This window comes from Erythrolamprus reginae, unplaced genomic scaffold (genome assembly GCF_031021105.1).
Source record: "Erythrolamprus reginae isolate rEryReg1 unplaced genomic scaffold, rEryReg1.hap1 scaffold_256, whole genome shotgun sequence".
Taxonomy (NCBI): Eukaryota; Metazoa; Chordata; class Lepidosauria; order Squamata; family Dipsadidae; genus Erythrolamprus; species Erythrolamprus reginae.
This window is the reverse complement of record NW_027248623.1, coordinates 1-65156: the sequence shown is the minus strand read 5'-3', so window position 1 is coordinate 65156 and position 65156 is coordinate 1. Positions and strand designations below refer to the sequence as shown.

General features: G+C 43.2%; 1 protein-coding gene and 1 pseudogene across 1 annotated transcript; one reads left to right on the top strand and one right to left on the bottom strand.

Annotated features, from left to right (window-relative positions):
* Positions 1 to 26529: 26529 nt before the first annotated feature.
* LOC139156057 (zinc finger protein 862-like) lies at positions 26530 to 31648 on the top strand. The gene is made up of 4 exons (XM_070731400.1): positions 26530 to 27274; positions 27398 to 27465; positions 27731 to 29782; positions 31519 to 31648. The coding sequence occupies exons 3-4, from the start codon at positions 27738 to 27740 to the stop codon at positions 31646 to 31648; spliced, it is 2175 nt and encodes a 724-aa protein (XP_070587501.1). The 5' UTR covers positions 26530 to 27274; positions 27398 to 27465; positions 27731 to 27737.
* Positions 31649 to 33757: 2109 nt separating this feature from the next.
* On the bottom strand, positions 33758 to 45063 carry LOC139156056 (mucolipin-3-like; annotated as a pseudogene).
* Between the last annotated feature and the right edge of the window lie 20093 nt (positions 45064 to 65156).

The window sequence follows — 65156 nt, the reverse complement described above, 5'->3', positions numbered from 1 at the left end:
TATGTTATTATACTTTGTAATAGCATCTTTCCATTCATAATTTAAAGACGTGATTATTGCGGTTGTCATCTGTATGTCGTCTATTTGATAGCCTCTCTCTATCAGATCCTTTTGCATTGCTAGAAGTTTAGATAAGTGTGGAGCAATTTAGATTTAAAAGAGATTACTAACCGACCTCTGCTGCCATGTCAGAATGAGGGGAATTAAAGTCCATTTGAACCTTAAATCATTCTGGAGGTGATGGATTGAGAGAGCAGACATTTGTTGTCAGAGCAAGATTTCTTTTTATCATAAAAGTAGAAAATTAAATATGTCATGAGAGACAAATAAAAAATACATCTTCACATTATGGCTGCTAACACAGGACTGACTTAATTAAAATGGAGAGGAGGATAAAGACGAATGTGAGCTATAATGACGTGGCAGGATTTTACATCATAGTAGGAGGAGCTAATAAAACACACACGCAGTTAACTATTTAATTACTGAATGTCTCTGAATGTCTTTGGGGCTGTCAATATTCAGCGTGACAAGGTCTGCGGCATCTCTCAGAAAGGGAGAGGCTATGACTCCACGGTTAATAAATTCTTTCCTGGGGTATACAATCAATGGCAATGGGGGGGCAGACCAGATGGATCATCCTCACCCGCTTCCGGAAAATAAAAATCAGGCTCTGGTTCAAGAGGTAAAAAATAAGTAAGGCCAGGGGTCATCATAGACACAGTTTCAGAAGCATAGAGACCAAAAGAAAGAAGCATACGCCCAAAATCAAAAATTTCAGCCTTTGGTGCGGGGCTAGCTGAATGCCCCCACTCTAGTTTTCCTGGTCCTGGGGCTGAGGTTGAGGCTGTACTTTACATTGATTTGCCAAATGATACCGTTTCTTGAATTTGGGACAAAGAGTGCGTGGTTTGGCTGTGCTAGGGTTAAAGCGTTGCTTTTGGGCGGCCCCCCCTCCTAGGGCCTGTACTGGTTTTTGAAATGACCATATTTACTGCAATTATAACAGTTGCCAGATCGTGGATTGGGGTTAAACCTTTGCAATGCCATGTACAGTAATACCTCGTCTTACGAACCTAATTGGTTCCGGAAGGAGGTTCGTAAGGCGAAACGTTCGTAACACGAAACAATGTTTCCCATTGGAAACAATGTAAAAGCGATTAATGTGTGCAAGGGGAAAAAAATCCCCAAATGGTGCTCCGCTGGGCGCCGCTGCCCAGCTGTCACCTTTTAAAAGAACCATTGTACATACCTGAACGGTCTTCTCAATGCTCTGGAAGGAGTCCAACATGGGTTAAAATCCAATCCTATTGGTAGAGACTGAGTTAATTTAAATAATTAGCAGGCACCGCCCCCTAGTAGCCCCCAAGAGCTCAGTTTTAAAAACGAAGACAATGTAAGAACAACAAGAATTTATTGAACATTAATAACATATAACTTTAAACAACCCAAATACTCCGGCGACCTGGCCAAAAACCATGCCGGGTGGGTTTGGACTCTCCTTCCAGAGCATTGAGAAGACCGTTCAGGTATGTACAACGGTTCTTCTCCAGTGCTACTGGAAGGAGAGTCCAACATGGGATATACCAAAGATCAAATCCCTTGTGTGGGAAAACGCTGCATCAAGGTCGTTGGAGTGGTACACACTCGTTGCAAGACACGTCTGCCAAACGAAGCCTCCGCCGAAGCTAGGGAGTTTAGTTTATAGTGGCGGATAAAGGTAGAAGGAGAAGCCCAAGTCGCTGCTCGGCAAATGTCCTCGATGGATGGTTGAGTCGCCCAAGCTGCTGATGCAGCTGCACTTCTGGTAGAATGTGCTGTCACCCCTGCCGGAGGTGACAAGGATCGTGCTTTATAAGCCTCCTCGATGCAATCTCTAAGCCAGCGACTGAGAGACTGAGATGAAACACCCAGTCCCATCTTATTCTGGGCAAAAGAGACAAATAGTGTCTCGGTCTTTCTGAAAGGTGCTGTCCTCCTAATGTAGAGCTTCAAGGCTCTCCTGACATCAATCTTGTGCCACCTGAGCTCCGAAGGATGTTGGCCGTGCGTACAAAAGTCTGGGAGCACAAGTTCTTGTTTCCTGTGAAACCCAGAATTCACTTTTGGAATGAAAGAGGGATCCAACCTCAACACAACCCTATCTGGATGAAAGATACATAAATCCTGTCTAATAGACAGGGCGGATAGTTCAGAAACTCGTTGGGCCGACGTAATCGCCACTAGAAATAAGGTTTTAATCGAGATCAATCGGAATGGAATAGATCTCATGGGCTCAAAGGGAGGTCCGGTAAGCGCCCGCAGGACCAGAGAAAGATCCCATGTCGGGAATCTCCGTATTGGAGGGGAGTGCGTGTTAATGGCACCTTTAATGAAGTCCCTTATCCACGGATGTTGAGCCAGAGAACGGGTTTCTGACAATCGAAGGATAGTTGAAAGAGCGGCTACCTGCCTCTTCAGTGTGTTAGGAGCTAGTCCTCGTTCAATGCCCGATTGTAGGAATTCCAACACTGAAATTATGGACGCCTCCTTAGGATCAGCATGATGGTCCGAACAGAATCTACAAAAAGCTGCCCACGTTGCTTGGTACACTCTCGTTGTTGAGGGACGACGGGCAGCCTGCATTGTGCTAATGACTTTATCTGGTAGCAACTGCTGTTTCAGTCTATCCCTCTCACATGCCAGACGGCTAGTTGGAACCACTGAGGGTCCGGATGTTGAATGGACCCCTGGCTGAGGGAAATGTCTTGATCTGGAATCCTCCAAGGGGAGGTCACTGATAGGGCCGTCAGGTCTGCAAACCATGGGCGTTGAGGCCAGTGAGGCGCCACCACAATCGCTTCTGCCCGTTCCTGAATTATTTTGTCCAACACTCTCTGCAAGAGGCATGTTGGAGGAAAGGCATACAGCAGACCTTGAGGCCAGGGTGACAAAAGAGCATTGACCCCTTCTGCCCCCAGAGTCGGAAAACGGGAGTAAAATCTCCCCAATTGTGTATTGACGTTGGTTGCAAAGAGATCCACCACTGGAGACCCGAAGCGGCGAACTACTTGTTGGAATAGGCCAGGGTCCAGTCTCCATTCCGAGGGATCCAAGGCCGATCTGCTCAACCAGTCCGCCTGAATGTTGCTGGTCCCCGCGATGTGTTCTGCGGTCAATGAGGCCAACCTGTGTTTGGCCCAGTTGAACAATTCCGTAGTCAAGGTCATGAGTCGGCGAGACTTTGTTCCTCCCTGATGGTTTAGGTGAGCCCTGGTAGCCACGTTGTCGGTCAATACTAGGACATGTCTGCCCTGGACCAAGCGTGCAAAGGTTTGTAGGGCCAGGAAAACTGCCTTGAGTTCGAGGTAATTGATATTTACAGGGCTCAAGTCTTCTGGTGTCCAAAGTCCCTGGGCCAAATGAGAACCCATGTGAGCCCCCCAGCCTGACAGACATGCATCTGTGGTGAGAATAAGGCGGTCCTGGTCACGAAAAAGTGAACCCTGAAGTAAGGCTGGGGAGGTCCACAATTGCAGTGATTCCCTGACCACTCGTGGAATCCTTACTCGTCTGTGCGAGTGACTCACTCTGGCCCTCTGCGAAGGAAGGAGAAACCATTGAAGGGCCCTGATATGGTGCCGAGCCCAAGGCACAATTCCTATGGACGACACCAAAGTCCCTAACACCTTTGAAAGTAGGGCCAGAGATACTCGATCCTGGTGTTGGATGTTGGAAACCAACGACCAAATGTTTGCTATCCTGTCTGGGGATAAGGTTACGATACCTTCGGTTGTATTTATGATAGATCCCAGATGGAGTAGCTTGGTTGTGGGGAGAAGATGACTTTTCTCCTCGTTTATGGTGAAGCCATGGAATTCTAAAGTTTGTCTCGTCAAAGCTAGATCCTCTAGCGCTTTGGTGTGGGACCTGGACAGGATGATAATATCGTCCAGGTATGCCAGTAGTCTGATGGATTGAGACCTCAGATGGGCTGTCAAGATGTCGAGCAGTTTGGTAAATGTCCGAGGAGCCGATGATAGGCCGAACGGCATGGCTCGTTATTGATAATGAGATCCATTTAGGTAAAAGCGGAGAAATCTGCGATGAGCTGGAAGAATTGGTATATGCAAATAAGCCTCTTTTAAGTCTAGCGATGTCATAAGATCCTGATGGCGGATAGAGGCCAGAATGGTTTGGAGGGAATGCATCCTGAACCTTCGGTACTTGATATAAGTATTTAGATGTTTCAGGTTCAGGATCATTCTGAAACCTCCCGATGACTTTGGCACCAGGAATACTCTTGAGTAGAAACCTGTACCTTCCTCTAGTATTGGCACCTTTTCTATCGCTTGAATATCTAAAAGATGAGTGATCTCTTGACGCAATTGAATTTTCCTCTGTGGATCTCGCAGAAGTGGGCACTGGATAAATCTTGCTGGTGGGGGCTGGAGGAACTCCAAGCGCAGCCCTTGAGATACAGTGGCCAACGCCCATCTGTCGGAGGACGTGGTCCACCAGGAGGCACTGAAGTTTTGGAGTTTGCCTCCTAAGGGTTGGGGTGCAAAGTCATTTGGTACGCTTGAAGCCCCTCTGACCGCCTCTAAAGGAGCGCCTCTGTTGAAATCCTCTTTGCCTATCCTGAGAGAACGCACGGTCTCCTCTGAACGTATTCTGGTGGTATTGGTTCTGAGGATAGGGTCTTGCGTTCTGACCTGCGTTGGAAGAGGTGTCCCACCGAAAGGACTGTCTGCGCACATAAGGGCCTGCCCGGCGCTCCTGGCGTCTGTAAGCCTTGGGGAGTGACTTTCTTTTGTCCTTGTCCTCAATGAGAACTGGCTATAAGGCTTCCCCAAAAAGCTTATCTCCCTGAAAGGATGATGAGGCCAGATTCCACTTTGATTTTAAATCAGCCGGCCAGTTCCTCAGCCAGAGGAGACGCCTGGAGGAGAGTGTGGTTGCCATACTCCAGGCAGAAAACTTGGCCGCGTGGAGGGTGGCATCAGCTGAAAATTCTGCCGCTGCCAGAAGTTTACCTAGGTCTTGCCGAAGGCGGCCGTCCTCTGGTCCTAGTCGGGCTTGCATTTCCTGCAACCACACTATCGATGCCCTGTTGAAAAATGATGCAGCAGCCGCCGCTCGAAACCCCCAGCTCGCCATCTGGTGCGTTTTACGCAAGAGGACCTCAGCCTTTCTGTCCTCTGTTTTAAGGCTGTCACCCATCTCGGAAGGAACTAAAGCCTTGGAAATCAGCTGCATTACTGGCTGATCTATGGGAGGAAATTCTAAAAGCTTTTCCACCTCCTCATCGAAGGTGTAAAATTTCCTCTCCATGGCTGAGGGGCCTTAAGCAGCTGCCGGGTATTGCCAGGGGCGCTTCACGCTTTGACAGAAAATTTCCGAGGAAGGAATGTGGTCTGACTCGGGTTGAGGCTCCTTAAATAACACCACAGAAGGTTTGGCCTCGCCAGTGGTCTCATCAGGTTTGGTAGGCCCAGGTAAGTCTACTGCCTGCTTGGCTTTATGGAGTAGAACTCTAAAAACTGATGCTTTGAACAACCCAGCAGTAACAGGCTGTTCAGGGGCCGTTTCATCATCAGATAAATCATATTCCTTTTCAATTTCCTCAAAGGGAGATTCTTCAGTCCAAGACCCCAAACCCGAGGGGGGCGGAGCAGACCACAAGTTCCTAGATTGTAATGGGTGAGTTGGTTGACTATGTTGATTCACCCCAGCTGCCATTCCTTGCGAATAGGTGTTTGTGATAATGTCCTGCAGCATGGGGAACATTTGTTGCCAGGCCTCTGGCTGTACACGAAGCCCTGCCACTGTAGGCGTGAAAGTTGCTGTTGGGCCTTGCATGCTCCTCACTGAGTGAGATGTAGAGCCTGGCCTAGGTATGCTGAGGCCTGGAGAAGGAAGAACCTGAGGCATGGATGATGTCTGCCTGTCTGGAGACCAATCCCTCTCAGATAAGGCCTCTGAAGGTCTGGAGATGAACTGAGGAATTGAGGATTGTCTGACCAAGCCCAAATGCTGCAAGGACAGTGAAGGGATGGGTGGGGGAACATGAAGAGCTGCCTCCAGCTTCTGTTCCAAGGCCTTGATACGCCTTTCCGCCTCTTTAAGGGAAGAAGAGGGGGCGTGAAATGTCTTGGCCTTATTTATTTATTTATTTATTTATTTATTATTTATTAATAGAGTTGAAAGGGACCGTTAGGTCATCGAGTCCAACCCCCTGCCTGAGCAGGAAACCCTACAGAACCCCAGCCAAATGGAAGTCCAATCTCCTCTTGAAGGTGTCCAGAGTTGGGGAGTTCACCACCTCCCCTGGCAGGCAGTTCCATTGGTTGATCGCTCTGACCGTCAAGAAGTTCTTCCTTATTTCCAGGTTGAATCTCTCCTTGGTCAGCTTCCAACCATTGTTCCTCGTCCGGCCCTCTGGTGCCCTGGGGAATAAAGAGACCCCCTCCTCACCGTGGCAACCCCTCAAGTATCTGTAAACTGCTATCATGTCCCCTCTAGACCTTCTTTTTTCTAGGCTGTCCATGCCCAGTTCTCTCAATCTCTCTTCGTAAGTCTTGGTTTCGAGTCCCCTAATAATTTTGGTTGCTCTTTTTTGCACTTTCTCCAGAGTTTCGATGTCTTTTTTGTAGTGAGGTGACCAAAATTGGATGCAGTACTCCAGGTGGGGTCTGACCAGGGCATAGTACTTCCCTGGTCTTCGAGCGTATTCCTCTGTTGATGCAGCTTAGGATTGAGTTGGCTTTTTTGGCTGCTGCTGCACATTGCTGACTCATGTTTAGTTGATTGTCCACCAAGACTCCAAGATCTCTTTCGCAGTCACTACTGCTGAGTGGGATATCTCCCAGGCTGTATCTATGTCTAGGGTTCTTTTTGCCAAGGTGGAGGACTCTGCATTTGTCGGTGTTGAACCTCATTTTGTTGGTATGGGCCCACTGTGATAGTCTGTCTAGGTCTTCTTGTACTCTGAGCCTGTCCTCAAGGGTGTTGGCTACCCCCGCCAGCTTGGTGTCATCTGCAAATTTTATTAGTTCCCCTTTTATTCCCTCGTCCAGGTCGTTGATGAAGATGTTAAAGAGTACAGGACCCAGGACAGAGCCCTGTGGTACTCCACTGTCTACTTTTTTCCATGTGGATTTGGTGCCGTTGAGGACAACTCGTTGGGTGCGATTGGTCAGCCAACTGTTTATCCATCTACATGTGTAGTAGTCTACTCCATTTTTTTCTAGTTTGTGGATTAGGAGATTGTGGTCGACTTTATCGAAAGCCTTACTGAAGTCCAAGCATATGAGGTCCACTGAGTTGCGTTGGTCAACTGACTTGGTTATGGTGTTGAAAAATGATATGAGATTGGTTTGGCATGATTTGTTTCTGATGAATCCGTGCTGGCTATTGGATATGATCTTGTTTGTTTCTAGGAAGTGGGTAAGTTGTTTTTTGATTATTTTCTCCAGTATTTTTCCAGGTATAGAGGTCAGACTGATTGGTCTATAGTTACCTGGGTCGGTCTTTTTGCCTTTTTTGTGGATGGGGACTACGTCAGCTCGCTTTCAGTCTTCCGGTAGGTCTCCAGTGATCCAGGATATTTGGTAGATGAGGAGGAGTGGTTCCGCTATGGTGTCTGCCAATTCTTTTAGGACTTTGGGGTGAAGTCCGTCTGGCCCTGGTGATTTGTATTCGTTGAGTTCCCTCAGTTGTCCCTCACTGTGCTTTTGTCTATGTTGAGTTTGGTTCTGGGGCAGTTTGTTGCAGTTAAATTGCAGATTGGTTGGAGGGAGGTTTCCTTTTGTGTGAAGACTGATGCAAAGTAGGCGTTGAGTAGCTGTGCTTGGTCATTGCTGTCTGTGATTTCTCTACCCTCTTCGTTTTTTAGTGTGACGATTGTTTCTTTGATTTTCTTCTTATTGTTGATGTGTTGGAAGAATCTTTTTTTGTTGTCTTTGACTTCCGCTGCAAGGTGTTGTTCATATTGTGCCTTTGCTGTTTTTATTTTTTGTTTGCAGGAATTGGCTGTTTGCTGATATTCCGCTTTGGTTATGAGTCCTTCTTTCCATTGTTTGTACTTAGCTTTTTTTCCTTTTATGTCATCTGCGAGGGCTTTGTTTAGCCATGCAGGTTTAGTTTTGGTTTTCCTGTTTTTCATTTTCATGGGGATTGCGTTGTTTTGCGCGTCTATGATGCTGTTTTTTAGGATCGCCCAGGCTTCCTGAGTGGTTTTTCCTTCTAAGAGTTCGTTCCAGGGGCATTGTTCAAGGTTCGCTCTGAGCTTGTTAAAGTCCGCTTTTCTGGAGTCTGGGACTGTGGTGGTGTTGGGTATAGTAGCTAGTGATTGCACTATGTTGAATTTGAGGATGACGTGGTCGCTCTCTCCCAGTTTCCCTTCTTCTTCTGTTCCCTCTATTGTTTCTTCCCTGTTTGTTAGTATTAGGTCTAATATAGCATTCCCACTGGTTCCTGTTTCAACTTTTTGGGTTAGAAAGTTGTCAGCTAGACTGGAAAGAAATTTGGCAGACTTTCCGCTTGGTGCTGAGTTAGTTTTCCAGTTGATGTCTGGGTAGTTGAAGTCCCCCATTATTGTCGTGCTGTGTTTGTTGCATATGTCTGTTAGTTGGCATGTGAAGAGGTCGTCCGTTGTGTCTGTTTGATTGGGTGGTCTGTAGTATACTCCAATTGTGGTGTTGCTCTTTTTTTCTTTTATGATTTCTAGGGGGTTATCATCTTTGGTTGGATGTAGTTCTGTGGCAGTGTAGTGGTCTTTGATGTATAGTGCAACACCTCCTCCTTTCTTGTTTGACCTGTTCTTCTTGAAGAGGTTGTAACCCATTATCTGTGTGTTCCAGGCGTGCATTTCGTCCCACCAGGTTTCTGTGATTCCAATTAGATCGTATTGGCCCTCGTGTATTAATAATTCCAGTTCATCCTGTTTGTTTCCCAAGCTTTGTGCGTTTGTGTACAGGCATTTTAGATGTTTCTGTTTGTTTGCAGGTAGAAATTTTTTATTCTCAGGTTTGTTTGTAGGCTTGTCCCGTTCCCCTTCCTTGTTTTGTTCAGTGTTTTGTCGTATAGTTTGGTCACCCTCCCCTCTCAGAGCTAGTTTAAAGCCCTCCTGATGAGTTGAGCTAGTCAGTTGCCTAGGAGGTTCTTCCCCGCTCTAGTGAGGTGTAGCCCGTCGCTTGCTAGAAGCCCTTCTTGGAGATAGTGCAGGCCATGGTCGAGGAAGCCAAAGTTCTTATGGCGACACCATCCTTTAAGCCAGTGATTTATCTGGGGGATTTTGCGTTCTCTGGCGGGGTGTCGTCCTCTAGTGGGGAGGATGGAAGAAAAAACAACCTGAGCACCTGTTTTTCTGATTGTGTTGCCCAAGTGGTCATAGTCTTTAATAATTTGGTTCATGTCTTTCCCTGTGTCGTTGATTCCCGCATGAATCACCAATAGTGGGTAGTAGTCCGTGGGTTTGAGTATTTTGGTGAGGTTTTCAGTTATGTCAGAGATTTTAGCTCCAGGGAGGCAGCACACCTCTCTAGATTGGTGGTCTGGTCTGCAGATGGGAGGCTCAGTTCCCCTGAGGATTGAGTCTCCAATTACCAGTACTCTCCTTTTCTTTTTGGCTGGCTTGGGGTGAGGGAGGTTAGCTTCTGTTGTTGAGGCTTTTGGTGGAGTTGTGTTGTGCTTGGTTCTTGGTGGTTCTTTGTCAGATGTTTGCAGGTTTTTTGTTCCGAGAGTACTGAATATTTGTTGCTTGTAGGCAGTGGGGTTGGGAGGAGGAGGGTTGGAGTTGGTGGAGGCTTGTTTTTTCGTCTTAGGGTGATGTGTGTCCAGCTATTACTGCTTCTGGGGCGTGGATTCGGCTTAGCTCCTCTGGGGTGTTGGTTTTGTTGGGAGTCTGATGGATTTTCTCATTGTGGTGTTGGTGCTTCAGGGTTGTTAGGTTTTTCTCTAGGTTTTCGATTTTTTCCTCAAGTAGCTGGATGAGTTTGCATTTGTTGCAGGCAAAGTTTGGGAGGTTTGAGGGGAGGAGTGAGTACATGGAGCACAAACTGCAGCACACCATGGATTCAGTTCCGTCTTCATCTATGCTTGTTCGGGGAGTGACTTCTGTGTGCATGGTTGGTGTATCTTCTCTCTCTCTCTCTGTGTTGTTCTTTATGTGTGTGGTAGGTTGCAGGGTGGGTGCGGGAGAGTGCAGAAGTGACATGTCTGCTCTTGTTGCTGGGTTGGTGATTTCCTCTGCTTCCCTGGTCAGCAAACCCGGTGTTCTTTTGCCTTGCGGTGAGCTTTTAGCTTCTTCCCAGCATGCACCAGGAGTATGCAAATTACCCCCTGAAGCTCAGATTCCTGGGTGGTGAGTTCCTCTGCTTCCCTGGTCAGCAAACCCAGTGTTCTTTTGCCTCGCGGTGAGCTTTTAGCTTCTTCCCAGCATGCACCAGGAGTATGCAAATTACCCCATGAAGCTCAGATTCCTTATCTTTGGCCTTGGCCTTGACCTTTTCCTTGGAACTTGCAGCAGGAGAAGACACCGCCTCCGGAGCGGCGTGATCTTCCATTCTACTCACAGATTTATTGATCAACCAACAGAATAAGCCAGCAACCGTTCTCTCCTCTCATTCGGCTCAAATAGTTGCTGTCAAAATAGGGGCTTGCGCAAACGCAGAATAGCCCAACGTTCATTCGCGCCCATTTGGGCGGAGAGGAACTTTCCCGCCTTTAAATGACAGCAGTGCAAAGAGACCGCCTAAAAATGGCGTTGCCCTGAGGCGTTAGCCATTCGCCCGCTTTACTTCTCCACAGTGAGAAGGACAAGCCGCTTGCTTCTTCCAGCCCTTGGAATCCGGCTCGCAAGGCAACGCTGACAGGAAGGCAAAAAGTGGCGAAATCAGCGGCGGCGGCGAAATTGGCGGCGGCGGCACGGCCGCCAAACAGCTAACAGACGCTGGCAACTTGCCAGCGGCTTCTCGCCACGGTTCTCAGCGCTCATCGAGCCTCCCAGTGGGGAGGACAGACCCCCCCACCTTCGGCTCGCAGCCGGGTATGGCCTCGGAGGCCAGGGCCCCCAGGCTGTGTTGCTCCTCGATCAGCACGGTACCCTCTGAGGGAAGAGGCTCCCGAGGAGATCTCAATGGGGTGGTGCCCACGGAGGGCAGAGACCCCTCTGAAGAATTTTCATAACCTGTAGCAAAGACAAAAAGAGAAAAAAATTAAACAGATACAATTTATTACTTTAAACACATTTTAAACCATTTAAAACACATTTTAAACTCAGTAGACAAAAACTACAGTCTCTACATTTGGACTGAGTCTTTAAAACTGAGCTCTTGGGGGCTACTAGAGGCGGTGCCTGCTAATTATTTAAATTAACTCAGTCTCTACCAATAGGATTGGATTTTAACCCATGTTGGACTCTCCTTCCAGTAGCACTGGAGAACAGCCATTATTTTTACAATATTTTCTTCTTTATTTTCCTGTATGTTCTGGAACCTCAGAAACAAAGCAGTATTTTCAAGTTCCATGGTAAGTAAAACTTCTTCCATATTTTTAATAGTTGTCAACCTGTTAGTTTCTGTTTCTTGCATTTTTGCCTCCATCTTTTCACTCTTCTCTTCTATTTCTTTTATTTTTTGCTCATTCTTTGATAATGTTAATTGAATAGACTCTATTTTCCCATCCATTTTGACTACTCTATCCTTTACTCTTTTAATATTACCCCTCATATCTTCCATGTTTTCTGTCATCTTTTCGTAATTTTAATTGATTGATTGCTGCATCCTTACCATGGATTGGAATGTAGTCGCTGAAGACATCAACATTTTACTACATTCTAATCCAAAACTGGCAAAAAGCCAGTTTTAAATTAAATATGTTAATTTAAATATAACAAGAATATAACTCCAATTAACCATATACTTCTATTATATTTATTTAAACTATTTCAAAAAAGAGTTGCTATGTGTCAGGTTTGTCTATTAATATCTCTGCCTCTCTAATATTGAATAGTTAATGTAATTAAAAATTAAAGATCTAATAATAATAATAACAAGCAAGCAATCTATCACTATAGTAAGGAATAAAGCAAATCAATCAATGACAGTTCATTTACAAAGCAATGTTAAATAAAGTAGCCAATAAATAGTTAAGTAATTTTGATTAATTAGGTTTGATCAGTACTGTATTTATATTAACTCTATATTTAATAGGGAGTCAATTTTAAATGAATATCAGAAGAGGAAACAGAGAAATAGGAATTAGGATATACCTAGACAGTTTTATATTGATTATTAAATAAGATCAGTTTTGAACTCTTAATGTTATTAATAGAATAGAATAGAATAGAATAGAATAGAATTTTTATTGGCCAAGTGTGATTGGACACACAAGGAATTTGTCTTGATGCATATGCTCTCAACGTACATAAAATAAAATATACATTTGTTAAGAATCATGTGATACAACACTTAATGATTGTCATAGGGGTCAAATAAGCAATGAAGAAGCAATATTAATAAAAATCTTAGGATATACGCAACAAGTTACAGTCACAGTCAACATGGGAGGAAATGGGTGATAGGAATAATGAGAAAAACTAGTAGAATAGAATAGAGTAGAATAGTAGAATAGAAGTTATAGTCATACAGTCAACATGGGAGGAAATGGGTGATAGGAATAATGAGAAAAACTAGTAGAATAGAAGTGCAGATTTAGTAGAAAGTCTGACAGTTTTGAGGGAATTATTTGTTTAGTAGAGTGATGGCGTTCGGGAAAAACTTGTTCTTGTGTCTAGTTGTCTTGGTGTGCAGTACTCTGTAGCGACGTTTTGAGGGTAGGAGTTGAAACAATTTGTGTCCAGGATGCGAGGGGTCAGTAAATATTTTACCCGCCCTCTTTTTGGCTCGTGCAGTATACAGGTCCTCAATGGAAGGCAGATTGGCAGCAATTGTTTTTTCTGCAATTCTGATTATCCTCTGAAGTCTGTGTCAGTCCTGTTGGGTTGCAGCACCAAACCAGACAGTTATAGAGGTGCAGATGACAGACTCAATGATTCCTCTGTAGAACTGAATCAGCAGCTCCTTGGGCAGTTTGAGCTTCCTGAGCTGGCGCAGAAAGAACATTCTTTGTTGTGCTTTTTTGATGATGTTTTTGATGTTAGGTGACCATTTTAGGTCTTGAGATATGATAGAACCTAGAAATTTGAAGGTCTCTACTGTTGATACTGTGTTGTCTAGTATTGTGAGAGGTGGAAGGGTTTCTCTTAAAGTCTACCACCATTTCTACAGTTTTGAGTGTGTTCAGTTCTAGATTGTTCTGGTCACACCACAAGGATAGTTGTTCAACTTCCCGTCTGTATGCGGATTCATCATTGTATCGAATGAGTCCGATCACTGTTGTATCATCTGCAAACTTCAGTAGTTTAACAGATGGATCGTATGAGATGCAGTCATTAGTGTATAGAGAGAAGTGGTAAGAGTACACAGCCTTGGGGGGCACCTGTGCTAATTGTACATATATTTGATGTGATTTTTCCTAGCTTCACCTGCTGCTTCCTGTCTGTTAGGAAGCTTGTGATCCACTTACAAGTGTGTTCAGGTACCGCTAGCTGATTTAGTTTGGTTAAGAGAATGTCCGGTACGATGGTATTGAATGCTGAACTGAAGTCCACAAAGAGGACCCTGGCGTAGGTCATTGGAGATTCAAGATGTTAAGTTAAGAAGTTAACTTAAGTTAAGTTAAGTTAGTTAAGAACCTAATTGTCTTCTAATTAATGTATCAGTCTGACCCAATCCTAAATTAATTCAACAATGTTCCTTATTGGTCATCAAGTTGCTTATAGTTCTAATCCGTTTATATCCAAATTAATAAACCCGCTGAGCTGGTGATACTCCCTTTATTTTCAGCGTGGGGCTTCCGGTTTGCCTAGTCACCTCTAAGTCTTCTGTTCTTTCAACTTGCACAAAACTTCATATACATTCAAAAAAACCACCGTGCCCTTTGCTATTCAAACAGCTCATCCGGAATGATTCCCAAGTAGGTCTAAATCTGGTATTAGGAGGAGGGAGTCTGTGGCTGGTCTCCTATCTCCGATTTCCGATCTCCAATCACCCATCCGCCACTTCAACTCTTTCTCCTCGCCCATCTTTCAAGTCCTCACTGTTCCTGATGAAATGCAATGACTGCTGCCTTGCCCCGATCAAATCAAATACAATCAAATCAATCCAACCAGACAGCATCAAGGGCTCCTCTCTCCAAGTCATTCTACTATTACCACCTCTTACTCCGAACCTTTCCACAAATCCGCAATCCCCATCGTTTTAGTCCCTTATTTGGCTTATTTTGGCTGTTATTTCTTGCTTCCCTTTTAAGTGTCAGGCAGCTGCATCAGCTGTGGTCCTGAGGGTAATTCTCGCTTTCTGGGGGATCACCACAGATACACGGGAAGTTCCTCTTTAAGTTGTGGAGGCTCTCCAAGCTGCAACCAAAAAAGCTCAAAAGCAGAGAACAGCCCTGGAGTTCACTGGAGGCTGCCCTGCCATGATGCGATGTCAAGTTGGAAGTAAAAAAAAAAAATCAGGACTTTTAAAAAATGCTGCGGGATGTGGGACAAATTGTTAAAAATTGGGACTGTCCTGCCCAAAAGTGGGACATCTGGTCACCTTACCTAAAGGATCAGAGTAGAGGAATTAGAGGGCAAATATAATTTTAAAATTATGTGCTATTCTGGACACTGTCTCTCAAGTCTAGATTCCAATTTTGGAAATAAAAATGTCAAGGCTGTTCTGCATTCTCACCTATTACTTTGTCTTCTAGTTTCCATTACTGATTTTGTGATGGAAAACAATTTGTTGACAAAATTAAGAGAAAACATGAAACGTCTCCAAAAGGAGGTAAGAGAAAACATTTGTTCATACTCTGTCACAGTAAATGTGTGATGGAACATATAGAAATTTTAGGCAGGTAGCTAGGTAGCTAGGTAGGGATAGATAGATAGTATAGAGAGAGAGAGAGAGAGACAGACAGACAGACAGTCAATCAGACAGACAGATAGATAGAAAGAACAGTAGGTAGTTGGAGAATGCCGCTGGCGACTCACCGCTGGCGAGGGTTGCGGCGTGGGCCGGGGAAGGAGGCCGCCATGTTGGGGCGGAGCCTGCGGATCCCACGTCATCCCCGGGGGCCGCAGCGCAGCGTGTGGGTGCTCGGTCACCCAGTGAACCGGGCAGGAGGGAGGCAGCCCTATAAAAGGGGCTGCCTCGTGGCGCAGTGCCTCCTGCCCGCTGGCGCGGGACATCTCTTGCTCCCCCCCGATCTCGCCGCAGGACTGAACGGCGAGGGGGGACCAGCGCGCTTTTCTCCCCGTCGGGAGGACTGAGGTGGACGGTTTGTGAAGCCCCCGGGATCGATGGCGATCGCCGGGGGCGGCCCTGGTCTACGGGGGTGGGGGTGCGGCGGCGCCCAGCGCCCGTGCACGGGCCGTTCATGGCGACATCGCTTCTCCTTGTTCGTTGCCGGCAGCGCACAGGACGGCGCCGGCCGGAAAATTGCAGGATTCGCCGGCGGCTTGCTTGGGAAAGGGAGGAGGGGGTCAGATGGCTGCTGTGCCGGCGCCCCTCCTCCCCCCCCACCCCCATGGCATCGTGTAAATGGCGGCAGGGCGCGCAGGGCGTCGACGGCTTGCCGGCCGGGTTTGCCGGGCTGGTGTTCCGCCGGGTGGTTGCTTAGGGCTCTGAGGGCCCTGCCGGCTACGCGCCTGGAGCGTTTCAGTCAGGGAGGCTCGGGCGAGAACTGGGGAGTGGGCGACGGCTGTGGAGAGGCCGTTCGCCCTTCCTCCACGTGGTGGTTTTTTCCTTTTGGCCACAGAGTTCGGGGTCGGGACTCTGCGCGGCGGGGGGGGGTTTCTTGCCTCCCGGCGGCCCCTCCCCCATTAATACCAGCCAGGCTGACGCCGCGTGGGTGGGCCCGTTTCCCCTGGTGGTGGAGTGCTTTCCATGGTCGTTGCCCCTGGCCAGTTAAATGAGTACACAGCGTTTGCTGTGAGCCGCCCCGAGTCTTCGGAGAGGAGCGGCATACAAATCTATTAAATTATTCTGGTTGTGGTTGTTATTATTATTATTATTATTATTATTATTATCATTATTATTGCATAAATCAGTTCATATGGTAGTGAACGGTTGGGAGAATGGTTCCAGCTGTGGGCAGAAGTTGTTTGCTTCACGGAACCCCACAGGATTAATTGGTTGAGTCACGGCAGCCCGGATTGAGGGCGGGGGATTTATTAATTGGTCATAAAATTAACTGCTGGTTTGCCCCCCCCCTCCCATTTCGTGGCAAAGGGGTAATTTATCAACTATAATGCCAATAGTGAACTATTTATTCCCCGATCTCATTTTGCATATAGTTAATAGGGCAACCCAGTTATTAGATAAGAGGCATTTCATTCTTGACTGATTATTGAACAAGGAATTTTACACACACATAATTAAGGTAATAATTATTATTAATCCACTGGAATCAGGAGGAACTTACACTGGGGATATGGATGAACGCAGTGCTTGAGGGAACTAATTCCTCCCCCTTTTTAGGGAGCTTTAGCTGATTAAGTGGTGGGATTAATTGAACCACTGGGTTCAGTTTTATTTAATATACTATTAATTCATGTTATTTATTTTAGTCCTAGTGGTGAGTTTAGGGTTTACAAATGAGAGAACCAAGATATATATATATGGTCGGTGGCAGGGGGGCGACATGCAAAATTAATGAATGGTTATTATGATTGTTATTACTGTCATTATAAGGGATATAATTAATTTTAATTTATGATTTATGAGCTGGATACCAGTAATTTAGCTGGACACCAGCTTCACTATGCCCTTATTGCGAGGAGGGGGATTGCCCACAGGGTGGTTCCCACCTTTCCCCAGTTAGGGCAAGGCCTGGAACACACACATACACGTCCTGGCGGTAAGCAGGCGAGGCGCAGTCCCTCACCGTAACGGTTTACGTCTCTAGCAGATTTGAGGGTATCTGTGTGCACTGTCCGCTTGGGTGCCTTGTTTGTTGTCATTGTCATTGTTATTTATTATTTTATGGCTTTATTGTAGGAGTAGTTGATCCTTGGGACAATCGTTCAGCAGACATGGGCAGTGGATCGGCAGTGGCTGGATTTAGACATGCCTGGGATAAACATATCCATTGTATGATGGCATACGGGAAAGAGTGTGAGGGCAGACTGGATGACCATGGGGTCTTTTTCCTGCCATCGATCTTCCATGTTTCTCTCATTGGCCACTTTGGCCTGGGCACATGGTCCATAAGAGGTACCTGTTGACCTTGTTACATGGGGAGGTAGTAAAATTGGCAAGGGACGTTTGGGCGATGTGGGCAAATACTTCAGGACACTTTGAACCTGGGGTACGCTATGGCAGTTCCATTCGGGACAAGAACCATAAGGAAACAGACATTGGTAAGAGGGACATTCCAGCAGGGAAGCACTCCCGCCTTTTACAAGATGTTTTATGGGTTAAGGCACTAATACCGCCCCAGACGCTGGGGGGTAGGGATTTGTCACTATAGGCATGACTGTTGGTGGCTCCTCACTACTAATGTTTCTGAATTTTGCCACAGGTCTAAATGTCATTTTGTACTGGGGGCCATAACATTACGGGTGCAGTCGGTAAGCAGGCCTTTTTCTGTACCAACAAAACTGGGAGATACTATTAATATCATAACTACAGCCGGCAGATTCCCAGGTCATTACCAGGCCGAAGTTTGGAAATCCCCTAATCTCTGGTTAATTCTAGCGGAAGTACGCAATGGGGAACCAGATTGTGGGGGCAATAGCCGGGCTCTGTGTGAAAGGGGCTGCGGCCGACATTTTGTGAGCCGCCACGGGTCTAGGGACAAGGGGCGGCATGATAATTGCATAAATGAAGGAATGAATGAATTAGTCAGTTTATCGCAGCCACCTTTAGTGGTTCAGTGAAACGGTGTAGTCATTTCCTGGTATGGGGGGCTTGCACGAACGCTAAGTTTTCCGGTCATCTGAGTCGAACTCACGCTTCAGTTGACTTGACCTTAAGATGGGTTATTAAGCATGGTACTAATTGTTTCAGGGAAGAATAATTATGAAATGTTATTATCATCAGATTTATCGAAGTGGGGGTGTCAGGAGGTTAACATTAATACTATGGTTATAATGATTAAGTCAGGTTGGTCTAGCTAATTCATGCGCTTACGGTAAAGGAGGCATTTTCAGGGGCCTTTGCTTCTCTGCATAAATTTCTCGCTACTATTCTACTCCCTGGGGGATCGAGCAGGGCCACGGAGCTTATTGGCTCGTCTCCCAGACAATTTAAGGCTGAAGAAGAGTGTGGTGACTGCCTGAGAGGAATACAGGAACATGGGGCTGCGACGGTGGCACAGCTGGTTCTGCGGCAGGGTAGCGAGACAGCAACAGAAGGCCTGGTTTGTTAACAGGGAGTATGTGCGCATGGGCAGGTGGTTGGCAGCCACATGGCATGGGCGGGGGCACAGGGTACCCAGAATGGTGGGCGGCGCCTTCGATCAAGCAAAGGAGTGCAGGTGGGGACCGCACGGTTACACGCCCTTGTGTATGGGCAACAAGGGGGGGCTTAGCTCTCCTAACGAAAGACCCGGTGGCTAACTATTGTGGACGGGGGGAACGATCAAGGGATGGTCCAGGGAAGGGACACAGATGGGGGAGAATTAGTAAGCCGCTATACCTTACCCAGTTTCAGGGGCAGCGGCATTGGTGGAGACCCAGCTTCTCACCCAGCGAGGCAAGGCCGTTTCACTCGACAGCCAAAACTATGGCCTTTGGGACACGGGGGTATGCCAGGTGCTGTCCTGGTCGCACAGTAGTGGATCGGGTACGGTTCCCTGGGCCAGGAAATCGATGTTAAATTGGGGGCTGTGGCAACCGCATTGGTTGAGCTCGAAGTCTCCAGTAACGCAGATGGTGGACTGATCACCGGCCAGGCGTATCTAACAGGACAGAGGCCTGGGTGTGAGGGACCCAGCCCAGGTACAGCGAGGAAGCCAGGGAATGGTCCCTTTGTACCATAATACGGGCCTCCACTGAGCAAATAACAGTGGGGGCCGTTTTCGGGAGGATTGGCAGGTATCGGGTGGTATTCCCTCAGCAATACTGATTGCGGTTTTCAGCGAGTTCTCCGCAAAGTAGCGAATACGGTGGCGGATTGAAGTCAGTGGGTTTTCATGGCGTAGATTCGTGCACCTGAGTACAAGCGTTTTTGGGAGCGGGTGGCTAACACTGTCTTGTTATTCTTATCGTTTTTCTAGGTCCTGGCCCTGCTCCACTTTATTACGCGCAAAGTGCGACGGAGTTGCCCTTCCTTTGCCCACAGTAGCGAACGGCGGCCACTGCGTGGCATGTCGGCTGGATGTACAGCTGCAACATTGTCTTCAGGAATGTGGAGGTTGCTGAGTCACTGGGGCTTCAGTGGAAGGGGCTTGAGCTCGGAGGTCTCCATATGAGACGAGCCTCTCCCGTTGTGGAAGTTGGGAGCAGTGAGGGGCCGGACCCAGATTGTTTGGTGTGGCCCACTGGTGGCAACCGCCTGTTGCTGGTGAATTTGGAAAGGAGGACTGACACACGCCTGTTATACCATGTATTATCGGAGGTGTGGTGGTATGCCAAGAGCACAAGGTGGTGGAGGATGCCAGGTAGAGAGTCAACAGGGCAGCGAAGGAATGGGTACTCCAGACGGGGGGTGGAGTGATAGATCTCCCCAACATTCAGAGTATCACAGTTAGCTTTATTCAGAAGGGACGGGGTACATTTGACAGATGAGGGGAATGACAAATTCATAGCGGACCTGCAGAGGTGCCTGCACATTCATGTGCAGGGGGGGGAGCAGGGGGAATAAATTTATAATTTCACCCCCTGCTGTGGCCGAAAGGGGGCGGAAATGGGCGTAAGCAGCAACTGTGTGATCTCCTTTAGGGGCACCTCTACTGAGGTGAGGGGCGATCTCCTTCTCGGATTACAGGGCTCGACCGGCTTGGGTTCGGGGAGGGGGTCGCTCCTGTGGCTCGCTCCTGTGGCTCGCTGCCTGTGGCGTATCAGAGACCAGTGGCGAGCCATCCCACACGCCGTGGGGGCGTAGCATTGGGCAGGGGGCAGGTGTAATTTTACCTGACCCTGCACCCGGGCAAGGAGCTTTCGCCCTAGAGTTGCTCAGTTGAGTTTGTTGGAAAGTTAACTCCGCCCCCATTTGATTTATGCACCTTTGCAGGTCACGTGGTTTAATTGGCTAAATAGTTAATTTGAATTTTGTTTAATAAAAGTGACCCTATTTATACCCACACCTTTGTGTCCGACTGTTACTCCGCCTGCGCCGCAATGCCGCTGGCGACTCACCGCTGGCGAGGGTTGTGGCGTGGGCCGGGGAAGGAGGCCGCCATGTTGGGGCGGAGCCTGCGGACCCCACGTCATCCCCGGGGGCCGCAGCGCAGCGTGTGGGTGCTCGGTCACCCAGTGAACCGGGCAGGAGGGAGGCAGCCCTATAAAAGGGGCTGCCTCGTGGCGCAGTGCCTCCTGCCCGCTGGCGCGGGACACCCGCCCACCCTCCCTCTGTTACAGGGCGCATATGATGGGTCGCCCTCGGTGGGGCCGAGTAGGAATTTTTTGCAGTCACAAGGAATTGGCCGAATTGTGGCTGTTTTTTCGCCTACTCCACTCTGTGCGTGGGAGTGTGGTTAGGGGGTGGTCTCACCAACTAGCGCCCCCCCTCAAGGTCACTGGGGGGGGACGGCCGAAAGGGGGCGGAAATGGGCGTAAGCAGCAACTGTGTGATCTCCTTTAGGGGCACCTCTACTGAGGTGAGGGGCGATCTCCTTCTCGGATTACAGGGCTCGACCGGCTTGGGTTCGGGGAGGGGGTCGCTCCTGTGGCTCGCTGCCTGTGGCGTATCAGAGACCAGTGGCGAGCCATCCCACACGCCGTGGGGGCGTAGCATTGGGCAGGGGGCAGGTGTAATTTTACCTGACCCTGCACCCGGGCAAGGAGCTTTCGCCCTAGAGTTGCTCAGTTGAGTTTGTTGGAAAGTTAACTCCGCCCCCATTTGATTTATGCACCTTTGCAGGTCACGTGGTTTAATTGGCTAAATAGTTAATTTGAATTTTGTTTAATAAAAGTGACCCTATTTATACCCACACCTTTGTGTCCGACTGTTACTCCGCCTGCGCCGCAAACACAGATAGACAGACAGAATATGAATTGTGATTTCTGTTTATCCTCAGTTGACCGTTTAGGTTTTTGTTTTGACCTTTGAAATACATAGTTAGCTTGCATTAGCAACCCAAGAAAGCCAGTTTGGTATCGTGGTTAAGGCATCACTCTGCGCACCCAGAGACCGACATTCCTTGCCCCACTTTAGGCACAAAGCCAAGTGGGTGACCCTGACCCAGTCACCTTTTCTTCCCCTAGAAAGGAGGCAACACCAAACCACTTCTGAAAAATCTTGTTAGGAAAACAGCAGGAACTCATCCAACCGAGAAGAAACTGGACTTTCCTTTTTGTTTGTTTGGGGTTTTTTTGAAAAATTTTAGACCGTAATCCAAGAAGTTTCTTCAGTTTTGGAAGAATAGTAAAATGTTATTTTTTTCAGTAGTGTGAATTTCCAGGCATGTGTCAAAGATTAGATGGCAGAGATATAGTTGGTACCCCAGATTTGAAGAGGAAACAATGTTTAATATCATTTAGAATTGTTGATAGAAAAATTAGTGTCTTTAATCACTGTCAGTTTGCTTTTAAAAAATAGGGTATTTTGCATCCGGAAGAAGAAAGTTCGAGACTTCCTCTTCTGGCACAAAGACATGCTGAGGTATATAATGTGTAGCTCACCTTAGAATATAATTATCAGAAAAATGAAAATAAATGATTTTTTCACAATTGGTAATGGTTAATAATGCATGTGCAGCATATTTTATGTAGTATATATGTTCGCTGTATATTTCTATTGCATATATGAAATCCATACACACATCTATACAGACTAGTTTATTTGTAATTTCTGTAAAAGAATGGCAATTATCAGAGCTGATGCTAATTCTTGGTCGGTTCCTTCTTTGCTACATTAGCTAGTTTCTTTGGCCACATATAAAACCAATAGTAGTGAAATAAAATTTAGATGATTCACAATTGTTTTGAACCACTGTGTTTTACATTTCCTAAAGAAATTAACTAAGACTACTTTTTTTTGTAGCCCAGCATAAAGTTGCGTTCCCATCAGGTAAGCAATCTAGTACATAAGGAACCTGTTGAGTGTGCATGACCGAGACATAGTTCATATCATAAAAAGAGGGGGGAAAGCCCAGTGTGACTGATTGGGTAGTGAGGGGTAGCAAGTGGGCTGCTACGGAAATATATTCCTGACTTATGATCTATTTTGGCTTCTCTAGATTGTTCAGACAAAAGCGGAAAGAGCAGATGCTGATTTGAAGAGATTGAGGGAGCAGAGTTATATGTAAGTCTTCACATAGTTCATCAAATCTTTGCACAATCCTATTAAGTTCACCCTGTCTGTATGACATTCATAATTTCCTAAGGTATTTTTAATGTATATTTAATAAAAATTGAATAAAAAGGTTGATAATTCAAGTTAAAAAAAACCCTGGGGGCTAATTTCTCTCTGGTCTTCATCATTTGCAGGCAGACAATGGAAATTTCTAAACTCCTGAATGAAAAACAAGAAGAAGAAAAAAAATTAAACGAACTTGTAAAGGAAAATAAGCAACTTTGCAAAGAAGAAAAAAGAAATTTCTGAAGAGTTTGAAGAAAAGTTGAGGAGGTGAGAAAAATTTTGATAGCAACCCTGACTTTCTCGTCGTTTCTTCAATATTTCAATTAGTTTTTATTTTAAACAAATTTTACAATTTGAATAAAAAAAACTAAGGGGGCTAACTTCACTCTGCTCTTGATATTTTACAGGAAAATTAGTTCAGATAAACAAGAGGAGATTGAAAAAATTACAAAACAAAATGAAAGTCTCAGCTCAAAAATTTAAAAATATGCCATCAAGAAAGTAGAGCTCCTCCATGAAAATAATGAATTAAAAGAAGAACTGTATAGGTGAGAAATTTTTATTTTATTTATTTTATTTATTGGATTTATATGCCGGCCTTCTCCAAGGACTCGAGGTGGCTTAGAACATATAAAAACAAATACAATACAAATACAATAGCAAATCCAATTAAATTAAAACTATAGAGACAATCTAAAACCCCAATTATGTTAAAAATCAGTCATACCCATTCAAACAACAGCCATACAAACATTTGGTCGGCCAGGGGGACTGAGATCTAACTGCCCCAAGCCTGGTGGCATAAATGAAGTGGGGGGGGGCAGAGCGAATCTCCAGGGGGAGCTGATTCAGAAGCCCCCACAGAAAAGGCTCTTCACCTACGCACCACCAAACGACATTGTCTAGTTGATGGGACCTGGAGAAGGCCAACTCTGTGGGACCTCACCAATTGCTGGGATTGATGCGGCAGAAGGTGGTCCCACAAGTACCGCCAAGTACCGATGCCATGTATGGCTTTATAGGTCATTACCAACACTTTGAATTGTGTCCAGAAACCAATCACCAACCAATGCAATCCACGTAGTGTTGGAGAAAGAGGGGCATGTCTAGGAATGCCCATGACCATTTGCACGGCCACATTTTGCACAATTTTAATTTTCCAAACACTCTTCAAAGGTAGCCCCATGTAGAGAGCATTGCAGTAGTTGAATCTCAAGGTGATAAAGGCATGAGCGACTGTGAGCATGAGCGACTGTGACTGTGCCACAGCTTAAAGATGATGGTTCCTTCCCCCCCAGAGTAATGGACCAGCAGATGGAAGTGTTCTCTGAAAGCCCCCAGGGTCCATCGCACCTGGGAAGGAATCACCTAATCAGTTCCATCTCCCTGCGGAGGAGGATTGAAGCCTTTAAATCAAGCCGTAGGAGAAAATGATCTGACTATGACAAAGGCAACATATTTAAGACCCTTAATTTCAGATCATTGCTCAACTGCTCTGTGGGGAATACCATGTCAGGAGCATGTCCCCCTCATGAGTTGCACCCTAAATTACTTCGGTCAGGTCCATGGTTGCCATGGTGGCCATAAACTCCTGCACCAATCCAGAGGATTCTCTGAGCAACAGGTTAATGTCCACCAAGACAATAAGCTTGGGGAACTCCACTGCCAAGCCCAGCTACCTCCTCGAGTAGCGCAGGTAGGGCTGTTGACACGCAGCTGGGAGGCAGGTACATGAGCAACAAGCCCACCTGAACCCCTAGGTCCAACTTCACAAAGAGGGACTCACAACCCGTAATCTCAGGAGCAGCGAGCCTGCATAGGCTGAAGGTCTTTTTCGCTATAATAGCCACTCATCCCACCTTCCCTGGGGTCGTGGCTGGTGCCACACCTGCAACCCAGCTGGGCACATTTCAGAGAGAGGGACTCCTCCTTCTGGGCCCAGCCAGATCTCAGTAACACATGTCAGGTCAGCCTCCTCATCTAGGAGTAAATCCTGGATGAGGGGAGCTTTATTTACAACTGACCTGGCATTGAATATCAACAGCCTGAGCCTAAGGTCCGAGATTCGCTTGTCGCCAGTACCCCGAGCTAAGCTCATGGGGCCGGAACAAGGGATCGCTTTCAAGCAGCGAGCTCTTGTTCCCCGAGAGCAGCCTACCCCATGTCTCCCAACATATCTGCCTCTCCCCAGCAAAACCGGGATATTTCGGCCCTGTGCCACCCTAGATATGGGCTCCTCCACTCCTCCCGCCTCTATATTGCAAGAGGGCTAATATCTCTCTGGTCCTTATATTTTACAGGAAAACGGCAGTAATGGAAGAAATTACAATAGAAAAAGTACAAATGAAAATTGAAATGGAAAAAATCACATTCCAAAAAATGGATACAATTGATAAAAATGAGGAGCTCTGCCGAGAACATTACAAATTGCAGTGGAGGTGAGAAATTTTTAGATAGCCACCAGAAACTACAGAGGAAAGGCTTGTAAGTCTTCACATAGTTCATCAAATCTTTGCACAATCCTATTAAGTTCACCCTGTCTGTATGACATTCATAATTTCATAAGGTATTTTTAATGTGTATTTAATAAAAATTGAATAAAAAGGTTGATAATTCAAGTTAAAAAAAACCCTGGGGCTAATTTCTCTCTGGTCTTCATTATTTGCAGGAAGACAATGGAAATTTCAAAACTCCTGAATGAAAAACAAGAATTAGAAATAAAAATTAACGAACTTGTAAAGGAAAATAAGCAACTTTGCAAAGAAAAAAATGAAATTTCTGAGAAGATTGAAGAACAGTTGAGGAGGTGTTTTTGTATGCGTCGAGGAATGTAGACGCTACGCTGAACGCTCCTCAAATGAAAAAAATAAACATTGGATTTTAAACCCCATTGAACCTCTTGGAGTCTCAAATAAACTGGACTAAGTAAAAAGCTAAAACTTTGGAACCTGGAAATACCTTGGGCTTATCGGGGGAGAGCAGAAACAACGGGAAAACAGCCTGCTTTCCATTCGGAACTGTGAGTAAACAATAAGTTAATTGGGGGAGGGAAATGGCGGAGGCAGTTGGGGCAGAACTGACAGAGAGAATGGACGCTTTGATTAAAACTTTTGTTATGGTCGGTCAGCAGCTAAAAGAAATGCAAGATGTGGTGGCTAAGACTGAGACCGAGCTGCAAAAAGTGAAAATAGAACAGCAAGAAGTGAAAATAGAACAGCAAGCCCAGGGTATTAGGGTTTTAAAGATAGAAGAAGGAAGGGAACAGGACCGCCAACGTATAAATATGCTGGAAGACAGATTAAGAAGAGCAAAGTTACGTCTGAGAGGATTTAAAGCAGATTTTGCCGATGGCAGAAATATGATCCAAAATATTCAGCAATGGTTTAAGGAGTATAAGATTGAAATTCAGGATCATCAAATAGAACGTGCACATTGGGTTTTCGGAGCGCGAAGAGACGGGAATCAACGAGACATCGTAATTAAATTCCTCTCAGAAAAAGCAGCTGAAACAGTCTACAAAGAGTTAAGGAAAATTACTAACCTTACTTTTAAAGGAGCCTCGATCCGGGTTTTGAAGGATTTGTCGGTGCAAATTTTGCAAGCTAGGAGCCAGATTTTCTAATGACATTAATTAAAATGATGCATTTTGGAGATAAATTTAATAATTTTATAGAAACTATATATTCAGGCCAACAGCTAATATAATAATAAATGGAGATAAGACAGATATAATTAATATTGAAAAAGGAGTTAGACAAGGTTGTCCAATCTCTCCGCTACTATATATTTTGTACATTGAAATCTTATTGAACTTTGTGACAACAAATCCAGATATTAGAGGTTTGAAAATTAAGCAGCAACACAAGCCTTTGCCGATGACCTAGTCTATATCATACCATTAAATTCGGGATTGGAATTGTTAAGGCTGGGATCGACAAACCCAGGCGCCTGGTCGACAGTGGCGCCTAGAAAATGTTGTCTGGCGCCTAGAAAATGTTGCCTGGTGCTTGAGGAGTTGAGAAGAAAAAATATTACTCTCAATCCAATCCCACCTCCTGCACGGAGTCATCCAATTGGAGGAAGCAGGGACAGTATCGCTCAGGCCGCCTTCCCCACTTTGCTCCGCCCCCCTTATGCTCCGGGACTGGACAGGGAGAGTTGGGTTACGGGGGAAGGATCGCTGTGGCCGGGGGCCCGTTCTCATCTCCCGCTACCTGTGTAAGTACATACAAAGGCCGTGCTCCCCGGGGAGACGCCGTGTGTGAGGGGGTCTATATGTACATACAGTGTGTGCCCCACCATCCCCCCTCCCCGGCCGCGTTCAATGAGGCCGCAGTACTGTTTTGGGGGGATCTACTGCACGGATTTTCCTAGGACTAGCGTGTTAGTGATGCATAGCGCATTACTAACACGCTACTGCACCCACTTTAACATGATTTTTGCAGGTGACAGGTTCCCTTTAAGCACTGTGTGGAACGGTCATGCGCGCCTAGCGCGCATGACCGCAGCTGTTCCCTGCCCCCTGCACTGACGTCATCTTTCCAGAGCAGATAAGCGCCGGAAAGATTGCGACCGCAGCCTCTGCACCCTACTGCGCATGCGCGGCTTCTGTGAGCGCGCATCGCAGGCAGTTCATTCATTCACCTCCCGGAGCTGAACCAGGACGTGCAGGGAATCTTGCAAGACGTCGCTGGACATCGCAGCTCACCGCTGAGTAGGTGAGTATGTTGTTTCATTGATTTAGAAAAGTGTTGTTCCTACAAAAAAGGATTTGAAACTTCTTATGGTTAGAAAATAAAATAGATGGATAATAAGGCAGATTGATTTTTAATCTTCTCTAGAAGTGCTGAGAGACCCTATCCTGCTGGACCACCACTGAATGGAGTTTCCTACATTGCTAAATCTTTTTGTAAGTAGGGTATAGCAGTATATACACAGTATATGCTGTAATTATATGGTTACTATATGGCAGTATATTCACAGTGTATCCCATTACCAGTACTATATGGCGGACTGCGGAGTGCTGCTGGAAGAACAAAGTCGGGTACCGCCAGGAGAACGAAGCCGGAGTACTGCCTCGTCCACTCGGACAAAGAAGGGTAAAGAGTTCATGTGTAAGTTATAATTGGCATAGCAGAGCAAAGTGCACTTTTTTTTTTCTTTTCTGGGTTCAGGAAAAAAATGAAGCGCAGAGCAACAGAGAGAATACCAGAAAATGAAAAGCAACTGAAAATGACACAGTTCTTTACAAAGACCTCTCTTGAAAGCGCAGTGCAACAGGTAGAAAGTGCCGGGCAACAGGTAACTGAAGAAACAAGAGAAGACCCACCAGCAGAGGAGTCCCCATCAACAAGCCGTTGTCAAACTGCTGGACCCAGGAGATTTAGGCAAGAGTGGTGTAAAGAACTCGCATGGCTTAAATTTGACCATACAACTGGTATAGCTATATGCGAGATTTGTGCTTCCTTCCCTGGCATTGCTGATCAAGCATCTAGGATCGTAAAAGGATTTTCAGGACCCTTTAAACTTGAAACCTTCAAAAAGCACGCAAAGTCTCTCCAGCATCTAAATTGTGTGGAGGCTACACATGCAGCGTTGGCTCCAGAAGCTACTCCATTGGCTGCTTGTATAAGGAAAATGGATGAAGACATGTTTAAACATATGACCATTCTATTTAATGTGGCCTATTATATTGCCAAAAACAACAGACCTTTCACAGATTTTGAAGGGTTGCTAGAGTTGACGGAGAAATTAGGGAGTGCTGTGCGACAGGAATATGCAAACGATAAAAGATGCAAAGAATTAATTTCCCATATTGCAGAAATAATCAGGAAAAACCTAATCAGTGAGCTCAAAGAGGCAAAATATGTCAGCTTGATGCTAGATGGCTCAACTGACAAAGCAGGGGTTGAACAACTGATTCTGTATGTCAGGTACATCAAGGACAACAGGGTCAAAGAAGTATTTCTTTCTGTTTCTCCTCTTGAAATGGCTACTGCAGATGGATATTTAGAAGCGCTCACAGAAGAACTTAGAACACTTGGTCTTGTAGGCTGGCTTTCTTCAAGTCACTTGATTGCCATTGGTACAGATGGTGCTGCCAGCATGATTGGGACCGAAAATGGCTTGGTGCAGAAAATACGCCAAAACATCAGTCATTTAATTGGCATTCACTGTGTTGCACACCGATTGAACTTAAGTGTATTAAGTTCAGTAAAACAAGCTAAATTAATTGATGACCTTGACTCTATTTTAAAGAAACTCTACCAATTTTATCAATACTCACCTAAGAGAATGCGACAGCTGAAGCAAGTAGCAGAAAACCTGCAGCTTACAATTCTGAAATTCCAATACTTGCATAATGTCAGATGGGTAGCAAGCAAAGTCGGTGCTCTGTCTGCACTTGTCAAAGACTGGAAATGCGTGACAATCCACCTAGAAAGTGTGGCTGCGGAAAAAGACAGTGCCTCTGCAGCTGCCCATGGTTTACTGAGAAAGCTCACAGATTTTAAATTTGTTCACATGCTCCATTTTCTACTGGACTATCTGGAAATTCTTAAAAACTTGTCACTTATATTTCAAAGGGAAGAGCTTTTTTTAAGCACAATTGAGTTGCATGTGAAAAGCACAATTTCAACAATCAATTCACTTAGAGATGCACCAAAACAACATGAGGCCAGATTTGTCTCAGGAACATCTCTTCAAGGACTGTTTCAAAATGTACAGCTACATGGACTGAGCAACACTGTAGCTGCATCAATTCAGCAGGAAAAAGCTAATTTAATTAATCATGCAGTTAAATACTTGACAGTGCGATTTCTAAGTGATATAAATATTGAAAGATCCACCGCAGTGTTTGACACCTTTGCCTGGCCAGCAGGAACAACATTGCAAGACTACGGTGTGGTTGAGATTACTGCATTGGCTCATCATTTTCGTAAACAGCTATCTCCACCTGAAAGTGATGACCAATGCATTCACTCACTCCTCAATGAGTGGTATGAGTTTAAGGTCCTTGGAAAAGGAAAGAAACTGTGTGAGCTTCTGGATTTGGCACTCTCCAACACCGAGAGATTTCCAGTTCTGGGAAACCTGTTGTCGATTGTAGCGGTGCTCCCTGTCTCAACCTCATGTTGTGAAAGAGGATTTAGTTTGATGAACATGGTCAAAAATAAATTCAGATCAAGGATGCAAGAAGAAAGTTTAAGTGACTTGTTTATGATCACCATGAATGGGCCATCTGTGAAGGCGTTTGATCCTGCCAAGGCTGTGGACCACTGGTACTTCAGCTCTAAAATCACAAGGCATGTTCATGGCCACAAAACGCAAAGTGAAAAACACTAGAATGTTGCCTAAAATCTAAAATATCAAAATATAATATTTATTATCTTTAAAAGTAAAATGTTGTTTATAACGTTTGTAATGTTTTTTTTTGTTAAATTAAAAACCAAGTTTGCTTAAAAAAAATTCTGGCTCCTAAATTTTTTGGCTGGCTCCTAGATTCTGAACAACTTTGTCGACCCCTGTGTTAAGGGAAATGGAAAAATTTGGAAAAGTAGCGAGGCTCAAAATCAACAAGGATAAAACAAAGATGTTAACTAAAAACTTGTCCAAGAAACATATAGAGGAATTAGAGGAAAGAATAGAAATTAAATCAGTTTAAAAAGTTAAGTATCTGGGGATTTGGCTTACAGCCAAATGTACTTCGATAAAAAAAGACAACTACCCAAAATTTTTAAAGGATATCCAGAAAGATTTAACGAAATGTTCTAAATTACAAATATCTCTGTTAGGGATCTCAGTAATTAAGATGAATGTACTTCCAAAGGTACTTTACCTATCTTCCTTGATGACTTCAACCCACCTCACATTTCCCAGGGAAAAAAAACAAGGAATATAAAATCTTACTGGAGAAGATTTGTCCAATGTCAGCTAAGTTATGGCATGCGCTGCACTCTTTTGGACTACTTTCAACGGACCTTCACTTTTGATCATTTTGTTTGCTTGGAAGCAAATCAGCTGTATGTATAAATTGATACAGAGAAACATGTGTATCTGGCATTGAAAAGCCAAATTGAAAGCTGGACATTTTGAAGGTGAAAAGGAATCAACCAAAATCAGGATTGCTTCCCTGACTGCAACATTGCTAGCATAACAGTACAGCCTTTGTGGAAGGGAAGTGCTGCCTTATGAGGAGAGTTCTCAGACTTCCATGGCCATCTCACAGTTATAAGCCGTGGTCTGGTCTTGCCATGACCCTGGAATTTGGGTGCCAAACTTTAATTAAAAAGTTGAAATTGGATTTCAACTGGATTTCAATTGAAGGGCCATGAAATTGCCCTTTCAGCTCTGAGCTTTGCAGTTGAAATCCAATTTCAACTTTTTAATTAAAGTTTGGCAGCCAAATTCCAGGGTCATGGCAAGACCAGACCACGGCTTATCCAGGGCCACAGAATATCTCTGATGCTTGAACTGGAGTTCCCAGCAACTATAGAATGATCTTTGGACTTGATATTTCCTCCATTTAATTTGCCTCCTACAGGTACTTAATAAAGCTTGAAATCTCCTTATGAACTGGTGTGTTTGTTTGGTTTTGATTCTCAAAAAGCCATTTATTTGGCAGCTGGCCATTGCCTGACACTTGCACACACATACACACACACATACACACACACACACACCACAGAAACATATCAGATTTATTTACTTTGAATAACAAGGTAAATTTACAAGTCTTCAGAGAGGGGTGGCATACAAATCTAATAAATAATAATAATAATAATAATAATAGTAGTAGTAATAATAATAATAATAATAATAATAATAATAATAATAATAATAATATTATTACAAACAAACCAAGGAGCCACCCACACACATTTATTGTTCAGAAGCAATTGTGCCAAGAGAACAAGATCACTGGTAAACCAGGCTGTCACCAGAAATCCATTGTATCCGTAAGGTACCTGGGATGGACCACCAAAATGGATCTGGCCTTGCATAGGCAGTCCAAAGCAGGCTGCAGCACTACCAAACCATCAAGCCACACCGTGCCAAGGATAGGAAGCTTTGCTTGCTTTCCTACGCAGTAACCTCCCCGGCTGAGCAAAGATGCTGGAGAGGAGCACAAGCCCCTTGCCACTTTGTCTGAAAGGGAAGAAGCCAGGCTCTGCTCACCCCTCCTGAAATGGAGCACAACATCTCCATGCCAGGAGAAGCCTTCCTCCCAAGTCATTTTTCTAGAAAGCAGAATTCTGGGCTGGCTCCTGGTTCTACAGCCATGACAGCTAGTATTTGGGCACCAGCAAAGAAAGCCTTCCGTTCCTTTCATTCTAGGTTAAGCTGAAAGAAAAGAGCCCACAAGGGACCACATAATGCTATACTACACCTGCCAAATGACCTCACCTAATGGTCTCATCTACTTTTAGTATTAAAAGGAGCAGGAGCAAACCCTGATCACTCAGACCATGCTATTCATGTGTTCACACAGTGCTTGGAAGCTTTGAATTTTGGATGAGGAGAATTTTGTGGGCGTGGCTTAATTTGTAGAAGTTGCTTGTCGGTCATATAACTGGGTGGGAGCGGCTTTGTGGTCATGTGACTGAGGTGGGGTGGTTTGGTGATTATTTGACAGGGTGGTCATGTGACTGGGTCGGGGTGGCCACCTTGACATCACTAACATCAAGGGTTAGTTAGGGTTAGGGTGTCTGACCTCTCCTCGCCTCAATGAGATACAATTTCCCTATTTACTATTACTCAGCATACAAACTATGTTATTTAATCCTATGTATATATGCCATATGTAGACTTGCATATTACATACAGGCACACAAAAATATACATTATCTACTATGTGTACTGTATGTGCATGTACACGCGCGAGCACACACACAAACACACCTCTTCTGAAACTATACATATTCAATCTCACTTATTGCGTTTGGAAAAAACATACCCAGAGTTCACGCTCTGCCACACATTTAACTCTGACTTCTGTACATTAAAACATTCCACATGCCTTCAGATTTACTTCCCTACTTTGCACATCACTATTAGAGCCAAGAGATGTCATGGATTGAATAAAATGTGGTGAAACTCACTTAACAACGCTCAATTGGGCTCAATTGTGGTCATAAGTTAAGGACTATCTCTGCCTTCCTCTGCATGGCAGCCTTGTCCTAGTAAACTCCTTCTTCTTTCTGGCAATTGTTCTCTCTGTTAGAGGCACCAAAATAATCCAGACAGTGTAAGCTTTCCTGCTGCAGCAGGGGGTTGGACTAGATGACCTCCTAGATGTCTTCCAGCCCTAAATTGCTGTGTTGTTTCAAAGTGTCTTCTGAAACGATGTCTATAACCACAGTTTGTGGTGCTTCCTTCCTCTTCTCTCTCTCTCTGTTTTCTCCCTTTTCCCCCTCCTCTTCCTTCCTTCCTTCCTTCCTTCCTCTATTTCTTTTTTCTCTTTTTCTCTTTTTTTGTCTCTCTTTCCCTTCATTCCTTTCTTTCTTCTTTGATGATTTCTTACTGAATCTGTGATGATTGTCCAGCTCCAGAATCTCCAACTACTTTCAGCAATTTTTGCCAATGTTTTTATTAAGACCTAAAAGAAGGGGAAAAGGTACAGAGATGTTATCCAGCTGCACAAAAATATAATAAAGAGAAAGAAATCAAAATGGTCCCATTTTATAAATCAAACAAGATCTATTGATCTAAAGAAAATAATTTTAATAAAAATAAGTCACCCTGAATAAGAAGTGCAAGGTTAGAAACTGTACTGTTAAAAAAACCCAAAGAATTAGTGGGGATAATCACAATTGCTCACTATACAAAAGTATAACTAATACCAAAGTTATCTTATGCACCATTATTTTAAAGGTTCACTGGTATCTTTATTCCTCAACCCTCAGAAAGTTTAAAATAAATCAGTAATTGCTTTCACTTTTAACCATTTGCAATTCTGAAAAATGGGTATCTATCTATCTATCTATCTATCTATCTATCTATCTATCTATCTATCTATCTATCTATCTATGACATTGGGGGATCATGGGAATCCAGAGCAGCTTTCAAACCAGTGTAGGGTCACTAGGCTTATGAGAAAGTGCCTACAGTTTCACTAGATTCAACACTGATGTTCTATTAACCTGCTTTCTGTTCTCACAGCAGCCAACTTAATTTACCGTAATATTGAAGAAACCAAGCTGTCAGATGATGCATCTGTCACCCAGGCCTTTAGTCACCAACCTTTTACAACAACAGAAAATATTTATAGGACTGTCCTCTTCTAATCTGTATCTTCCAGAGTTTGGCAGGTCTTTGCACTGGGCTATGAATGAATGAAGTTCTGTCTCTGGAAAGCCTTCACGCTGGTAATGCTAAAAAAAAAAGTTGTTATGTAGTACAACTCCAGTGGATATTATATGGCTATGAAAAACACAATTTTTAAAGAGGGATGAGGAAAAATAGGAAAGGTCAGGTTTCTCCTGGTGAGTTAGAAGCTATTAAAAAGGAGAAAAGTGAGGTTCTTGCACCCTATTTCTCATCCACCTTCCCCCAAGTTTCCACAAGAGATTGGGAGATTAGGATGGACTTGTAATCTGCATTTTATTGGTCTTTAAACTCTGGTAGAAATGACAGGGGAACACAACTTTGAGCCTCAGGATTCCAGGCAGACTCTAGTAGCCTTGCAGGAAATATTCAGATGTCTTCCAAATGATGCTGCCAAATTATACTTTTTCATACGAGAGAAAAGGAAAATTCTGAAATCAAAGAGCAAAGCCATCTTCTCTAACTCCTTGTGATTTACATGGATACATCCATTCAGTTTTATTGCCCAGGAATAGTAAGAAAGTGATGTGGTTTTGCCACCTTCCAGGATGGGTTTTCAACCTCCCACAGCACTAGATTTTTTTCAACTTCCAATATGAAAGCTAACCAGAGCCAAATCTGCTTTGTCAAATCGTACGTTAGCTACCTGAAGTTGCGGACGGCTGCTAAGGCAGTAATAAAATAATAGAGAGGAGCAAGGCCTTTGAAATATGGCACTGGAGAAGACTTCTGCGAGTCCCTTGGACTGCAAGGCGATTAAATCGGTCAGTCCTAGATATCAACCCTGACTGCCCTTTAAAAGGCCAGATGCTGCAGATAAAACTCAAATACTTTAGCCACCTAATGAGAAGGAAGGACTCACTGGAGAAGAACCTAATGCTGGGAGAGATTGAGGGCAAAGGAATAAGGGGATGATAGAGAATGAGGTGGCTGGATGGAGTCACTGAAGCAGTCAGCGTGAGATTTAATGGATTTCAGGGGATGGTAGAGGACAGGAAGGCCTGAAGGAATGTTGTCCATGGGGCCACAATGGATTAGACACAACTTTGCATCAAAAACAACAGAAATCATAGGAATTGTTTTGAATTAAATATCCTTGTAATTCAATATAAACATAACATTAACTTAAAATCTTGTCTTGCTCCTGGGGTCTTCTCACGTCAGTATTGCAAGAAGAGTGCTTGAGGGCTTTTCATTTTTTTTTGTCTTTAGGGCCTACAGAGGACATTAGGAAGTTGGAGCACCCAAACTATCTTCTGAAGAGATTCCCTCATATTATAGGCAATGGGAAGGGAAAAACAACTGTTATCATAGTACATGTCCTCTTGCCCAAGGGAAATTAAGCATAGTAGTTCAGATTAAAGTAGAGTTGGGAAATTAAGCAATAGGTTATAGCCTTAAACTTCAGTCTTGGTTGTTCTAAAGAACTTGCTCACAAAAAAAAATTAAACACAAAAACTTATCACTCAGCTATGGAATAAATGGAACAGATGGCCTGTGATTTGGATGCATTATGCGCAGGCCAAGCCCACCCCAGTTCCGCAAAGGGGGGAAACATCGCAATACATCATATGACGGTAACATGACTCTGTGAGTTTGACATAGACCGAATAAATGATGACACTGCATCATGATGTCATCATGCAAATGGCCCTTTTTTGCTTACTTGCAGTAAATATGAACTTATCAGAGCTCGGTGTCATTTGTATGATGATGTCATGATGTTATGCTGAATTCTTGCAAAGGTGTAGAATATCTCTGTTTGCACAAGAGACTAATGAAATGAACAAAATCATTTGATATTCAGAAAACTATTTCAGAACTTTTGGAAATTCACATTTCAAAAATTAAACGTAACATCCTATAGTGATGTTTATGTACCTTCACTGTTTCATACGTGTCTGTAATTAAGGCAATGAAGAGACTCAGAACCATGTAGATAAAGAGGCTAATGAAAGAGTAGAGGTAGATCCGGCTGAACAGCCACACCAGGTAGCTTTTCTGTTGCATTTTTGCAAAAGTAGCAAACATGTCATCTCCATTTATCAAAGAGAAAAGACATTCAGAAACCATATTCAAGGTATGGAACTAGAAGAGAACAAATATTCAGTAACAAACAGACAAAAGAAAAGAAAATTATTTCCATTTTTTGCTCAAGTTGTTTAAAAAATACTGGTCAAATACAGTAAACTGCAAATAAATGTTACATGTTTTACTCAATACCAGCCCTTGAAAATCTCTGGATATTACAATATTTTATTAATGTGCATCAATGCCTCAGATAATGCAGAATATATACCTATACGTGACAACTCCATATTCTGGTGATCATGTATAGTTACATAACTAAAGTGATAAACTGGCCCTTTCAGATATCTTGGCAGCGTGCTCATTTTGTTAACATTTGCGCAAGACCCTTCAGATACAAAACTAGATGACAAACATCCAACTCACAGTACCTTAGCATGATATGGGCCCAGCACAATCCAGCCACAGAAACAATAACCCAGATAGATCATAGCCGCACAGGAGCAAAATCGAATGACATTGGGCAATGCTGCACGGAGAGTCAAAATAAGCAGCTGAAAAACAAGGCCCAAGAAAAACCCAGAGATGCTCATTAGACTTTCCAAAGACATTCAGCACTGCCAGGTAATAACAGAAAAGAATACCAAGAGCATGAGTGTTCCAGAAGATCCTTACATTATATTTCTTAAAGAAGCTGAGGTAGCGGATCACTCCAAGCCACACAAGCATGGTGGAAGTTCCTAACAGGATACTGCAGACGTCATAGCTTGTCAGACTCTATATGAAGATTAAGATGATGTTCAATAAATTACACTAACGGAATTTCAGTTGGGGTGCCCATAAAAAAAGGACCTTTTATATTCATTTTAACTCTTGGGGATACCATATTTTCTTTTCTTTTGACACTGAGATGGGAGACATAAAGTTCTGCTAGATTAGGAGACCGTTCTTGGGAGGTGAGTAAACCTTATTCCATTAAAAAGAAATGGGCTAAAAATGTCAGGGCTGTTTCCTGGTGGACAAAGAGCACAAATGCATTGCACAGCAAATTAATAGACTTTTGATGATATGCACAGATACTGCTCATTTCTAATTTCTAATGATATTACCATGGATAGGTAAAATATACAGCTAGAAAAATGCCTTCTCTGGAGCAGCAGTTTTCTCAATGTGACCATTTTCCCCAGTTGAAGACTCAAGTGAACTATTAAAATAACAAAATTCAGGTTGGTCAATAAGATTTCAATTGGGACTTCCAAAACTGGAACACAGGTAATCTAATCAGCATTCAAGTCACTTACCTTAGCTTGTATCTCCATCTTTAATGTAGAACCAACTATGGTAAGAAGGTCACTAACGATGATCATGATATACCATCCATTGACAAATTCCACTAGATCAGAGAAAGATACTTCTTTCTTATAGTGATGTTGGAAAAAAGTCACAAATTCCTAGGATACGTGAGAGGGCAACAAAAGAGAAATTGCTGTTGAAAAGCTGCAATTAAATTTATTAAGAGATACTGACAAACATAAGCTTACCCTTTGTAGATAAATTCCTTTAATTACAGATCGTGTGCAGAGAATCAGTGATGCAAGACATGTCAGTATGACAAAACCATCAAAGATCATCATATAATGGGTATTCTTCTGTACTGGGAAAAAAAGATTGATTTACTTTTCTATGCATAATAGTTAACCTGATACTCTCATAGAACACATACTCATTTGTGTCTGAGGGGAAATTTTCTTCGTGAAATTGCCTTGAGAGAGTGCTAATAATGGAGAAGAGGCCTCCATCTTACTTAATTTTTCAATACAGGGAGAGGTGGATAATTAAAGGATTCAAAGCCATCAAAAAGAATGAATGCTTCACACTTTTGGTAGTCTAAAGAGGACCCCTCCTCCCTCAAGTTATGTAGTTATTTGCATTTGGGGCAAATTTCCCATTGTGGGGAATTCCCTTCTAATATACTGTAAATCAGAAGTGAAATTCAGCAGGTTCTGACAGATTCTGGAGAACCAGTAGCGGAAATTTTGACTAATTAGGAGAACCGGCAAATACCATCTCTGGCTGGCCCCAGAGTGGGGTGGGAATGAAGATTTTGCAGTATCCTTCCTTGCCACGCCCACCAAACCTCACCCACCAAACTGGTAGGGAAAAATTTTGAATTTCGCCAGTAATTCAAATATTAACCATATAGAAAGAGACTTTTTTAAGGACTATAGGTGAAATGATGTAACACACATATTCAAATTGTGTGCTCAGTTGACAAACATACTTTAAAAAATATAGTTACTACAGAACATAGCAAATACTATATTTAACTTCATGCATCACTAGGCCTTCAATAAAACCTAATAAGCACTAAATAAGTAATAACAAAAGTATGTTTTTTAAGCTTACTTGATCCAGAAACATGCCAGTCTTTACATTCCTTGATGGCAATATCATTGTCTAGGCTTATTTTAATTCTTCCACTATGAGCTTTGTTATCAAAGAGTATCTGTAGATATTGTGGAGATAGAAAAGATGCTATTATTCTTATTTCTAAACACTCATTAGTTCAGATAGAATCTGAATAGTTTATGCCTAATGCTTGGTAATAAAATCAAAATCTATATCTATCTACCTACCTACCTACCTACCTTCCATCCATCCATCTATTTATCTATCTACTATTCTTCTCAAAAAAGCCATAAAGTCTTATAGTTAGCTTGAAGTATAACTTTGAAGCAGTGATGGCATATAAAAAGCATGTTTTGTAGAAAACAGAAAATGCTTGGAGTTAGTTTAGTTCTGTCAGTGTACCATTCTCCCCCAAATCTAAGCAGTTTAAAAATAAGGTGGAGAAATAGAATAAAGGAAGACTATATCTGAATAATCCTCGAACAAAACTTAACAAGAGAACATGACCCAATGTCTTCTATCTTTTTAATATTGTTTCAGAAATATTGCTATTCTTATCACTATTTGGGTTTTATTGCACTTTTCCATCTGAGGAGTATTCAAGTTGATCGCCAGCCACAGTCAACCAAAAATAAATAGAAACAAATTTTAAAATGTACAATTACAATATAGTTACACGCATAATAAAAGTATTAATATTATTGTTAATATTATTGTCAAAAAGCTAATACTATATAGAATTATGTTTTGAACTTAACTAAAAGAAGAGTAGTTGAGTTACCGCGAGAATTAATGTGAATTGTAGGACACACACACACACACAAAGAATAGCTGATTTACCAAATGGGTATTTGCAGCTGTGGTCAGGCAAATCTCTGGTAGCAATAAATCATTGGTGCTTGCCTCTTGATTAGCTTCAGCGTTATCATTTCACTTTATTCTCTACTTCTAAGTTGCTAATGTATATACTGCAATACAGTAGTCCCTCGCTATACCGCGCTTCACCTACTGCGGCTTCACTTCATCGCGGGTTTCTGAGGAAGGTGATCGGCAGATTTAAACAGCCCGCCGAACTCGATCGGCAGGTTTTTTAAAAAAAATATATATCTAAAATTGTAAATACTGTATTTAAATTCTGTATCTAAAATAAATACTGTGTGGGAAGGGTTTATAAACACTTAAAACAATGAAAACTTACCAAACAATTACCATATACTTAAATAAGTACTATCAGTCGATAAATTCCCCATTGCGGATTTCACCTATCGCGGCCAGGTCTGGAACGTAACACCAGCGATAGGTGAGGGACTATTGTAGTCCACTTTAAGAAGAAGCTGACACAATCTAGGCCCATTTCTCCCATCCCAAACCTGCCCTTCAGAAAATAACTAATTACAAGTCTTCATCAGTTCAATTTTTTTTACTTGCTTCCTAGTTTATCTGCACATAAACAACCAAGCTCAGAAAGTTTCAAGGACTCCACCTCTGTACTTACTGTTAGTGTGAAATCATAGCAGTCTGGGAGTTCGTGTTGTCGAACAGTCTGGAGATTAATGGCCTTCAGTTTGAACGTGAGTGTCAGAGTTACAAGTCTAGAACAGAGACCGGAGCTTTATTTCACCATTACCAAAAATGTTCAAGAATGCCAGCAACTTTTATTTCTCCTCACCTCTGGAAGTCCAAAGTAAAATTGAAAGGAGTCTTCCTCAGTGTCCCATTTTCCAGAGGTAGCATTGGCTCCACATAAAGACACTCTGTGGGAAGACAGATGCTTTACGGCATATAGAAAATACTCAATATTTAATAAGACGAGGAAGACAGAAAATCAGTAAAAAGGAAATTAAATCCAATCTGGTCACTAGTAGTCTTATCTAAATAATACCAGATGTAAAATCTTTCTTCACACTTGCAAGAAAAAAGCAGCTATGTTTTTTCATTAATTTAATGCATATATTTACTGAACTTCTGCCTTATGGGAATTCTTATTTGATAAAGAATCCCTGAAAATATCTGCTTGTTAAAAATAAACCCAAAAAGGAAATTTTATACTTGATCCACAGATCAGTACCCTAATACCCTAATTTCTATGGTTACAGGCCCTTCTACTTATGACTGTAGAATGATGTTTCAATGCAGTTATGAATTACTTCCATCTAAATAAAATGAAGAAACAGTAATTCAGAAAGTTCTTGTACTGTAATTATTTGTATATGTTACACATTGGTTCATGTAATTGCATACATATATCAAGAAAAGACCCTCAATCTGTCAACAGTCCTTTAATATCTTTCATACCCAAGAGGTTTAAGCTAAGATATCCTTACAGAATTCAGCTTTTGGTATTGTTTGGAAATGTTGTGCACATATGTTTACTACATTAGTTCGCTAAGAGATTATTATTTATGTCACTATTTCCAAACTCCAAAAATAAGTCACAATGCTTCTGAATTCTCATAACAGACACTACCAATAATTCTATATGTTCAGTAATCAATATTCATGTTGAACAGTTAAGACTGTCCACTCAAATTTATTCACAAAGTTTCAGAGGCCAGTAGAGTCAGCCAATATATTTTGGTATTTGCCTAAAGCACATAAACATGAATGGCTCAGGCAAGTAAGCTAACTGGATTTGTAAGTGCATTGTAAGGTGACATTTTCTTCAATACTTCAGGGCAAAAGTAAGAGCGCAAAATAATCCACACAGCAAACATTTATGTCATCCAACAGGTTACTAATGCTTTCTATCACATGTCTACAGTCTGAGGGCACTGCCTCACTTTTCCTAATAGTAAAGTTCACCATGAACCTGAATCACCAATTAGTGTTGGTGATGTTTGCAATGTTGAGTTGGCAAGACACTTTTGTGGATGAGGGACATCAATTGCTTCAATTTTGATTATACTACAGTATCTTGCAAGTAGATGCACCCTTAACTCTGTTCAATAATTACCAGTATGAAGAACCTGCTTCAGATACAATAAAGTCAACACACTGGGCTATGAGTCAGCCATTTTTATCAGCAGGGTATCAGGCCACTTGGAAACTAAACCACGTACACCCTAAAGGTGCTTTTTCAAGAGGCACCTGGACTTTCTGGTTTTTCTTTCAAGATGTTCTGTTTCTCATCCATGAAGCTTCTTCAGCTCAGAGTTGAAGAAGCTTATTGGATGAGAAGCAAAACATCTTCAAAGAAAAACCAGAAAGTCCAGTTACTTCTTGAAAAAGCACCTTCAGGACAACCATAACCTGGATGACTGAGAATCTCCATAGATATAAACAATGTACATCTATATGGAATATACTAGGTCTGACTGAAGCTGACATCATTTGAGTGAAATGGGGCAAGGAATTAAATGAAGCACCACTACTGCAGTTTTCATGACTTAAACAAGACTCTAATGTACAAGTAGTCCTCACTTACTAATCACAGTTACTAAGTGATATAGTCATAAAGTGAAACATCCCATGACAGTTCCAGTGCAGTCATTAACCAAATCACCTCAGGTTGTTAAGCAAAATGGCATATGACTTTTGTGACTTCCTGCCATTTTCCACAATGATTCTGCTTGTTGGAAACAAGCTGAGGAGGTGACAATGGATGTTGCAATAGCTGCAAGTTCAGGGATTGGTCTTAAATATACCTTTTCACTGTTGTCGTAACTCTGAACTGTTACTGAATGAAGCAATTGCTAAGTGAGGACTATCTGCAGTAGTTGAATTTCTTCCTGTACAAATAAAACATCTGAAGTGTCTACCCATTATATTGTAATGATACTGGAAATTACTATGTGTTTGCTTTTAAACACTATGACTTTGCTCAAGTTGTCTCTCTTTCTGACCTCCGCCCACCCCACTCTCATTCTCCTTTCTCTCTCACACACAGAAACAATCTATCTGATTTGAGTCGTTCAGTATATCACCAGTTTCAATTTCTGGGTCAATATCGAAAGTGTCATTTCCAGGGCTGATAATTCCTCTCTTGTAGAAGTACTGACATATTGCCATGGGCGTCTCTTCTGATCCTTTCTTTTCGTAGGCGTGATTTCCAACCGAATTAGCACGCAGCTGTAAGAACTAAGCGACAAGGTACAACCAGTTAATGGAGCTGCCTGATAATTAAAACTGAACTAATTGGAGACGCAAGAGAATGTCTGCGATGGAACATCCTGCTTTTCAGATTTATTGATCTCATGAATAGAATTACAAAGACTAAAGTTCAAATAAAACTCGGTGAAATGGATTCAGTCATAGAAAACCTCATTTTTATGGGCCAATTGCCTGTGTTACCTTTATCTCATGAGGTTACTATGGAATTAAAAGGTCTGCATCTCTTGCCTCATTAGAGCCAATGCAAGCTCTATGGTATAGGAAACCAATGTGATTTTCCTTCCATTCATATCTGTTTACATATAATGACTTGGCTTTTTCAAGCTTAGTTTAGGTTCAGTGTACAATATTTTATAAAATACTAGCTGAAAACCCAGCGCTACACGGGTATTTATAGACCTCAAAGCATTTGTCTGACAGGGAGCCATTGAGAAGGGTCTTTTGCCCCCTACTCCCATGCCTATCACCCCTGCCCTCCCCTTCCCATGTGATCTTCTTTCCGCTCTTTCTACAATCTTGGCACTTTGCCCCAAATCCACCAGGGGGCGTCGTCTGCCTCTAACAGGGAGTCATTGAGAGGGGCCTTTCTTCCCCCTACCCCCATGCCCATCACCCCTGCCCTGTCCCTCCCCCCTCCAACGCACTCCTCTTTCCCACCCTTTCTACAATCATGGCACTTTGGGCCACCTTCTGTCAAGAGAAGGGAATATCAAGTGCTTTCCCATTGGCCCAGTGGAGGGCAAATGTCATGGCTGGCTTTCTAGAGGAAGTTGTGACAGAAGTGAATCATAGACAATGTCCACTCTAGGACGCTGCACTCGCTCTCATTAATGGCCCAGATGTTTCAGAGTTATGCTGGAACACACACACACACTAAGGGGTACTAGGGTGTCTTACTCCCACAGTATTTGTTTCCAGAGGGTAAATCATCTGTGTACCAAGTTTGTTTAAAATTGCTTGAGTCATTCCAGACTTATGCTGGAACATACAGCCGATAGATGGATGGATGGATGGATGGATGGATGGATGGATGGATGATGGATAGATAGATAGATAGATAGATAGATAGATAGATAGATAGATAGATAGATAGATAGATAGATAGATAGATAGATAGATAGATAGATAGATAGATAGATAAATATTACCTGGTTTATTGCGAAAGAGATCTGGTCATAGACCTCTTTTTGCGTGTACACTGTGCATAGGTGTCATCCATGCTGTCCATATAGCCTTTCAGGAATAGATGCTTAAAGGATACCGTGTTTTCTTCTTTAAATGTAACCACCATTTGATTGCTTAAACCAAAAACTACAAGCTGAAAATATCAATAGAAAGGGAATTCTTCAGCTAAAATACTCAAAAAGTCCATTCTGACCACAAGTACATTAAATTTTTTAATTGATGGAGCATTCGTAGCTACCGTATCTTTCAGAGTATAAGACACACTGGAGTATAAGACACACCTTAGTTTCGGGGGAGTAAAATAGAGGGGGGGAATCTACCTATCAGGTATTCATCTGGTTAGTGTTCTTAGTCAGTTCAGCTCGAACACATTATTTTATCCTCTGGTTAGGGCTGAAAAAGCCTTTTTCAGAGGGGATAGGAATGAAAGCAAGCCTGCAAAGACTTAGGGCTGGAAAAAACCTTCTTCGGAGGGCATAGGAAGCAGAGAAGATTGTCAGCACCTTGCTAGGGCTGGGGGAAAAAACTTTGAAAAAGTAACATTCAAAGTATAAGTCACACCCAAATGTTCAGCCTCTTTTAGGGAGGAAAAGGGTGCCTCTTATCTGTATATTCCGAAAAATACAGTAGTTCTACCACCATTCCCTACTCATTCTCTTGGTAGTTTCATTTTACCCTGAGAGTGTGAAAGGTAAATAAATCAGGAATTGAACATATAGGAAAAAAGAGCTGGGTACCATCCCTCCGATTTACAACTTTTATTTTCATTCAGTGGTCAAAGACTCCTCCTATATTTATGTAACTATATTCTTGTTACACTTAAAATTTAGCCCAGTTCAATATCATGACTATTTTATTCTTTTTGATCTTGGATCTGTTTTGCTGAATAAAAATATAATATAATATTAGTATAGTTCATATTGGACATTTTCAAATTCTGCTGCAACCATCATTAGTACATGCTGGCTGTCAAGCGCCCAAATTCTAATTATATGACCAAGCCCTTGTAACTTTAGACAGTTGCTAAACAAATGGTTATAAGTCGAGGACTGCCTGTATTAAGGTCTGAAAGTTTCAAATACCAACCGTACAAATGGTTCTAAAAACACAAGTCACTAAAGCAGCAGTAAATCAGAGGTTGTCACTCAACTGGTTATAATTTCTTGAATTTATATAGCAGTAGCTAAAAATGTGTAAGTAATAATTGTACTGCAGCTTTGTATCTCACCTGGATAGTGACCATAGCTATTTTCAGAATTTGTATGCCCAGCTTCCACGGTTTCCTTCCTCGGGCCCAGAATTTTTCACAGGGATTCATAAAGAAAAATTTAAGTTTTCTTCTTAACTGATCTTCCAGAAGCTGGCACATTGATGCATGATGTTTTACACTGTATAAATGTTCATCATCCTGAGTACTGCAGCTGCCTACAAGCACTTCAGGATTTTCCATTGCTGGAATAGAAAAAAACATTAGCAATATTGGAATGATTAACCAAAAATGCTATGCATGTATTTGTGAGCATATCTAAAACTCAAGGTGTGATTGTCTCCTTTAACAACAAGAGTTTCAACTCTAAACTACAAGTATTACAGCACCTTCCATGCCAACTTATAGCCCATTGATGTTATTTCATCAACTAATCACAGCAGTGAAAAAGATATTAACAGTGAAGAAAAATGAGTTCTCCCACAGTTCTCATGTTCCTATCATAGAAAGCACTATTTTTGGAACCAAACATAAGGAGGTTTTTTCCATAAACACATTATTTTGTTTATCAGTTTTCCTGTTAAGATTTTACAGGATATTGTTTCACGAGTTATTTCTCAAAAAAATCTTCGACATTTCTCCCATCCTCCCCCTCTCTTACGTGCACATTTATCCTTGGCTCTTGCTTGATTTCTGCACCATCATAAAATGGCTGAGAATCACGGCTTCTGAATGGTCTAGAAGTCCAATAAATAATAACTGGGTTCTTTAAGACAGTGATTTTCAACCTTTTTTGAGCCATGGCACATTTTTTACATTTACAAAACCCTGGGGCAAATTGAGTGTGGGGGGGGGGAGGGCTAAAAAATGTTTCTCTCTCTTCCTTCCTTTCGCTCTATTTCTCTCTCCCACCCTCTTTCTCTCCCTTCTTTTTTTTTTCTCTCCATCCCTCTTTCTTTCTCTCTTCCTTCCTTCCTCTCTTTTTTGCTCTCTTTCTCTCTCCCTCCCTACCTCTCTCTATGTCTTTCTCTCTCCCACCTTCCCTCCCTCTCTTTCTCTCTCTCTCTTTCTTTCTTTCTCTCTTTCTTTCTTTCTCTCTCTCTTTCTCTCTCTCTTTCTCTCTCTCTCTCTATTTCTTTCTCACTCTCTCTCTCTTGTTTTTTTTCTCTCTTTCTTTCTCTCTCTCTGTCTTTCTCTCTTTCTCTCTCTTGCTTTCTTTCTCTCTCTCTTGCTTTCTTTCTCTCTCTTGTTTTCTTTCTCTCTTTCTTTCTCTCTCTCTTTCTTTCTTTCTTTTTTTCTTTCTCTCTCTTGTTTTCTTTCTTTTTCTCTCTTTTGTTTTCTTTCTCTCTCTGAGCTTCGCGGCACACCTGACTATGTCTCACGGCACACTAGTGTGTCGCGGCACACTGGTTGAAAAACACTGCTTTAAGACATGTATATTATATGGAACTCCATTCTATGTCTTACCGTCATACAGATCACACTTTCAGAGAAAAGTCACAGAACAAACCAATTTTTAAATCCAATTCCTTGAGCTAAGAAACTTTAGCACATTGAGGGAGTTCCATAAACAACTTCCTGGGCTTTTTAGTATTAGGAACCCTAGAAATTACAATATATTCTGTTTGCTCTTAGAGTACAGATGTCACAGAATCTGCTTAAACTTCCTTCTAATTCTATTGACCCTCTCACAGAAGGCATGTGAATTATTTAGTTCTGTATTTGCAACATTGGCCTTAATGTATTACAAATTGTTGTTAGAGGACAACAACAATGTTAAAAGCCAGTGTGGCTCCATTCCAAAATAAGTGTGCTCAGAGGCAGGTCTCTCATCTGAAAAATGGAGCTTTCTTCCATTCATGTCTGGGTAGAAAGACAATAGATAGGAAGTAGATCCACTGTGAGAATGAAGACAAGGTATTATCAACATCTTTAATACTGAAGATACCAGAAAACCAGGTTAACTAAATTCAAAGAATTTATTATTGAGAATTGTATGGTGCTCAAGAAATATAATTGCATTACTGGTATTGCTATGAAAAACACAAGAAGCAATATTTGGGGAACAGATTCCTACGCATACGAAGGACAAAGAAGTTAATCTATAAAGCAGTAGCTCACTTCCCTTCTCTTTCCCTCCTCTTCCCTGGTCCAGGATCTATATTATATGTGGCAGATTCCTCAATTCATCTCTTTCTCTTTCAAAAAGCACCAACGCACAATTGATATATTAAGATAAATGGGAGGAAAATAATTGTTATCTCATTTGACACTGGCATTTAAACGGGAAGTAATTTTGTGCTCATTCTAAAGCAGTACAAAAATATTTTCATATACTGTATTAAATTATTTTGTGGGACCTATCATATTTGTGCAAGGTGACTGTCTATTCCACAGGATTATTAATGTCATATCGATCCTGTAATACTGCCAACCCAACAGGGATGCTCATAATCTCATAAGATACAGCAAAACCCATGCAAATCCAAATTATTTATATAAATGTTGCAGTCAACTTATCAAATATAATGCTAAACATTTTCTTTATTGATTTCAATTGCCAAATCAGAGCCAGAGGAACTAACTATATGCACAGAGTTAATTAGTGAATATACAGTCCATTTTTGGTATCATCATTTGAAAGTAATACGCCGCCTCCGAACTGATTTAACTGTTGCTCATAAAATCATACATCACAATGTACTACTCCCTGTTGGCGACTACTTCACCTTTAACAACAACAACGCAAGAGCATGCAATAGATACAAACTAAATGTAAATTGCTCCAAACTAGACTGCAGAAAATACAATTTCAGCAATAGAGTGGCCTGGAATTCACTCTGTTGTTTCTTCCCCCAATCCCAAAATCTTCAACCTTACATTATCTACAATAGACCTCTGCCCTTTTCTAAGAGGTCTGTAAGGGGTGTGCATAAGTGCACCTTTGTGCCTACCGTTCCTGTCCTAATGTCTCTTTATCTTTTCTATCTCTACTTTATACTTATATTATGTTAAACATACTACAATACAATACTATATTTGTATGATAAATAAAATAAAATAAAGAAATAAAATAATCAGAATTCAGAAAAATTTTCAAAGAACGGGAAGGCAATAATATACCGGTAATCAAATCCTTGAGTTGAATTTTATTCCTGATGACAACATAGGTAGATTCATAAAGTGGGGTTTTGTGGGGGGGTGGGGTGGGGGGTGGAGGGCTACAATCAGTGTGAAGGGCTACCAAACCTTTTACTACCACACTGTGGGCATTGTTTATGCAGGACGCCCTGCATTTCCTTTCATCATCTTTCAGTGCAAATTGGATGCTCTGGGGTGGAGCTCCATTTTTGCTACCCCACTGCATCCCCCCCGCCCCGGTCCGTGCAGTAGCCCACACCCGGCTACAATATGGAAATGGTCTTGCCATTGCATTCTAGGATTTTTTTTCAGCTAGTCTACACATGAGATCCTTCACAGACCAAGTGTTTCTAAGTGCTAAATACAAGTACGCCCTACTCCACTGTTCAACTAGACAAGATTTGTTGAAATTTTGATTTAGTTGGTCATACTTTTCAATTCAATACAATTAGTATATTTTTCATGTATTTATTAGATTTGTGTTTAGGAAGTTCAGAGTAGGTTTATAAATTAAATTAGAGTGGTAGATTTAGCTGGCCATCTATGGTTTGTCAACACTACTATAGGAGTGTCTCATAGAAGCAGAATCTAAATTTCTGACACTGTCTCAATACTAGCCACTGATGATTATTATATCATACCCTATAACTAAAATCCATTTCAAAAAACTGAACTGTTCCAAGCTAAAATTAAAAAGCCAGATGAATTTGAAAAAGGGGCTATGATTAACTTTCACCACTCAGTTGAAGTTAAAAACAAAGTTCTAGAAAGCTTTTGTTCATTCACTTAGATATGCAAGTACAGTATTTTAACTTTTTCCACAATTTTGAAAATTATTCAACTATCCTTTAAATAAAAAATAAGCCTCCAGAAAGATGTGGAATTTTTTTCTTTGTAGTTATTCAGCATCATCATGTTTATGGGAATGATAAATAGCCATGATTCATCTGCATAACCAATAACATAGTGTCATTCATTAAAATGATTTCAAAGAAAGGACATATAAAATTAACATTACCTCTATAATGTAACATAAGGCAACAATAATTCCATAGCAATTTTAATCTGAATGGAAGGAACATATTTTAGCATCATCCAGTGTTTTTTTTAATTTAAGAACTCTCTAAGTTGTCCAGTTGAAGAAACTTAACACCATTTACCTAAAAAGAAATCTACTGTACAAAGAAAGGGCATATAGATTTAATATTACCTCCACAATAAAACATACGACAGCAACACATTCATATAACTTTCATATACCGGTAATTTATTTGAATGGGAAGGAAGGGATTTGATTATTATTATTAATATTTATTATTATTATTTATTAAATTTGTATGCCGCCCCTCTCTGCAGACTCCAGAAGACTTCCCCAAATCCAGAAGACTTCCAATTGAAGAAACTTTTTTAAATGTTCATTTATCTAAGGAGGAATCGAAAGCAATGCCCATCTATCTAAGAACTTAACCTTAATTAGAATAATGAATATTTCCATTAAGTCAACATAGGCTTCCACTGATGAATTAAATTAGTTTTTAACAGTCGATCGCTTCTATACACATTGCTATCGGAGTGAAAGTATAATTTCTGAAGGAAAAAAGGATGCCACCTTCATGTTTAGATGGCATATGCATTTACGCCCAGAGTCCTTCAGGAGTTGGGCATCATATTATTTATTTCTTATTTATTAATTGGACTTTTATGCCACCCCTCCCCGAAGACTCAGGGTGGCTTACAACAGTGTTTCCCAACCTTTTTTGAGCCGCGGCACATTATTCACATTTACAAAATCCTGGGGAACACTGAGCGGGGGGGGGGGGGTGTAAAAAAAGTTTGGACAAAAAATATCTCTCTTCCTCCCTTTCGCTCTATTTTTCTCTCTCCCTCTTTCTCTCTCTCTCTCTCCCTTCCCTCCTCTTTCCCCTCTCTCTCCATCTCTCTTTGTTTCTCCCTTCCTCCCTCTCTTTTTTGCCCTCCTTCTCTCTCCCTCCTTCCTTCCCTCTCTCTGTCTTTCCCTCACCCTCCTTCCCCCCTCTTTCTCTCTCTCTCTTGCTTTCTCTCTCTTGCTGTCTTTCTCTCTTTATCTCTTCCCCCTCTCTCTCCCTCTCTCTTTCTCTCTCTAGCTATCTCTCTTTCTCTCTCTCTCTTTCTCTCCCCCTCTCTCCCCCTCTCTCTTGCTATCTCTCTTTCTCTCTCTCTTTTGCTTTCTCTCTTTCTCTACCCCCTCTCTCTCCTTCTTTCTCTCCCCCCTCTCTCCCTCTCTCTTTCTCTCTCTCCCTCTCTTGCTATCTCTTTCTCTCTCTCCCCCCTCTCTCCCCCTCTCTCCCTCTCTTGCTATCTCTTTCTCTCTCCCTCTCTCCTTCTCTCTCTCCCTCTCTTGCTATCTCTTTCTCTCTCTTTCTCTCCCCCCTCTCTTCCTCTCTACCTCTCTTGCTATCTCTTTCTCTCTCTTTCTCTCCCCCCTCTCTCCCTCTCTTTCTCTCTCTCCCTCTCTTGCTATATCTTTCTCTCTCTTTCTCTCCCCCCTCTCTTCCTCTCTCTCTCCCTCTCTTGCTATCTCTTTCTCTCCCCCCTCTCTCCCTCTCTCCTTCTCTCTCTCTCTCTCTTGCTATCTCTTTCTCTCTTTCTATCCCCCTCTCTTCCTCTCTCTTTCTCTCTCTACCTCTCTTGCTATCTCTCTCTCCTTCTTTCTCTCCCCCTCTCTCCCTCTCTCTTTCTCTCTCTCCCTCTCTTGCTATCTCTTTCTCTCTCCCCCCCTCTCTCTCCCTCTCTTGCTATCTCTTTCTCTCCCCCATCTCTCCCTCTCTCCTTCTCTCTCTCCCTCTCTTGCTATCTCTTTCTCTCTCTTTCTATCCCCCCTCTCTTCCTCTCTCTTTCTCTCTCTACCTCTCTTGCTATCTCTTTCTCTCCCCCCTCTCTTTCTCTCTCTCCCTCTCTTGCTATCTCTTTCTCTCTCTCCCCCCCTCTCTCTCCCTCTCTTGCTATCTCTTTCTCTCCCCCCTCTCTCCCTCTCTCCTTCTCTCTCTCCCTCTCTTGCTATCTCTTTCTCTCCCCCATCTCTCCCTCTCTCCTCTCTCTCCCTCTCTTGCTATCTCTTTCTCTCTCTTTCTATCCCCCCTCTCTTCCTCTCTCTTTCTCTCTCTACCTCTCTTGCTATCTCTTTCTCTCTCTTTCTCTCCCCCCTCTTTCTCTCTCTCCCTCTCTTGCTATATCTTTCTCTCTCTTTCTCTCCCCCCTCTCTTCCTCTCTCTATTTCTGTCTCTCCCTCTCTTGCTTTCTCTTTCTCCCCCCCCCTCTCCCCCTCTCTCTTTCTCCCAGTATCCGTGGGGCGACGGCAGGGTGATCAGCTTGAGGCGGAGCTCCAGAACGGAGTCACAGACGGCGGTGGCTAGAAGCCGTACATTTCTGGCGTTGCGCTGGGCATGGACGTGGGGCTTGAGCCTCTGTCCTGGTCCAGCCAGCAGGCAATGCCAGCCACGCAATTCCAGCATTTCCAGCCGCCGCCGTCGGTGCCTCTGTTCCTCTGTTCCGGAGCTCCGCCTCCGGAACAGAGGAACAGAGGCACCGACGATCACCCTGATGTCGCCCCGCGGCTACTGGGAGAAAGAGAGAGGGAGAGAGGGGGGAGGGAAAGAGAAAGCAAGAGAGGGGGAGAGAGGGACCACCCTGCCACCACCCCACGGCATGGCTCCTGCCCGCTGCCGCTGCCGCCGCCATCACCCTCCCCCTGTGCGCCGCCCTCCCGCTGCCCTCCCACCAAGCCCCAAAGCTCACCTGCTGACAGGGAAGCTCCAGCCGGGCGGGGCGCCGCAACTGCTGGAAAACTTGGAAGGCGCAAAGAAGCAAGCTCAGCTTCCGGTATCACAACTTTTTTCTCTTCGCAAAAAGTTGCGAGACCAGAAGCTGAGCTTATTTCTTCGCGGCACACCTGACCATGTCTCGCGGCACACCAGTGTGCCGCGGCACACCGGTTGGGAAACACTGGCTTACAACACATAATGAAACAATATATAACGTCCCAAATCCAGTTAATTTAAATTATAATCTTATTATAATTTATAATCGAGTCTGTGGAGATGGGCGGCATACAAATCTAAATAATAAATAAATAAATTTAAAAAAACAACCCAAACCATAAAAAGTCAGTCAGTCAGTCAAATCAATCAATCAGCATGCAATTTTAGAAAAATCATTCCCTTCACATAGCAGCAAAAGTGGGAGGATGCAAACTTAAGAGTTTGTCCCAAATAAAGCATCCCTTTTGAGAAAAATTAACAAACGTGATATTAAATAAATATTAAATTATTCTTCTTATTATTTTAAAAATACTCAAAAAATCACCCAATCAAGAGGGAGAAGAGGTTTTTTAGTTCAGCAGAAAGGCTTAGAAAAATTCAATTCAGTTCAATACGTTGCTCTCTTCCTCCTTCCAGCCACAGCTCTCAGTCCTGGAATTTTACCGCTTCGTCCTTTATTGGTCCGTCGTCGAAAGATTATCGGGGCCACCACAAAAAAGCAAGCTTCGTCGCCGGGAAGGGTCTGCCTTAAAAACACGGTCAGACCCTCTCGATGGCCTAGTTCTATAATTCAGAGGCGGATCCCATCCGAAGCAGCCCCATTTTTTTCGCCTCTCTCTGTGCTCAGGAAGCCCCTTCCTCCCGCCATCCCAAGGAAGGACAGAAGCGGCCGCCGACCCCAGACTCACCTTCCCAAAAGAAAGGCCGCCCCTTGAACTCCTACAGCCGGGCAGGGGGGGGGGCTTTTTTTTTTAAAAAAACCTCCTACTTCAGCCCTAGCAGGTGAAGCTGGTTCCTCGAAGCGAGCGAGGGAGCGAGCGCCGGGCTTGCCTTACATCGCCGCCGGGCAGAAGAGTCACCTGAGCCGCGCGGCAAAGGCGAAGCGACGCAAGACGTCGGCGACTTCGGCCTGACTCTGCTACCACAAAGCCGCGTCTGGGGAGCATCCCCAGAAAAAGCCGGGCGATGAGCAGCCGACGGAAAATTGTAGGCGGCAGAAGCTGCTCCTCTGCGCCGGCACCACGTGACCGAGGCCGGCTTCTGCCGCCCGCCTCGTCAGCTGCCTCCTCCTCTTCCTCGCCCAAAGGCAAGGAGAAATCCGAGGCCAGTCAGCCGCCCCGCCCGGGCGCAAACCGCAGCAGGCCTGACGGGTTGTTTGGAGAGAAGGCGGCATCTGAGTTCCCTCGCCCCGATTCTCAGCTGCCTTTGTCTCTCTCCGGACCAAATCTCAACCAATAAATGCTCTGTCCTGCACATTGGCAAATACAGTAGATCACCAAATACAGGCTGAATAAACAAGACCTTGCAGACAACCCTCACTCGCTAAGGACCTTGGAATACTCATATTCCAAGGCTAATATGAAAGGCTAGTATGAAAATAAGGAACATAATATCAGTCTGTCAAATATAAATTGAGTGAGGATAGGAGCCACTCAGGAAATGGACAAAATAAATAAATAAAATAAATAAATATTAAATGCCCTAAGTGTCAAAGCCCACTGCAAGGACATCGCCAAAAAGGCTTCAAGAGTTGTTAACCTAATCCTACATAGCTTCTGCTCCGGTAATCTCATACTAGCCAGAGCATACAAAACTTTTGTCAGACCAATCCTTAAATACAGCTCATCTATCTGGAACCCGCATCACATTTTGGACATAAACACTCTAGAAAAAGTCCAGAAATATAGAAACATAGAAACATAGAAGTCTGACGGCAGAAAAAGACCTCATGGTCCATCTAGTCTGCCCTTATACTATTTTCTGTATTTTATCTTAGGATGGATATATGTTTATCCCAGGCATGTTTAAATTCAGTTACTGTGGATTTTTCTACCACATCTGCTGGAAGTTTGTTCCAAGGATCTACTACTCTTTCAGTAAAATAATATTTTCTCATGTTGCTTTTGATCTTTCCCCCAACTAACTTCAGATTGTGTCCCCTTGTTCTTGTGTTCACTTTCCTATTAAAAACACTTCCCTCCTGGACCTTATTTAACCCTTTAATATATTTAAATGTTTCGATCATGTCCCCCCTTTTCCTTCTGTCCTCCAGACTATACAGATTGAGTTCATGAAGTCTTTCCTGATACGTTTTATGCTTAAGACCTTCCACCATTCTTGTAGCCCGTCTTTGGACCCGTTCAATTTTGTCAATATCTTTTTGTAGGTGAGGTCTCCAGAACTGAACACAGTATTCCAAATGTGGTCTCACCAGCATTCTATATAGTGGGATCATAATCTCCCTCTTCCTGCTTGTTATACCTCTAGCTATGCAGCCAAGCATCCTACTTGCTTTCCCTACCGCCTGACTGCACTGTTCAACCATTTTGAGACTGTCAGAAATCACTACCCCTAAATCCTTTTCTTTTGAAGTATTTGCCAACACAGAACTGCCAATACAATACTCAGATTGAGGATTCCTTTTCCCCAAGTGCATTATTTTACATTTGGAAACATTAAACTGCAGTTTCCATTGCTTAGACCATTTATCTAGTAAAGCTAAATCATTTACCATATTACAGACGCCTCCAGGAATATCAACCCTATTGCACACTTTAGAGTCATCGGCAAATAGGCAAACCTTCCCTACCAAACCTTCCCCTCTTCCATTCCTCTACTCACAACAGAATACCCTACGCAACTAGATTTACAATCCTAGGTTTAGAAAGCTTAGATCGATGTCAGCTAAAACACGACCTAAGTATAGCCCATAAAATCATCTACTACAACGTCCTTCCTGTCAACAACTACTTCAGCTTCAAACACAACAACACATGAGCACATAACAGATACAAACTTAAAGTAAACTGCACCAAACTTCACTGCAGGAAATATGACTTTCATAACCGAGTAGTTAATGTATGGAATTCACTACCTGACTCTAGTATCATCATCTAACCCCCAAAACTTTACCCTTAGACTATCCACTGTTGACTTCTGATTGTTAAGATATCAGTAAGGGGCATGCATAAGTGCACCAGCATGCTTTCTGTCCCCTGTACTAATGTTTCCTCTCTTATTAGTATCATGTATATAAACATTGTTATATCTTTGTATACTACCAATATGTACTTGACAAAAACAAACAAATAATAGAATAGAATAGAAAAGAATAGAATAATAGAGCTCCACAAGAAATGATAATTAGTTAAAAAAATTAAGCTATAGCAATATTTTAAGAAGAAAAATTGAATTAATTGGTGGTTGGCCCAGGAGACAAAACTAGGGGATTAGGTGACATTAGAGTCATGTAACATATGCCAAGGTTGTACAAATTATAAACATAGCAATGAAACAAAAATAATAATTTGAGAAGTGGCACCGCTAGTATGAAAATAAGGAACATAATATCAGTTTGTCAAATATAAATTGAGTGAGGATAGGAGACACTCAGGGAACGGTATTAGAGGGAGGAAGAGGAAGTAGAAGGGGAAGTTAGAGGAGTGAAAAGAAGTAGAAAATATAGAGTGTTAATAGAGGATGAATGGAGGGAAGGAGAAAGGGGAGAGAAGGAGTAAGAAAGTAGGAAGGGGATGAAGGTTGAGAGAGAGGAGTGTTGGGTCAGACTGAAGAATAAGAGTTGAAAAGGGTGCAAAATAAGATATTGGTTTATGAAATATTGAAAATGTATATATATCTTATTGATATATTTTAAGGCGAATATGTTTTGTTATAAAATGGAATTTGTGAAGAGAAAAAATAGAATAATAGAGCTGGAAGGGATCTTGGACGTCTTCTAGTCCAACCTCCTGCTTAGGCAGGAAAGCCAACACCACTTCAGACAAATAGTTATCAAATCTCTTATTTGAAACTTCCAGTGTTGGAGCATTTACAACCTCTGGAGGCAGGTTGTTCCATTGATTGTTTTAGGTATCAGGAAATTTCTCCTTAGTTCTAAGTTGCTTCTCTCCTTGATTAGTTTCCACCCATTGCTTCTTGTCCTACCGTCAGGGCTTTGGAGAATAGCTTGACTCTCTCCTTTGTGACAGCCTCTGAGATATTGGAACACTGCTATCATGTCACCCCTAGTCCTTTTCATCAGACTAGACATACCCAGCTCCAGCAACCATTCTTTGTATGTTTTAGCCTCCAGTCCCCTAATCATTTTGTTGCTCTTTTTTGCACTCTTTCTAGAGTCTCAACATTTTTTTTAAAGTTGTGGCAACCAAAACTGAATGCAATATTCCAAGTGTGGCCTTACCAAGGCATTATAAAGTGGTATTAACACTTTGTATGATCTTGATTCTATCCCTCTCTTTATGCAGCCTAGAACTACGTTGGGTTTTTTGCTCACTGTAGCGCTCTGCTGGTTCATATTTAAGTGATTGTCCACTAGGACTCCAAGATCCCTCTCACAGTTACTGCTGTTGAACAAGGTACCGCATATACTATATCTGTGCATTTTATTTTACTTGTCTAAATGTAGAACCTTACTTTTTTCATCTTTGAATTTCATTTAGTTAGATAATGTCCAAATTCAAATCTATCAAGATCCTTCTATATCTTAAGCTTATCTTCTGGAGTGTTGGCTATTCCTGCTAGCTTGGTGTTGTCCGAAAATTTGATGAGTTCTTCATCTAAAGGGGCGGCATATAAATCCAATAAACCTAACCTAACCTATACGCTTATCCACATCATTGATGAATATGTTGAAGAGTACTGGCCTTAAAACAGATCCATGGGGTACCCCACTGTATATGTCCCTCCATGTAGATGCAGTTCCATTGAGGACTACACGTTGAGTGTGGAGTACAGTGATACCTCATCTTACAAATGCCTCGTCATACAAACTTTTCGAGATACAAACCCGGGGTTTAAGATTTATTTGCCTCTTCTTACAAACTATTTTCACCTTACAAACCCACCGCCGCCGCTGGGATGCCCCGCCTCTGGACTTCCGTTGCCAGCGAAGCACCCATTTTTGCGCTGCTGGGATTCACCTGAGGCTCCCCTCCATGGGAAACCCCACCTCAGGACTTCCATGTTTTTGTGATGCTGCAAGGAATCCCAACAGGGGAATCCCAGCAGCACAAAAATGGGCACTTCACTGGCAACGGAAGTCCAGAGGTGGGGTTTCACAGCGAGGGGATTCTCAGTGAAATCGCAGCATTGCAAAAACACAGAGGTCCGGAGGTGGGGTTTCCTATGGAGGGGAGCCTCAGGGGAATCCCAGCAGTGCAAAAACAGGCGCTTCGGCTGGCAAAAGGGGTGAATTTTGGGCTTGCACGCATTAATCGCTTTTCCATTGATTCCTATGGGAAACATTGTTTCATCTTACAAATTTTTCACCTTAAGAACCTCGTCCCGGAACCAATTAAGTTTGTAAGACAAGGTATCACTGTACTGGATTAAAGTGACTTGTCATTAAACATGCTGCTAACCCTGTTTGGCTAGCCTTACTAGTGCCCATCTGAAATTTGCCCCTGGTGTTTATGGGTTTTCTGCTGTATTGCTCAGTGTTGGTAGACTTACACAATCTACAACAAAGGAGTACACTTTCAAGCAACTAATGAACATGACATAAATCAATAAAAACAAAGCATAGGCGCCGTGTCATATTTAATAAAACAGTTAAGGTCATATAAAGCCTAGGTTTTTTTAGAGAAGCTGTACCCAATCTGGTGGCCTCCATGTGCACTGGACTTGTAACTCCAAGACACATCATACATGAAGGGAATTCTCCATTGTAGAAACCTGTTCAAAAATATTGAGGACTTTCATCTTCCTGAAATGTCCAATGAGCCATTGAGGCTCTGAGCTATTTTATGGATGAAACATCCCAAAAAGGCAGATCAGAGAAATGCAAGGTAAATAAGGCCAACCAACAGAGTTGACTTTTTCCTGTCCTGTCCTGGATTATAATTCCCATACTCAAATGAAAATACAAATTATAAAAGTGGAATTCTTCAGGCAAAATAGATGGCTTTTGGGACTATTTAACTTGCTCATATTGCATTTTAGGAATTGAATATTTGACTCATCGTGCACACAAAGTTCCATATAATTCCAATAAATTTTATTTTATTTCAGATCTTTGGAGCTAGACTTCACAATGGTTATTGAATGATAATGAAAGACACATTATGTTATAATTACTATTATTTTCTTTGGATTATCACATTAAACCAAACCAATATCTGTGCCAAAGAGCTTATAAACGTTCAATCTTGAATCTTGGCAGAGTTAAAAATTGTACAAAGATTCACTTCAAATAAATCCAATAACTCATCAACAACTTGACCCAGAACTGGGCATATCATCTGCTCGGATTAGGATTGATTGATAGATGTGTTCAGTGAAGTGCTACCAAAATTTTTACTACCACAATATGGGCATTGCTTCTGCAGGACACCCTGCATTTTCTTTCAACATCTTTCAGTGCAAATTGGGTGCTCTGAGGTGGAGCTCCATTTTCACTACCCCACTGTGTCCCTCCTCTCCCCGTCCGGGCAATAGCCCACCCCTGGATGTGTTGCCCATCTACTTCCACTCTGTTGTGCAATCAATTGTGCAGACTGGGGGCGCTGTTAGATTTGCTATAGCTTCTGGGTGTTCAAATGATAGCATTGTCTATTTTATATATCAGATAACTCAACATAATCTTACACTTGAAAACTATAGTTATTGCAAGGCCTGTGAATCAAAGCCATATATTGTGAACTGTCGTTTTTCCATTTTTTTCTAAATCCAATTGAGAATTCTAGTTCTTACCTATACAATTACTCAACAACTATCGTCCAGTCTCCAACCTTCCCTTCATGGGGAAGGTTGTCGAGAAGGTGGTGGCACTCCAGCTCCAGCGGTCCTTGGAAGAAGCCGATTATCTAGGTCCCCAGCAGTCGGGCTTCAGGCCCGGTTACAGCACGGAAACCGCTTTGGTCGCGTTGATGGATGATCTCTGGCGGGCCCGGGACGGGGGTTTATCCTCTGTCCTGGTGCTCCTCGATCTCTCAGCGGCTTTCGATACCATCGACCATGGTATCCTTCTGCACCGGTTGGAGGGGTTGGGGGTGGGAGGCACTGTGCTTCAGTGGTTCTCCTCCTACCTCTCTGGCCGGTCGCAGTCGGTGTTAGTGGGGGGTCAGAGGTCGACTCCGAGGTCTCTCCCTTGTGGAGTACCTCAGGGGTCGGTCCTCTCCCCCTTGCTATTTAATATCTACATGAAACCGCTGGGAGAGATCATCCAAGGACATGGGGTGAGGTATCATCAATATGCCGATGATACCCAGCTTTACATCTCCACCCCATGCCCAGTCAACGAAGCGGTGGAAGTGATGTGCCGGTGCCTGGAGGCTGTTGGGGCCTGGATGGGTGTCAACAGACTCAAGCTCAACCTGGATAAGACGGAGTGGCTGTGGGTTTTGCCTCCCAAGGACAATCCCATCTGTCCGTCCATTACCCTGGGGGGGGAATTACTGACTCCCTCAGAGAGGGTCCGCAACTTGGGCGTCCTCCTCGATCCACAGCTCACATTAGAGAACCATCTTTCAGCTGTGGCGAGGGGGGCGTTTGCCCAGGTTCGCCTGGTGCACCAGTTGCGGCCCTACCTGGACCGGGACTCATTGCTCACAGTCACTCATGCCCTCATCACCTCGAGGTTCGACTACTGTAATGCTCTCTACATGGGGCTACCTTTGAAAAGTGTTCGGAAACTTCAGATCGTGCAGAATGCAGCTGCGAGAGCAGTCATGGGCTTACCCAGGTATGCCCATGTTTCACCATCACTCCGCAGTCTGCATTGGCTGCCGATCAATTTCCGGTCACAATTCAAAGTGTTGGTTATGACCTTTAAAGCCCTTCATGGCACTGGACCAGAATATCTCCGAGACCGCCTTCTGCCGCACGAATCCCAGTGACCGATTAGGTGATAGGACTACTGGACTCTGACGGCTTCCTGATAAAAGCCCCAGCAGTGGTTGGTGGTCTGTGACCAATTCGAACTGTCTCCCATATAAGTAATCGTGGAACCGCTTGACCCCCGCAATAAGTGCCAGCGCCTCCTTGTCTATATGACCATAATTTCTTTCAGCTGGTGCCAATGTGCGAGAGAAAAATGCCAGAGGGGCTTCGGCTCCATTGGGCAGCCTGTGACTAAGGACAGCGCCCACCCCATGTTGTGAAGCGTCACAGGTCAAGATTAAAGGTAAACCTGGAGAGTATTGGGCCAGCACATTGTTGGACAACAGTATGTCCTTGACCCCATTAAATGCCGATTCCTCCCTTCCTTCCCAGTGCCAGTTCGAGTGCTTGTCCAAGAGCCGGTGCAGAGGTTCGGCCACCGACGCCTTATGCGGGATGAATACCGCGTAAAAATTTAAAAGTCCTAAAAAGGCTTGTAGCTCAGCCTTGGATCGTGGCCTGGGGGCATCCCTAATCGCCCGTGTCTTTTCAGGGGTGGGGTGAATTCCCTCCCCATCAACAATAAAGCCCAGGAATTCCACCCTTGGGACCCCGAAAACACATTTCTTTTCCTTTAGCTTAAGCCCCGCGTCCCTGAACTTGGACAAAACCTTCCTTACTCGTGCCATCAACTCGTCAGTGGAACTCCCCGACACCAGGACGTCATCGAAGTATGGCACCGTGCCATCGAGCCCATATAGCAACCTCTCCATCAGGCCTTGGAATAGTCCTGGGGCAATAGAGACCCCAAATTGTAAACGGTGACACTTGAAAAACCCCCGATGGGTGATGATTGACTGCGCCTCTGCAGCCAGGGGGTCAACGGGAAGCTGCTGATAAGCCTGAGATAAATCCAGCTTCGCGAACACCCGACCCTTTCCCAAAGTGTGCAGCAGCTGTTGCACCACTGGCAACGGATATGAATGGTGTGCCAACGCTTTGTTAATGGAACATTTGTAGTCCCCACACAGCCTAATTCCCCCATCCCCCTTAAATGCAATGACCACTGGGGTTTCCCACTTAACCTGATCCACCGGCTCTAGCACCCCCTGGGCGATCAGTCTGTCCAGTTCCTCATCAACTTTCGGCCGGAGGGGAATGGGCACCCGGCGGGCTTTCAAACGAACCGCCGGTTCTTGTGGGTTTAAACCGAATGATATCGGGGTTCCCTTATAACAGCCCAACTGACCATCAAATACGGTAGGAAACTCCCGCGCCAAAATCTCAAACCTCCCCATGTCATTTACAGCATTTACCCCAGTCACAGAGAGTCCCAAAGCCTTGAACCAGTCCAGACCTAAAAGATTAGAGAAAGGTCCATTAATTACAATAAGAGGCAATTTGCCCACGAAAGTTTTGTAACGGACTGGAAAACGGCCCTCCCCCACAATAGGTATTGGTGTCCCTTGATAGTCTTTCAGTTGCACAGAGCATGGAGACAGGCGACCTCTGCTGATAGCTGGAAAACAGCGCTTCAATGTTGCCCACGAAATTAAGGAATGGGCAGATCCAGTGTCCACTTGCATAGGGCACCTCGAAGTGCCCAACTGGACCTCCAACGAGATCTTTTCCGCTGAACTGGACATCTCCTTCACAAAAGTGGTAGCCAAACGTGGCCGACTATAGATAGCGTTGCAATCCTCACGCCGGTTGGAGGGAAATTTTTTCTGCCATCGGGGAATAAAACTCTGGGGCTCCCGTTGCTCTCGGCCAGTGGCTGTAGAAACTCTGCGAGAATGGCAGACCCTGGAAAGGTGCCCTTTGGCACCACAATGCCAACACAAGGCATCACGGGAAGGGCAGGAGGACCTCAGATGGTTGCCCCCACAGCCCTGACAAGGTGCCTGGGGTGGCCTGGGACGGGTAACAGGAGCGTCTCGGTTCCTATTCACTGCCAATTTACACACCTCCTCCTCCTCTGCTTCATGACTGCCATCCTCTTCTGGGAGAACGGTGGCCTTATCAGTGGTTACCGTAGTCTTTCGGGTAACATTGACGGTGCTGTCCATGGCTGCTAGCGACTGCGTTGACAGCTCAAACGCACGAGCCTCCGCTAGCGCCGCTTGAAATGTCAAATCCCTAATGGCCAGGAGACGCCGCTTAAGCCGACCGTCTCTTACCCCTATTACAAGCCTGTCTAGGAGATAGTCATTCAGGTCTGCAAACTCGCAATAAAGTGCCACTCGGCGCAGGGCGGCCACATAGTCATTTATAGACTCCCCCTCAGCTTGGTTCCGCTGGTAAAATTTATAGCGCCTCGCACACTGAGATGGAGCCGGGGCATAATGATCCTGCAAGGTTTTTAAAAAGTCATCCCAAGACACATCGTGGATTGAAGTAGGGGCAAACAATGCTCGGGCCGTTTCGAACATCTCGGGGCCACAAAACCCCAGGAAATAAGATCTTTTCCTGTCTCCGGAAATTTCCGTGTACCCGTTGGAGATTAAGAAGCAATCGAAACGGGCAACATAGGAGTCCCATGTCTCCCCTTGGGGATTGAAGGGGGCGAAAGTAAGCTGCACTGACATTGTCACTTACGTCCAAAGTCCAAGCATAGAATTCTTGAAGAAATGGCGAGAATCCTCGTCGCCAGTAAAACAGAGGAGGCCCTGTTTAAAAGATCACTTTAATACGGAATGCATGCCAGACAGGCAGGTACAGGCTTAAAGAAATCCAACAACACAAACAGAGTTATATAGCAAGCCCTGGCTGAGGCAGGAACCAATCATATACACAGTAGCTTTCCCGCTTACAAAGTAACTATGGAACGCGCCCTATCAGAACCTTGGATAGGGACGCCAATCGCACGGCTCTAACCGGCCGGCTGTTTCTAAGCAAACACAGCACCTATTTTTGTTAAATACGTAAGCAAAAAGTTCCAATGCAGAAAAGTAGATATATGTTGTGACACGCACACACCCAGCAGCTTGTGCAGCTGGTAGCGGATCCCATCCGAGATGACGCCAATGAGGTGATGCTGGCACACAAGTTGGATAGTGAGGAGGCTGGTAAGGATTCGGTGGCAGTGGCAGAGGTTCAGCCAGGACTTCTGAACCTCCAGCAGAGATGAGGAAGAAGAGGAGGAATCCCTTCTTAATGCACATGTGCTAAGTTTTCTCTGGTCTGTAGTTGAGGCGGAGCAATATAACAATTAATTCTGGCACCACAATACTTGTTTTTTTAGGTTGCTAGCCAGTACGGGCCACACTGCGTACCGGTAGCGAAAAATGGAGCTGCGCTTGCAGCTCTGTGTTGCCGGCATGTGTGCGCCCCAGTGAGATTTTGCTTCTGCGCATGCGCAGAAGCAAAAAAAAATACTGAAATCTCACGCGCACATGCCCTTTCATGAGATTTTGCTTCCTTCCATATGCAGAAGCAAAATCTCGCTGGGGCATGCGATCGTGCACACTGGCGACGCAGACCTGCGCATGCATAATACCAGTAATGGCGGTAAGTACCAACCCCACCTGAACTGCAACATTGTTTGAGCTAGGAAGTAGGCAAGGTAGGACCTGGTCAATACTTGATTAAGAAATTTCTAAATAGCTCAGGATCTAGTTTAGGATCTAGTCAGAAAAAAATTATAATGGTAAGAATATTATAAATACATAGAGTAAATCCTATTTTCCTCTTGTTTCATTTCATTCACTAGATTTTATTATAGACCATAATCATCTGCTACTTAGTAAGTTTATTCTAACTTGTTATCTAACTTGACTCATGTAAAAGTTTTTACGTGTAACTTAAGTTATTCTGAAAATAATTCATTTTAACTATGTGAGAGCAATCCCGTAGGAATAAGTAGGAACTTTCTTCATGGTTTTGCAAATTGCTTTCTAAAAATAGCTCGGTGATTAATCTCTGAAACTACAATGTTGTCCATGTGACTCAAGTGTTTGGATGACTTGATAGAAGCAATCATATTTTCCAATCTGTGGGTTATTTCAGTTCCTTATTGTCAAAACAATAATCCTTGTTTCTACAATATCCGGTTTTTTATTTTCTATTTAGGAGCATTGAGCATTCTTGTGCGTTTCTCCCATTTTCTGAAATCTGCTTTTACATCAAATTTAGTACTTACTTTGATGGGATGCCTGTCCTGTAATATGCAGTTTCAGGAATGACATCCGAGCAAACCTAAGGTCTTTTAATTAAATGAATGCTAATGCTAACCTCAAAGTAAGCTAATGTCATTCCTGGGAAACTTTGGAAAGAAAACTTGTTTCCGTCCAATTCTGCCATGTGATGTAGACCATCTTCACACGATGGTGCTACAATTATTCTTTACTCTTATTCCCCATTAATCTGGCCATTCATTTACTAAGGAACAAAACAACCATCTCAACAGACCTGTGATTTCTGACCCTGACATTTAAATAGTATTAAATGGCTATTACGGTATATAGGGCCACGTTAAAAAAAAAAAAATCCTTATCCACATAACAAATACAAGCAGGCTTCCACAGCCCCATAACTGGAGACCAAAAACGATCAAGGGTGTTTGAATCTTCATAGGAAGGTTGTTTATAAAGCAGGAATCTTGAGACAGAAAGCACACTTCCTAAATCCTATCTGTAAGCCCTGCGTGGAAACCAAAACTGGTGGGACACAGAACTTATCCACCTTGCCTGATAGAATAAAATAACATTCTTGTGATCAATGTTCCCTCTAATTTTTTTCCGGTGTGGGCGGAAAAGTATAGTATCTGAATGGCAGTCCCCTTGGGACTGGGTCGCATAGAAATAAATAAACAAACAAACAAACAAACAAACAAGAAATAAATAAGAAAAAAATCCCTTCTTTTTTATTAAAAGAAATTAATAATTTAAAAAAACCAAAATCCATTACTATTAAAACTAAAACAACCAGCAAAACCAAAAACATAACTATTAATAAAAACAGGTGAGGGCTGGGTTTTTTTTTTCTCTGTTATTATTTAAGTGCTTTTACCATATGCTTTAAATCAAGAGTCACTTCTCTCTCTGTTTCTCTCTCTTTCCTGTCATTCTAAGCCTCAAATATTTTCTCATTTCTCTTTTTCTCCACTTTTTTCTATCATTTCTCTTTCTTTCTCTCTCTCTCTCTTCCTTCCACTCTTCTCTCTCTCTTGCTTTCTCTGTCTGTCTCCCTCTTGCTTGCTTTCTTCCTCTCTCACACTCTCTTCCTTCCTCTCTCATCTCTCTCTCTCTTTCTTTCTCTCCCCCTCTTGCTCTCTCTTTTTCTCACTTTCTCTCTCTTGTTTTCTTTCTCTCTCTCTTGCTTTCTCTCTCACTCACTCTT

Coding starts and splice junctions, on each gene's coding strand:
- LOC139156057 (XM_070731400.1), top strand. CDS start 27,738: ATGAAGCGCAGAGCAACAGAGAGAATACCAGAAAATGAAAAGCAACTG. Junction 29,783..31,518: donor AGTGACTTGTTTATGATCAC/CATGAATGGGCC, acceptor TGTATCCGTAAG/GTACCTGGGATGGACCACCA.